Source organism: Corvus hawaiiensis, chromosome 11, assembly GCF_020740725.1.
Source record: "Corvus hawaiiensis isolate bCorHaw1 chromosome 11, bCorHaw1.pri.cur, whole genome shotgun sequence".
Lineage (NCBI taxonomy): Eukaryota > Metazoa > Chordata > Aves > Passeriformes > Corvidae > Corvus > Corvus hawaiiensis.
The window spans coordinates 13263284-13334542 of record NC_063223.1 but is presented as its reverse complement, the minus strand read 5'-3'; the positions used below and the strand labels follow the sequence as shown (position 1 = coordinate 13334542).

Sequence of the window (71259 nt, the reverse complement as noted above, 5' to 3'; positions counted from 1 at the left end):
AAGGAGTATTAAAATCAGTATTGCCAAACGTGAAATTATCCTTGAATCTTAGATCCGTGTCCCTAAAGTTTTAAAGAAATTTGGGTCAAATTCAACATGACAAATCTAAATGGCATTGGGAAGATCTAGTTAGATTTTATACTTTTGTAAAGCATCTTTTATTTCTAAAAAGTACATGGCTACTATTACTTCTCTCGGCAGTTGTGTTTATAGCAAAAAATATATTCAATTTGTGTGTGTGATATGGAAACAATTAAGAAACCAAAATATTTAAGATCTATTTAGACTGCAAAGCAGGCCAAATAGAAAGATATCATTGCTGTGACTGACCTACAGAGGACTTGTTGATAAAGAAAAACTGGTATGCTGATACTTATTCTGTCAAATGATAAAGCACAAATGGAAAACAAGGCTGAAACCCCTTTTGGTAAATACACAGCTAAACACCCCCCAGACCCGCCTCAAGCATCCACTTTTGCTGCCTTGTGATTTGGTAGGGCTGTCTATAGATCCAGCTTGCTCAGAGATTTTTCATTTAAGTGCCAGTTGCTGTGGTAACAGCATGAAGAGCAGATCAGATAGATGCCAGGACCAGATGGGTTTCTCTAAGAACTCCACATACACGGACAGTTGGTGGTGACCCAATTCCAAAAGGTTACCCACACAGATTTGTACTGCAGCTGACTTGGCGTTGCCTTCTCCAGGGGTCTGGACCTTGTCTCTGAACCCCAGGGGTTCTCCCGAATTTGCAGCCCTGGGCTTTCATCAGAAGCTCATGGACTTCCCACAGAGGAAATGCTGATGGATTAATAGAAGTGATAGAGTTTCATACCCTGATGTTTATGCTGCCTTGTCATTGTCAAGGGCTGGGCTGAGCCCAGTCTTGGGCTCTGTCAAAATGTTGAGTAATTATTACATGATAATCACACACTGCAGTTTCTCCCAGGCTTAATCTGATTTCTGCACTGTAGTTGCTTACATCCCGCCTAAATTCCACCCACGTGTAGTTTAACCAATATAACTGATTAGAGTCAATTTTCCATGGTCAGAGCTGTGTTACATACAGGGTGTACCAGCAAATATTTGACCTTTGCTGAGGTCTTCTTGGTTGGTTCTTTTGCATTTAAAACTGACTTACCTGGTTCTTATGAATAGTTCAGTTGAAATCATAGTAATGGTCTGGTGTTTACTACTCAGTAAAACCCCAAGTTTCCCTTCCTGTTTTGGAAGGTTGGGGTTTCTGTTTGTTTTTTGTTTTCCTGAGAAATGTGTGAAGGGAGTGTGCATGTCGTGGTTTAGACACAATTACGTGGGCTGGGCTAGTCAGCGTTCCAGCTTTATCTGGAAAGGGGACGGAAGGCAACTCCTTAAACAATGCTCATTTCCCTTCCTCTCCTACCTCCAAAATATGTTCTGACATGTTGGTTTGTTTAATCTTGATCCAATCTCAAGTATATTGAGGATTTTTAGAGAAGTAATGCTACGTCACAGATTTGGAGGAATTAGGGAATACTCCCAAAACAAGGTCCTGCCTGTTCTGTATGGATGATGCGTGTCCCTCGCCTCCCTGGCCTGCCTGTGTTGGCAGATTCACAGCAGTGCAGCTGGGTAGATAAGAAGGTGTGGATCCTGACTTCAAAGGTGTTAAAATCTACTTTTTAAAAATACATCTGATATTTGATAAAAATGCATTAGAAGGCATTCACGGAATTGAGAAAAGTTCTGTTTTCTCCTTAAAATTGCTGCAGATTTAGTACTTTGGGGTACTGTGTTAGACTGTGCCATGTAGATGCCCGTTTGTCCTCTGATCTTCAAGCCTCTTGCTTCATGACCTCCCCAGAAAGTGTTCAGCCCATGCAAATGGCAGGTGACTTCGGTCTCCTGACATTTTTTTGCCCCTAGTCAGCAAGCACAGTTCTAAAAATGTCTGTCGGGAGGCTGGGAGCGAGGCTCCACATCAATTAGATTCCGTCAGCTTTGCCAGCCACTTAAAGCAGTGCGACCTGAGAACGTGCTGGCTGAATTTACATAGAACACATTCTTTCTTCCTGCCCCTTGGTCGCATGTTTGAGATTGTGCTGCAGCTGGAGCCGCACCACCGGCACCAGGGAACACTCTGTGCCTCTGGCAGGTGCTCCAGGCAGTTTGTGGAAGGCAACCTCCCAGTTTCTCTGGTCACAGCTCAGCAGATTAGTCTGCCCGTGGTGCTGAAATGAACCACAGACTGCTGGTCCTCAAAGGCTGTGCTCATCCACACAGAGAAGCCTCAAAGTGATTAATTTCTGCATTTTCAGCTCTGTGCTTTGAACATAGAGATGAAGAGAAAATACTTGGCAATAGAAACCCAGAGAGGAGCTGCCCCACTGCAACAAGGAGCAGATCAAAAGAAACAGAAGAGCTCAGAAAAATCTGTGGTAGCAAATGGGGAGACTGGAGCATTGCTGGGACAAGGCCACTGAGTAAGGAGGGAGAATAATCCATTTATATACTTCTGGCTTGGGACCAGAATGCAGCAGTCAGGGAGGTGCAGGACTCTAAGTGTTAAAATGTCCATACCTTCTGCTGGAAATGGCAAGAGTTCAGCTCAAGTTTAGCATTTCCAGAGAGCCAGAGCCCAGCCTGTGGTGCCTTAGATAGGCTTTTGTTGGCTCAGGATGCCCTGCACTGGTGTTTGTCAGCAGGCTCAGCTGGCTGTGCATGTGTTTAAGTCCCCATGGTAAAATGCTGCCTCATCTCAACTGAGATGGGCTCTGCTTTTCTAAGGTTAATTTGGTTGTTGCCTGCTGAAGTTGCTCAGTGCCTCACAAATGGAACAAACTTACCAGGTGATGGATTCTTCCTGTGGCAACGTGGCAAAAAATTATTCCCCAGAAAGGAATCCACACGCAGTGTCTGCATCACTTAAAGCTCCATTCATGACCTATTTTGGGGAGCTGATGGGTCTCAGGTCTCCTGAGCCTCATCTAGCCTGGGTTGAGTTGTATTCACAGGCAATTACTAAATCAGCTTTAAGATTGTTTCATAGATGGTTTTGATTCCTTTATCTTCCAGTGCAAGCTGTTCAATAAATCTCTAGGATATTTAGGAGAATTTGCTGTCTGAGAGCCTTCTTGATAACACTCCAGTGCTGTTTCCTCACTGCTTTTGAAGGTATCTTGGAAGCTTTTAAAAATGATCTTTAGATCTTGCTGTGCAGTTAATGCTTTAAGTTTCTCACAGGTGTGTACAGGTGTTTCTGGGATATTGGTAACTGCTAGAAAATGGGAATGTGTAAAAAACCCTTAACCTCATGGATCTTGCCTTTTCTTCAGCTTTTTTTTTTTTTGTCTGTTTCCATCATCTGCAAAATACACTTCACTGTTCCATCAGAGAGCAGGACTGGATCAAATGTATCCCTTGAAGAAATTTGGGATAACCTGAATTTTCACAAGATCCAAGCCTAGCTTTTTGAATCCCTTAATTTTGGCCATTTCACAGTGTCCTGTGAATTGGAAAAAGTGCCTAAATAAATAAATAAATAAATGTGCAAAGTTAATTTTGCGTAAAAGGCAGAGAAGCAGGGCTCATAATTTAGATCCAAATCCAAGCTGGAAAAAAAATCCTTCTAATTTTTATACATATTCAAATGTTTTGTTGGGTTACTTCTATTTAGAAAAAAAGAATTGTTTTTACTTCGCTGAAGTGCTTGCTGTCCATACACAATAGCACTGGGCTATTTAGTGTGGAGAAACCAGAATAAATCACACTCCTTTGACTTCTGCATTGAAAGAGCTGCTGAAGAAAGAAAAAACCAGCATAATTTGGAGGAAAAATAAAGCAGGAATGGGGCATGGTTTCTAGCGGGGAACCTTGATTTAGAACTCTTCAAGCATATTCATATGTAGGTAAATGAGGTTCTAAACTTAATCATGTCCAGTTTTACTACGTTCATAAAATACTACTCTTTTTACATCCTTACCACATTCATCCATCTTTGAAAACCCATCTTTAAACACCAAAAGGGAGAAAAAGCTGCTGTTCCTGGGGTCACTGCCATCAATTCCCACCTGGAAGGTTTCTTGATGAGAGTGTAACGTATGAACAGCCATAATGAGCCAGACCAGAGATCCACAGAGCCCAATATCGAGCCCAATACAAAGGAAATTAAAAGAACAGGAAAACATCCCATGGCAGCCCTCCAGTACATCTTCACAGCATCCAGTGCACTGTAGTATTGCTGCTACTTGAGCTTTAACTGGGACATCTCATGGATTTTTCTGTCTTGGGTTTGTCTGATTGATTTTTGAACCTGTAAAAAATTTAGTTGAACTTGCACTGCTGTGAAAAACGAGGAATTGAATTCTGAATGAGCTGCTACATTCAGAAACATAAGAATCAGTTCAGAGTGAAGAAGAACTGATCCCAGCAGCTAAGCCTGCCACCATGTGCTAAATATACTTCAGAACAATCCTTTGTGGCAGATCTCTGGAGGTGCATTGTAGGGAGTGAAAGGAAGGAAGAAAGGAACCTTTTGTGAAATCCAGAGCCAGGGCACAAGTTCTGCAAGAACTGCTATTATTCTGGCCAAAACCTGGAAGATTTCCCATCCTGCTTTAGTGAAGAGTTGCTACCAAAGCAGAGATTGCTGCCATTGAAAAAAAAAGTAAACCTTTCATAACAAGAATGCACACAAAATGCTTCCATCAAATTAGACTGTGCAAACAAACTGGCTTTTGAATAGGGGGTTTCTTTATGTGATGCAGGTTGGGTTTCTGAAAAGAATTTCATTACAAAGAAAGACTAGACGCAGTAGCAGTTGCTTATTTCTCCCCTATTCTCCTTCCAGCTCTTTCCCTGGTACTCTGCTGCTTCTACATTCCACTCACTAAATACACAAAACCAAGTTAGTGGGATTTTTTGTGAAAGTTCTCTGCTTGTTTCTGTATTTTTCATAGGTCTTCCATTTTAAAAAAAGAATCCATATTTGAAGCTGTTAATTGAAGCTTTAATTTTGATGAAGATATTAAAGAGACATTTTCATGGAAACAAATACCTTTTGATCAATTATGTCTTTGAGGTTTCACTTACTTGTCACAGCCTCTGGTTTCTTTCCCAAGAATTACAGGAAGAAAACCTTACGTGTACTTTTATAGTATCAGATACAAATAACCAAGATCTAGGAAAATAAAAGATTCAGAATACTTTTTCAGAAGGATGCTGTGGGTGAAAGCAGTACTCAAGACGAAATATGCATCTCTCCTGGTAGGTAGGTGGCTTGAAAGCCTGGAGATTTACTTTTGCATTTTTAGTCTGAAACATTTTTTTTCCTTGTTCTGATGTAAAAAGGCATAACACAACATAATCATTAGACTATTTAGTACAGCTGGATGATCTTTCTTGTGTACCATCTATGTCTCACCTAAACTTCATATTCGAATTTTACTCACTGATGGAGAAAATATTTTTTCCAGTGAGATTTCTGCTGCCATGAACTGGTTTTTGGTACGTGCACCATAGAGGTGAAGGTGTGTGGGCTGGATTCCTGTGTTTCTGGGTGCAGGTGGGGGTGGGTTTCAAAGGCATTTAGGGGTTTTTTTATAACCATCTTTCTTGTAGGAATGTTGATTTTTAAGCATCCTGAAATTCCATATTGCCACTGCACAGCCTCATCAGTGCTTCGTCAGAAACCACCACCATCGTGTTCCTGGACTCAGCTCACAGCAGCAAAGGGTAAAGTCAGCACGGGGATTACCTTCTCCTTATCCAAAGGAATGATTGTGACAGACAATTTGAATAATCACCGGGGCCAAGGGCTGCAGGTGACAGGGATTTGGAAACTCCTAAGTTTGGAATCTCCCTGTGCTCTTCCTTCATCACGGTCTGTTTGGAGGTGCAGCCTGAGGAACAGGTTTGCATGAAACCATTGTGATGGCTGTACAGAGTGCAGGGGTGTCACCGTGTCTCCCCCAGCCCTGCACCCACTAGGGCAGAAGGCAGAAGTGCTCATGAATCATGTGTGCTTTGGCAACCTCCTCCTCGGGCTCCTTCCCAAACCTCTGGTGGGAGCTGGGCGCCTTTTGACACACAGGTGGGAATAATCGGGATTCTCCAGGGCTTCAACAGACATTTCCCTGCTCCGAGTGACATCTACTGGTAGAACGGTCTCTGTGTGTTTGCAGGAGGGAGGCTTGGAAATATACATCAAGTTTAATACATGCACCTAAATCCAACGCAGAATTTATTAGCGTAAACGTTTCTGTATTTGTTTGGGTTATTCTGTGAGCAAAGGGAGGCAGATTTGTGGCAGGAAGGCAGGGTTCTTGGCAATATTGAAATGAGAGCAGAATAAATCACTGCAGAGGGTTTTATAGGCAGCACTTCAGCTGAGCTATGAATAAGTGGGATTATGCTGTCGCTGCCTCCAAGGCTTTTCTGTGGTTTTGTTTAGTTTGCTTGTGCTGCTCTCCCTATACAAAGGAGCTGTTGGTAGGAAGTGTCACGCTATCAGAGGATGCAGAAAGCCAGGTTCACTACAGGAATCTGAGATGGGACCTTTTTGTTTATAATCAATGCTTTCTGGCCCTGGCATGTCGCAGGCTGTTGGTTTAGGAAACAAGTATAAAGCAGGCTTTTCTTTCTGCTAGTGGCTTGTCTTATATGCTTTTTTTAGGTTACTGACACTGAAAATTAATCCCCTGTTAGAGACACCTTCAGAATACATCAAGCAAAGAACAAGAAGTTAGAAGTGAAGAAAGAGCGAGAACAGATTTCTTTTTTTTTTTTTAAGCCCTTTTGGCAGACAGAAAATTCTATTTGGAAAACACACAGAGTTAATAAAAACCTAGAAATCAGGATTTAAAGGTGATATCCCTGTCCATATTATTAAAGTAAATATGTTTTCTTTGGTCCATGCATTCAGAAGCAAAATGTGCTGTAACTGCAGTGGTTTCGTTTTGGGAGGTTGAATTCACTTTCCTTCAGCTGATTTGGCTTTAGCCAGGGTTAGGTCCTCTGCTTGTCCACTTCTCATCTTTCCCGTGTAAACTTCCTCGAGGTAGTTTATGGCACAGTCAGTGTTTGTGAGATTTCTGAAGAAGGGAAAGCATTTTTCTGCTGATACCAAAGTACTTGATTGAAGACTTTGCAACGAGCAGACATAAAAAGCCAGCATAGATCTGGATTTTTGAGAATGCCCAAGATGCAAAGACCTCTTAGATTCTGCTTGGTCTCTTTTATAACGAGTAATTTAGGTATGATTCTATAAATGTGTACTCTAAAGCTATATTCCTGGCCATTAAGCCGGATGTTGCTGTGCTCACAATGTCACCTCATTATACAATAAATGCTTAAATTTAATCTTTTAATTAGGGTTAGAAGATTATTTCGGGGATGTTTACTAAACCAGGAAGCACTGGTCCCATAAAGACACAAGTGCCAAAACAAGTGAGAGGCAGACACCAGACACTCGCTGCTGTAACTGTAGGTGTTTTCCCCAGCAGTGTTCTCTGCTTGCTCTTGTGCAGCATCTGAGAAAGCCCCTGATGCCCTCTGACTACAACTGGACAAGGAAAGAGTGCTACTGCTGAAGAAAACTCATGAATTACGATGAAACAGAGAAAATCACCTTAAACTGCTCCTTTCCTTGGATGCGTCTCTTGGAATGAAGTCGCACTGGAAAGGACTTTGAAAGCTTTAATTTTACAGTTCTTGAAAAAAAAAAATAGTGTTTGTGCATGTTTTGGGTGGTTTTTGTGTGTTGTGGGTTTGGTTTTTTTAATGTTAAAAGCAAGTTCTACAGATTTCCTGAAATTGTCCATACTGAGAGAGTACAGAAAAGAGGAAACTCCTGAGAAATACTTGTGATAAGAAGAAGGTTCCTGTGATCCAGATGGACTATTCTATCCTAGAATAGAAACTTTCCACAGCTGTTACTCACTCAGTGTAACTCAAAGGGAATGACACGTTAGTCACTGTGCTGGGACTCTAATGACCCATAGCAGGATAAATTATGCTGTGTGCTCACACAATTGTTTCCTTGAAATATGTTTCTTTTTCTGTGAGTGCAGGCTGGGATCACAGGATGGTTAGAGGCATCAAGATTGTCTGTGAGCACATTTAGCTATTCCTGCAGGCAAGGTCAGCTGTCTTTGTCAAATTTACGCACAAATTAATAGAGTTAAGAATTCATTTTCTCATTGCAATTTGTAAGAAAATTAATGAATCATCTCTTGGTAGGTGTTTTAAATGTGAACAAGAAAACATTTGTAATTAATTTACTATAGAGCCTGCCTATACTGAAGGTCCTAAAATCTAGGAAAGTTGTAGACCTGGGAAGATGGGCACTGACTGGTGTTGTGTGATGGGCAAGTCTGAATATTTGCTTGTGTATTACATCACTTGTGTTCCTTGTCATCTTTCCCTGCCACAAATATTAACCATGCCCTTCCTTTCTTTAATTTCTATGGGTAATTCCTTGCCATCTCCTTCCACTATCTGTCACTTCCTCTACAGAGCTCTTTCCCAATGTCGCCTCATGCTGAGAGGATCAGGTACCCCACATCAGGAGAATTTGAGCTTCCTCTCCACTTGTGACACTGTCTGATGACAGCGTCACACTGAGGTGCCTTGAAAACCTGCTTATAAATAAAATGTAGAAATAAATAAATAGTGCTGCAGATTTGTTAAATTTTGGAACAACAAACATTTTCCTGCAATAGAGATCTTTGCAGAGGATGCTGTTGTGTGGAGATATAGATATATATATATGTGTGTGTGTGTATGTATATATATTTTTTTTTATATACAGATATATATTTTATATACATGATATTTAATATCTATTTGTATGCTAAAATTTTCTATAAATAAATATATTATAGATTTAAAAAATATTTATATGCATAAAATATATTCTCTTTACCCACTTTTTACTCCCCCACCCAAGAAAGGTCAGTATTTTGTAAAGTCCCAGCAGCGGAGACTCCGTAGCTGAGGTCCCGATTTTTCCAGAGGCTCTGGCAGCTGGATCCCCGCAGTGCTGTCCAGCAGCCGGGAGGTGGGGCACGGGCTTTGCTGGTTCCTGTTGGTGACGGTAACAGGACGGAGGCTGAACACCGATCTTAAGGTTTGTAAGGCTCAGAGGAGATATAGAAGCAACAGATTGCAGATTAAAACTGCTTAAGTGAAATAGTAGAAAATGAGAATTTTTAATATCTTTTTAATATCTTTTTAATACTCTCAAAACTGAAGCTGTTTGGCCATGAGGTCTCTTGGCACTGCTGAAAAGGTTGGCAAATCCAGGTGGCAGAGATAAGGAACCGGGAGAAATAGAAGAGTAGGGAATTGAACTAAGGGAAATATCATGTAGCTTTATTTGCCACTGTTTCTAAAACTGTTTGGGGCAGTAATTAACTGAGAACACTGACTGTACAGATTGCAGCTTAAAATAGATGTATTTTCTATGTTCACAGCAAGGATGAGACAAAATCCAATATAAAAGCTGGGCTTGAATATAAGGCAAAACTTGCTCATTTACATTTAGGTAAACTTAGATCAAACCCACAGAAGTCCTCTAGCAGAGCTGCTATGAGTTTATTCTGCTGTAATTGTGAGCACAGACACAATTCTCAATTCCAGTCTCTGGACAAGCTGTGAGAAACTCAGACTGAGCTTCATCACATACAGGAGTCACAGCAGTACTTGGCAGCTTGCAGGAGCCTTTGGTTCTAGGTTGATAAGCACATAACTGTGATTCAATTAAACTCAGAACAACACTGCATTGATACCCACAAAGAATTTTTTCTTTCCCTGAGCTGGTTCCAGCTTTGGTGCAGTCACTGCACATCCCTGTTTAGGAGCACATAGTAAAAGGTGCATTCAGATGTTTGGAAAATTCCACAACTGCCCAGAAACAGCTGCTCTGAGACAGCTTTGCTATTAATTTATTGAGCACATTTATCCACTCTGAATGGACTGAAAGTGCTTATTTTGTAGTTTATAGAGTTGCATCCTCTGGATGTACTCCTCAAAATACTCTGCAGGTAAAGGTGTGTGTTAACACACATGGTTAGTGCCATGTCCTAAATAACAATGGACTTGGGCTCTTCCCCAGAGAAAGAACTTGATCCCCACCTGTCTACAGCCTTCTCTCAGGGAGCTGTAAAGAGCCATAACGTCCCACTTGAATCTCCTTTTCTCCAAGCTAAACAACCCCAATTCCCTCAGCTGCTTTCATCAGATTTGTGCTCCAGCCCCTTCCCCAGCTCTGTTGCCCTTCTCTGGACACACTCCAGCACCTCAGTGTCTTTTGTGTAGTGAGGGGCCCAAAACTGAACCCAGGATCTGAGCTGTGGCATCATCAGTGCCCAGTACGGGGGGACAGTCAGGCCCTGGTCCTGCTGGCCAAACTATTACTGATACAGCCAGGGTGCCATGGGCCTTCTTGGCCACCTGGGCACTCCTGGCTCATGTTCAGCCACCCTCGACCAGCGTTCCCAGGTCCTTTGCCACCAGGCAGCTTTCCAGCCACTCTTTCCCAAGCCTGTAGTGCTGCATGGGGTTAATAGATAAATATATTGCACAACTCATAACCTGCTGGTAATTTACACAACACTTTTGCTTGCCATAATTAGGTCCTATTAAAAATTAGTCATGCCCTAGAAACCATCATCTTCCTTCACTCCTCCCATTTTTCTGGTGAAGAAGAGAATGAACATCCCATGTGCAGTTATCTGTGCCATGGCACTAGTCCTGACATTGCTGCTGGTGCTATCAAAGCAGGTCAGTCTCCCTCAGCTTTGAGAGCCTAATCTTTGGGAAGACTGACTAAAAGCACTCCTCTAAGTCAGGTAAGGCCCTTCCTTCTCAGTGCACTGATAATTATAATTGCTACCATCTTCCTTCTTTGTGAGGAGTGTGAATCCAGTTGGGGATCTGGCGAGCCATCTCTGACAATATCAGATGTTCTCAGAACTCTTAATCGAAGGCAGCCCATGAAAGCACCCTGGGGAGTGCTTTATTCTCTGTGTTTAAAAGGACATGAAAGTACAATAGTTCTCTTTATATGGGTACAAAGTAGCCAATTGATCTTGTCAGTTTAATAAATAATACAATTGCTTCCATCAGACACTGTTAATAGACTCCTGTCTGGACTAATGTTGTACAGAATTGTACAAGTACAGAAATGTTATCTTCCTCGGTCTGCCTTGGATTAACCATCTCCCCCTTTATCACCTAGAGGCAAAGCTTCCAGCAGTAGTTCCTGAAGGGCATCAGGTCTCCTGATCTTCATCTCTTTCTTCATTTTAATGTGAGTTCTTGGAAGAGATGAGCTAATTTCCTGATGCATCTGTTGTCTGACTGGTTCCTAACATTTGTATGGATTCAACGAAGCTTGAGAATGTAAAATATGCAGCAGGTTTAGGGCTTTTCTTTTTGTTTATTTTTAAACCATTCACTGTCTCTGGGGTCCCAAGATGCAAAATTTGGATCACGTTCTTCAAACACTGCAAAGGTGCAGGGAAGCTCGGATGCAGCCTCACACCTGGGGCATTATGAACACAAGGACCAGGCATCAGCAAAATTGATACAAGGCTTTGGTTCAAGAAGCTCACAGCTCAGGGGTTTGGGATGTTTCTCCTTCAGTGTCAGCATAACCAGCTCATGCCCTTCTGTAGATGCCCCACTCAGCATTTTAAGCAGGCCCTGAGTTTTGCATTATCAGCACTGCTTTTTAGGTGAGCTTTAGATGGGATACACTCAGCAGTGTTCACCAAGAAAGGGCTGGTAGCATTAGCAGAGGTGGCTTTAAAACTTCTCATTGTCTTTGACTTTAAATCTTTTACCCACTTATTTTTTTTTCTCTGCCATGACACAAAGTGGTTCTGGGTTTTGCAGCTGAGTGATGTGATAAAGAGGGAAAAAGAGAAAGTATTTGCCAGAGAGAATAGGTTTTCAGGGGTTTTGGGATGTTTTGCTTTGAAGATAGTTAATTTTACAGCAGTTATAGAAGTTACATTTTTACATCTTTCTGCCAAATACATACCTAAATATATGTTTAGATACGAATAGAAGGTTTGTAAATATAAAACTCTAAAAACATAGGTATGGTTTATATATATATATGTACGTGTATATTTATAAATCTAGCATTTGCTGTCAGAGTCCCCACAGGTGTTTTTCCCAGATGATGATGATGGTATTTTCCCCTCATGCCTCCCTTAGAGTATCAAAAGAGATATTGTGGTGAGTAAAACAATAGCTGATCCCCTTCTGTGTGTTTGCAAGAAAAATAGTTCTGGTTTTAATGCTGGAATCGGGTGTTCAGTTGTTAATAACATTTTATTTCTCTACAGTAATCTGAGTGAATAATGCAGTGACCAATGGGTAAAAAGAACTGCCGTTGACCAGGTATTTAGATTCTCTCTGCCTTGGTTTTCCCTGCTGTAGAAGGTAGGCAGCAGCAGTGCCAGAACTCAAAGGGGCATTAGGAGGATAAAGATATGATTTACATTGAGCTGTTCACATATTTCAGGTGCTGGGACAATATATGAAGGCAAGGGATTTGTAGCTAAAGCAGAAAGGTATTCTGGTTGAGCAATGAGGTCCTACAGCATGAGGAGAAGTCAACAGACTTGGGATTCTTATGGATCAGTGGGAAAAGTAATTTCTGGGAATTGAATGCTTCATCCCAAAAGTCTTTTTCCTGGATCCTTGTGGGATCAAGTCCCTGCTTGCACCAGTATTTCTTTCAAATTGTTGCACTGTTTGCAGAGAAAACACATTGCTGCCCTCCTACTTAGAGATGGATTTAAATGCTTTTTACTTTAAATTCAAAGCCTAATCAAAATTTAGATTCCTTGGCTAATTTTAGATGTAACTTCAGAAAAAAAGAAAAGCAGTTCTTCAAATAATAAAATGCTCATGTTGAAAATCAGTTTTTATATTCCCACATCCATTTTGAACTGAGGTTACTGTGTTTGAAGGGTGAGACCAAATAACGCTTCTAAAGTCACAATCAGTGTTTGAAAGGCAGCTCTGTGCCCTCCTTTGAGTGCTATTGATGCTTTCAGCTGGGGCATGAAAGACCTAGAACTCTGATCTCTGGTTTTGGCAAGTCAAGTCATTCAATTCAATTTCAGAACTGTGCAGCTGTGAAGCTTTACAGTTTTTGATGTTTAAAAAGGTAGGGATTATTTCTGTTCTCTGTGATTTCTGAGAACTGCTGCTTCTGTTAGCAAACCCAGGAAGAAACCTGTCTGTCTGATGTGCATGGACTGTAAACTGATACCTGGCAAACACCTGAGCAGATATTACACATCTGGCTGGCATCCCTGAGATCAAAGAGCTCCCTGAAGCTCTGCTGCCCTTTGAACAGCATTTAATTGGCCATGAGACCACATTTTAGGACCTGGGACCAAGCTTTGCCTCCTTGGGTCACTGGATGAATCCCGTTTATGTCTACAGGAAACTGGTCGGTGTTCTCAGCCTCCTTTCTAGTGGAGAGAGGGCTGTGTGCTCTGGTTCTCTCACCTGCTAAGTTTGCAGTCCCTGCTCTCCCTTGTGGGGTTTCTGCAGCTTGGCTGAAGCACACTAGCACGGACTGTTGGGTGGGCATACCTCTAGTATCCTCTGCAGAGATTTTCCAGGCAGGTTTGGTTGGCCTTCCCAAGCTTACAAGGCTTGTGCCACACCCCTCAAAACCCCATTCCCTGGGGAGCAGAGAAGAGCTCACCAGGGACAGCTGCAGCAGGTCCAAGGTCAAACGATGAATCTGCAGCAGGGAAGCAGCACATGGTGATGACTCCTGCTGCTCACCCTGCTCAGGCCCACCTTCCTCAAGCATGGTCCCATCCCCTGATGGGGACCCCCAAACCCAGTTGTCAGAGCCCCAGGACCCTGGTGTGGGCCTGTGGGAGGCCAGCGCTGCCCCCTCTACCCCCCATGACCCCTTGGCCCAGCCCCACAGCCCCCATTGAAGCCAGCAGCCCCCATGACCCAGACAGTGGTACGGTGGCAGTGATAATGGAGGGATGGCTGTTTCCCCAATCATGAGCAACTGGTTCTGCCCCTCAGGGACCCTCTGCTGGCCCCCACTTTGGGGCATGGCCTCTGGTCCCATCCCATGTCATTTAAGGGGTCCCACAGACTTCTGCGTGGCTGTGCCAATGGTTGTGGCTGTCTGTCTGGGATCTCTAAAGAGTTAAAACCTGCTTTTGTGCAGAAACTTTATTTTGTGCAATCCATGTCTTTCCTCTTTGGTAGCTGGGGAGGCAGGGAAGTGAAGGGGGAACGCCTTTCATCTGGGATAGGGCAGAGCATTGGCCCTGTTGTTCCCACTCTTTCCTAGAGAAAAAGGATCTGGCACTGTAGAGAGGGGCACACCAGGTGTTCTGAGTGGGAAAAATAGGGTGTCTGCACTCTACCCCCACATGATGGACTTACCAGCTGACAGGAGTGTGGTGTGTGCACTGTGAGAGAGCAGCTCTCTGTGACTGGTGACAAGGACACTGTGCTGAGGGTATCTGTTGACTATATGGTGCAAAAAGGGTCCTTCATAAATAGATCTGGGATCCAGGTCTCTTCCATGATGATTTCCCAGCCAGAACAGACGTTGGATGGGTGCAAGGCAGGGAGGTGGGGGCGGTCAGAGCACCCTGAGGTGGTGGTGGGTGCTGACAGCACTTCTTCACTCCGCTGGTGAGCAGGTGAGGGGGAGGAGTGTGGGACATGGGCAGATATGCACTGGGGAAGGGAGACATCAAAGTCATCCCGCAGGATGTTTCTTCTGAGCAGAGGACTCTCCCAGGGCTCAGTTCAGCTGTGTGCGGCACTCCTGCTGTCTGCAGCCAAGTCCAAAGGCACTGAGATACCGGTGCCTTGCTAGATTAAGCTCTTTGATTCCAATCTCTTCAGCTACAAAGCATGTTGTTTTATCTAATGCTTGTCCCTGTCTGTTTTAGGCTGTGGTGCCTGCTGAGAAAAGGTATGCATAATGAAATGATTAAATCATGCGTTTTCAAATAATCAAAGTCATGCTGTTTCAGCTATGCAGAAATCCTGTTCCTCTTATGAGACGCCTAGCCAGATTCAGAATTTGTTTTGGATTTTATATTTCTTAGAAGGACTCTGAATGAAAAAGAGAATCTGTTTAAGGCCAGTTCTGTATTCCTGTATGCCCAGGGCCAGAGATGATGACATTCATATTCTTCTTGTGTCGCTGCAGAGAGAAAATAACTTTGCAGTCTGATTTTATGCTCTAAAGAAAATCATTCACACTGTGACAGCACTTCAAAATATTTCAATCCTTATTCTGTATATGCTGCTGGCTATGACTGCAGTGCAGAATAAAAATGCTTCACTGAATCAGTACTTATGGGAAGGGGTAAAGTTTCCAAATCACTCCTTTCCATCTTAATTTTGTAACTAATCTCTCATCCCTGCTGTATCTCCAGTTTGAGATGTCTCCCCTGTAACTCTGCACAGCTCCCAGCTTTGGCATCCCTGACACAGTGGGTTGCTCAACACTGCTTGAATATCGTACATGGTAAGGTCAGATGGTGCTGTGTGGGCTGCTGCGTATGGAATCACCTCCTGGCTGTGGGCAATCTCCCCAGGGAAATGTGCCCTGGAGTGGGTAGTGAAGGAATTGAATCAAAAAGACATTTATGGTCCAAGTCTGGTGTGTCCTACCCATCCACCAAGGTAAGGCTTCTTTTAAAAAAGATGCTGCTCAGGGTTTTTTACCTAAAATGAAACTTTGCGTGCTTTTTTGAGTGATGGTTGTATGTGTTCCCATGTCATACTGTTTGGGGTCACTTAGAGGAGCACGTGAGAAAGCAGCTGAAAACAAACAGGACAGCTATTATCAAGGAGGACATTGACCTGCCAAGGTCACAGAAGTGACTGAACTGATGGATGTTAATAGACTTGTTTTAATGAAAAAATTGTATTTACAGGGGAGGTGGCACAGCACATATAAAGCAGCTGTAAGACTCACTTATAGGCTAATTTTTGCAGATCCTAAATAGAGCCTCAGGAAAAAGAGCAGTGAACAAGTCCCTCCCCTCCCTCAGTGTGCCACATTTATGAAATTGAGTAACAACAGCAGTTTCTCTAAGAAGGCAGAGATATTTAATCCAAAAGCAAAATATCAGATACACATTTCAAACAGAGATATGGTATTTTTTTGGGCCAAGAAGATTAATTTTGACAAAGGAAGTTATAAGAACTCATCTTCTTTACCATAATGAAAACTGCCACCACCAGTTTTATTTTATTACAGAAGTGTTGTTCCAAAAGACTCCAGATCCACATGTACAATTCTCCATCTGAAAATTGAAACATCTCAAACCAAATTATACCTGCAGTTTCAGAGAGCCCCAGTGAAACAGCAAGTGAGTTATGCCTGCACTACTGGGATGCCACTCTTGCTCTGCAGCTCAGATGTTGGGGACAACATGGTGATAAGACAGAAGGCATTACTCCAGCAGAAAGTGTTCATCAGGGACAATGGACATGCAGACAGCAGATGGAGATGGAAGAAAAGGAAGTAATCAAACGGTGCATTAAGACAGAGCTTGCTTAGATCTCTGTTTACATTTGCACTCATCTTGTGAGATGAATTTGCTGTTTTCCTCTAGATATAGATTTCCTCAGATAACAAAATTTAAAAAAAGGGCAGAACTCCCAGCTTAGAAGCAGGGCAGAACAAACTCAGCATTTAAAAAGCAAAGAGAAATTTCTTCTCCCTGAAAGAACAAAGCTGGATGGTCATGCTGGTTGCCTTCAGCTTTAAAATGCAGATGCAGAGCAGAGCCTGACACTTTTCTCTTTTGCTCTGCCTGTGGTGCTCTTTGGGACAGGACTTGATGGAGAAACCCACCTGGACAGAAGAGTTTGGCATCTGTTCACAGACCTTCACGAGGAGCTTAAAGTTTTTACCAACTAGGATTTCATGTCAACAGTGTCCATATTCAACCTTTCCTTTGCATAGTTCTGCCTCATCCTCTCGCCTGCTTTACATCCTGCTTGAACCTAAAACTTCAACCAGCAGACAAGAGAAGAGCTGTGTGTGGGTTTTAGAGTCTTCAGTGCAATCTATTTGAAAAATGTCTGTTACTAAATGGTGTAAAGCCTTTAGCAGCCAAGAGTAGAACAACTTTTTGTCAAAAACAAATTATACCAGACCATATTGATTTTTCTTGTCTGAGCAATTCCCAGATCAAATGTGCTCTTTCTACAAGTCAAAGGGTGATATTTCTAACTGCAGTCACTCCAAACTCTGAAGAGCTAAACCCCAAGTTTTTCTTTCTGTGCTCCATCATTGCTGTAAATAAAAACTTTATGGTGAAGACTCACCTTACATTTTGCTGTTGATCCATAAAGCTTTTTAAACAAGGAAAAAAGCTTCCCAGCTCCATAAACTGGACATGGCTATGAAGAACAATTACACATAAAAGACACAGTTGTGTGCAGCTTTTATGCTCCCAAGCATCCCAAGTTCTCTGATGCAGCCTGCCCCTGCTCCCACTGTCTGACCTACAGGCTCAGCTTCCAGAGGACAGGAGTGCTTGGAGTCTGTACTCCTCTCACCAAGTTTCCTCTGCTTGAATCCAACAGTGGCAACTTGTGCACACAACTGGAACAGGAAAGAGTAGAGTGAAGCAAGAGATGAAAACGCCCAAGCTCTTGGCACCAGATGAGATTGGTACCTCCGTTCCTTGTGGCATCTAGATTTAACTCCCCTCCTCCTCCTCCTCCTCCTCCTTGAGGTTTGCCAAGGAGATTCTGCTTCTGCCAAGTGATCAGTGATGCTGATGTCTGAGATCTGCTGGCAGAGCTGACAGCAGCAATATATTCAGCTCTGCACAGAGGTGCTGGTTGAGAGCAGACCTGGAGTGAGTCCCACACAAACCTGCAGTAGTGTCGCCCCAAGTAACAGCCAAGATGATGGATTTTAGGAAATTAATAAATCAACATTTATTCATGAGTGGACACTGGGAGAATTCTTAAAATCTATTTCACTAACAACAACAATAAAATTGGCATTTCAGAAAACAGAAAATATGTCAAATACCAAAGGGACATCCTATTGAGGGAGAGGAAATCAAGTTGATTTGACTCCAGAAACAAAACCTGAATACTTTGAATATTTCTCTCTGTACGACTGATACAATGCCTTTTATTTTTCCAAACAAAACTACACTTCCACCATTTAAAATTTTTTTAAATAAGTATCAGTCCAATATATTTGTCATGAAGGTGGAGTGAAAGGTGCTGGCTTTCATTCTTGGACTCTCCTGAGGAAATAAATTTATCAACAAAGAGGTGATGGTGACCAGACCCAGACAAACACAGCTCTCATAACTTCTAACACACTGTTTGAACCTGTGTCAGAGCCCAGCCCACTTTTCTGTCTGACCTTAGCCTCAAGCCCTTGTCCCAAAGTGGTGGCACAGAGCTCCGTGGTCCCCAGGCTGCCATCAACAGCCGAGTTGTAGATCAACCTCAAGTGTCCAGGCCCCAGCGTAGAATCATCCTGAAGCCCTTCACTTGGAATGAAACCCCTTTTGAGCAATCCCCCTGTAAAAACTGCATTTAACTGCTCTGTGGGCTTTTTTGCTGTATGGCACAGGCTTTTTTTGTCCCGCCAAGGTTTCTTCCTTCAGTCTTCTCCTGTTCCAGATCCCACAGCCTTTCTGCACATACACCTCTCCTTTGATCTCCTTCCTTCCCAGAAGGAACTGGCAGGGCTTGCATCCTTTTTTTCCTGATTATTGTCAGTATGAGAGATGTCCTAAATACCAGGTTAAAGCTGAATACCAGACATTTTACATCTGCAGGAGAAAGGGCACTGCGAGGTTATTTCCCATCTCCATTAAGTGTGTGGTGCCCTTTGCATTCAAACAGAGCACTCGATCTTTCTTAGACAATTTATCTCTCTCATTCCTTTCTCTTATAGTCTCCCACAGCAAGGTCCCCAAAGTTATCTAATAAACATGGACGTTATGACATCCTCGCACAGTAATTCTAATATCATACAGGAAACATCGCCTAATAAATGATATAATTACTGTGAAGAAGGAAACCAGCACGCCTGAAAATACACCGTGAGTTGCTCTTTATCTTGTAGAAATTGTTTCCATTTCTTTTCTTGAGTGTGTTTTTTTGTCCTGCTTTGCTTTTCAAACTCTTCTTTTGCCTCAATGCTTGTGATCACGTGCAAGAAATGTATATCTCCAGGCACAGAAATATAAAGTGCAGTCATTCTGAACTGGCACGGGAATGCAGGTCCACCCAGTTAATTTTTTCCCATTGTACTGGGTGGAGTGGCTCTGCAGAACCACTCATATACACACCCTTTCTTTTTTGGTATTGTTAATTATTTTAAACTGCTCTTCAGGTTGGTAGCATAGCTTATTACTGTGGAAAATGGGCAGTTTCTCTCCTTCTGTGGTGACTTGTAGGTTATGAAAAGCTTTTTAGCTTGATTTATTCTGAATTCTGCCATGTCTTGCTGATTTATCTATTATGCTTTAAAATAAGGCCAATTAGGCCCAGCAGTTAAGCCAGACAAAGAGAAAGATACGCATTTCCCTACCCAAAAGGTACTTTTGAAACAAAAAGACAGTGCTTTAAGCCAGTAAATGGTATCTTTTGCTTTGAACTAAGGACAGCACCATAGGATTATCACTGACTGTTGTCATGGGCACCTCACATTATTACTCCACTTCGCTTTGTTACCACATTCAGTCAAAGCAGAGACTCACAAAGGAGAAGGCAGCGCTGTCAAGTGCTCCAAGGATGGGATTGCTGAACGCTGTATTTTAATAATCTGACTTGTTCACATGAGCCGAGCCAGCCTCAGCCAACGCGCAAGCGGGAGCTGTTATTGGCCAACCAAAACACAGCTGTTGTAGCTCATTTTGAAGTCTACCAGCCTTTCTGCTGTCCCCTTTCAGAGATTAAGCTTAATCTTCTGTATGTGAGGCTTATGTCACCTTATTCAAGAAGGGTTTCACTGACAGCCTTGGTGTTTTTTTCCTCTTCGCCTCATCTCCTTTGTGGTTCTGGCAGGGCAAAAGATTTAATAGAAACATACCCAGGCAAAAAGCAAAACAGTGTGAATGCTGCGTGGTTCTGCCTCACAGCCAGCCCATGGCTATGCAAAGGCCCAGGGAAACGCAAGGCTTTTGGGAAAAGTGTGCGCTGTATTTTGGAATGTTCTCCATACTGGGGGGAGTTGACCCTCCAGTGTCCTTAAGCCAGTGGCCACATGCCCAGAACAGAAGCTGTGTTTTAAGCTGAGTTTTATTTCCGTTTTTTTTTTTTTTTTAAGCTTTCCCTGAAACCCAAGTGAAATTAAAGTGTGGGAAGGGAGGCAGTTGTCTAATCTGTATGGACCAAAATTTCATAAAATCCTAAGTGAGTAGCAGCAAAACAAAGCAGCTGAGCCTCCCCAGCCGGCTGGCCTCTCCCCGTGGCCTCATCTGCGCTGTGCAAAAGCCAAATCAGAGCTATAAGTAACTCTGCTCCACTGCCAAGGACTCATCACATTGGTTTATCCAGAAGGGCTTCTGCACCAAAGATAGCCTCAGGCGTGTGGGTTACATTTCAGGTCTGCTTTTAGAAGAGGGCTGTTCCCAGGGAAGCTGAATGTCTATGATTGTTGTAAAAGCCTAGATTTGAGCTCTTTTTAGTGCCTGGTGTCACAGCGCTCCTCTAATGACCACTGGTTGTTGCCACAGTTGAATAAGTTTCCCAGATTAACCAGCAAAAAGAGAAACCCTCCACCCTTGGTTCTTTTTCATTTTATAATTATCTGCTGTTTCTCTACACTTGCTCTTTTATCCTTACGTTTTGCTCCTGCCTGGATGTGCCCAGTGCCTTGCAATTAAAACGAAGCTGCTCTATATAGTTCACAATCTAAGATCACATGCTGCCAACCCTTGCTCATTAGAGCAATCCCACCAGAGAGAATAAGGCTGTTTCACACCAGGCCTGCTTGCTTGGTGAAGTTTAGTAGGCTCTGACCTTAAGTTACGTATTTTAAAACATCAGCAAAACATTCTCTGACTCACTGCTAATAATATAGGTGCTAATGGGATGAATCTTTAAAAAATACATCCAAATATTTTTATATAATAATCAGAAAACTTTCATTCCCAAAGGGAAGGAACAGTTGCACTTTCTACATCACTTGTGTTTTGGCCTCGAGGTGTCCTACATGCTGTGCCAAAAAGTAATAATTAAAGGGACACAGTCAACATAAAACTAAGTTTATTGAAATTTCTAACCTGTGCTCCTTGGCAATGCAGTAGGGAGTTCAGAGTGAAGAGTTTTTTAATCTAAGTTTGTTTTGCACCACTCAGGCTCTTTGTTCTTTCTGCAGTGCTCAGTTTTAAGTATAAAATCTGTTTTTTCTGGTTTCGCTTCTAGTTTGTGTTCGATCACTCAGTGTTTCTGTGCTGTATGTGTTCTGAATTTAAAAGACATCTGCTTCACTTCAGCTGGATCCCCTACTGTCAGTCTTTGCTTCCTCCTGTTATGTGCATGTTAAAATATCCCTGGCATGAATATGCAAGGAAACTAAATGCAAAGCCAGCACCACAAATAATTGCTGATCCTTTTAAAGTGTCCAAGCCTCTCATGAGGTCTTTGATGCAGAGGCTGTTAGGCAAGGCAAAGATTTTGACTGCTCTCTTTGCAAGCAACAAGAATGAGCATCTGCAATTACTTTATGAAAGCAACCACTGGTGAGAATTACAAATCAATACAATGCAATGTGCTTGGTCTATTTTATTTTAATGAAACCCTGCTTCACGCAGAGTTCGGAGTTTCTCAGCTGCCTTGTTCATCCCTGTCATCCAGGCAGGGTGATAAAGGAGTGAGCCACCTCCTCCCCAGCTGGGGTCATGTGGCAGATGCTACAAGTGACCCCCACAAATTCCGCTGATTTCTTTTTTGGGGGGGTTTCCCCTGATTGGATGGCATTGCAAGTAATTCACTGTAAATCACAATCCACTTGGTTGCCAAGTGTTTGCAAGTAAAATTGCAAGAGATTCAAATGAAAAGAAAAACAGAAGTATAAAAATGCATAAGGCTGAGTCCACAGTGGGCGTGACCCTCTTGCCTGTGTCAGAAGCAGCCGTGTCAAGCAGACATATCCCAGCCAGATGTTGGCACCCTTGCCTGCTGAGAGAGCCCTGGATGGAGAGTGGGGAGTCAACTCCCACCCCTGGTTTTGAGTGCAGGGGGCTCTGCCCCCCGTGCCAGGCTCAGGGCCTCACTCATGCAGCCCCATGGCTTCTGGCTGGGAGCCACCTGCATCTGGCCAGCAAAAAACCGAGCAAGAGGAATTTATATCCAGCTGCACCCATGGCCCGTTCCTGCTCAGGGTGCAGCTGGAGATAAAGCTAAACCAATCTTGCTTCTAGGAATAGTGCCCTGAGCAAGGCCTGTCTGATCCAGAAGATTTGATGAAAAAAAAAAAGAACAAACATCTTTACTTCAAGGCCTTGCCATTCCCCACTTACAGGGGTCAGAACAAAAGGGTCTGGTGGTCTTACAGGGACAGTCACAGCCCAAAGACTGTGCAACAGTCTGCTCTGCCAGTGACTCCATGTAAAATGTCCAGAAAGGGGAAAAAATCTGAAAACCAAAATGCTAGCAGAAGGTATAATGGATAGACTTGACAAATCCATAGGCTGCCCATCAGGATTGCTCAAGCTGCAATGGAGGATCCAGATATTGTGAAAAACGAGGTTCACTCTCCTGTGAGAATTTAAAAAGTTTAATATAAAGACAATAAGAGACACATAAAGCAAAGAGGTAACGGCCGGGTGCCTTGGCGCTCTGCCAAGAGCACACCTGATGCTGGAGGTGAGTCCTTTTCATACCATTTTTACTGTCTGTTCTTTATGCATATTCAAACTTTTCCAGGAGCTGTTCTGCATGGCCACTCCTTGGTTCTGCCTTTTTAGAGCATGCACATTTTTCTGCCTTGCGGTTTTATTTCTTTTAATTCTTGGGCCTGGGCTTGCTAGGTGAGAGTTGATAGTTGAGTGGGCCTCTTAATTCCCCAGACAGTCAGGGTTGATAGCAGTTTTGGGCCTCTTTGCCCCCTGGGCAGAGCAGTGATAGCTGCTTTGGGCCCCTTTGTTCTCCGGGCAGTGTTGATACCAGCTTTGGGCCTCATCCTCTGTTCGCTTGGAAGTTATCTTACTCGCTCACACTTGCTAAATTCTTGCTAAAACGAGAGAAAACTACATCCACACAGCAAAAGCATTTCTAACATTATATAATATTCACCTTAATACTTGCAAGAAGCCAATATTACAATATATGTTTATAACAGTACTATATTGATCTTTGCCAGGGAGAGCAGCAGCAGCAGTGAGGAGATGACCCAAACAAGAGCAGTGCACCTTTCCAAAGATCCAAGAGAGCAATGGAAAATAAATACTATAAATATTTGGGTTGTGTGAATGCTTAAACAGGTCAAAAGTCCAGGGGAAGATGTGAGAGGTCCCCAGCAGAGCAGCACTGCTGGGGAGAAACCCTCTTCCTCCCAAGCACTGGGGGCTTTGCTGTAGCTGTGCTGCTCCTCTTTGGAACTTCATTTAATTCAAATCTCTTCCAGCCTCGATTTGTAATTCTTCAGGAAAACCAGTTGTTATTGTTTTTCACTTCAAGGGCTCGCTAGCCACTTGGCTCCTTTCCAGCAGATGCTCCCCATGCACAGCCAGGGCTGTGTGCTCCTCTGTACTGCAGCTTTTATTTATATATTCCCTCCCTTGAATGCAATGAAGAGGGGTTTGTCTGCACAGCACCGTGCAGGGGTGAGAGGGGGAGCCTGCAAAGCCCGCAGAGTTCAAGGGTGAATTTAGACAGAATTACAGCCACGTGCAGCGGCTGCTCCCGGGAGCACATGGGGCCTTTGTGGATGTGAGCAGACTTGGCAGCTCCGTGTGGCACAGGCACAGCTGCTGGGGGCTCGGCCCCTCCGGATGCACCAGGCACTCCCCTGGGACAGGCTCCTGCTGCTCCTGGCGGCCGGGCCACTGCAGAGCACACTCTGCTCTTGGCTGCTCTTGAAAGAGCAGTGTGACTTCTCTGCAGACAGAGGTTGTCTTTGGACTGGGAATGACATTATTCCTTCTGTGCTTTTACAGCATCCTGAGCAGGTTTGGATAGAAATACCCAGACTGAACAGCCTGGCCTTGATCTGCACTCAGCTTGGCCCCCTGCTGCAGTTTGCATCCTGGACAAAGTGTGGTTTTTGGGCTTCCAGTGTTCCCGCTATGCGGAGAAAGCTCAATGCACCCCTTCAGAATGCTCCAGCTCTCCTGGTGAAGGGTGGCCCCCAGGGAGAAATGCCTCATTTGCTGAAATCCAGCCGGTTTCTCAGCCACACTGCACTTGGGATGTCCAAATCCTATCCAGAGAGGTTGGCCCGTGTGCTGCAGCAGGGACCTAAATCCCCATGAGAGCGTGTTTGGACTCAATTGTGCATGTGCACAAGGGAGAACCCGCTGAAATCATGAAAACCCAGGCTATGTCCCCATGCTGGTGTTTGGCTGCACTGATAATATAACAATTCCTGGGGCAAGTTGGAGCAAAGCGACAGGTTTACCCTTTACTCTGAAAGTGAACTGAGTGAACTTACACTCTCAATTTGTTAAGTGTTGGGGGTTAGGATCTTTTCATTTGTTTCTTTCCCTCACGGAATTTTGTCCCATAGGTTGCTAGGAAACAATAACTATGGATATTTAAGAGAGACAAAAGAAGTTGCCCTGGGAAGGATGTGGCTGGCTACTCTCTTATCTGAGGTTTTCTTTCAGAAGGGCAGAGATACCACGTGAATTGGGCTGGAGGAAAAGGGGCTAGGCACAGCTCCTAGGTCTCTTTTTCTGCTCTCTTGGCATTCGGAGGGGAAGGAAACTGCAGTCGCTGTGGGAAGAATTTGGAAGTTTGGAAGAGTGTAGTATGGATTAGAAGTCTTTGTTAAAGAGCCAAATATGCAACAGATGGTTTAAAATCGTAGTGAAGGCGTAACAGGTTAAAGAGTGAGTTAAATGGAAAGGAACCCGTGGCATAGAGCATAGGGCATAGAGCTCCATGTTCTCACCCCATCAGCACACAAAAACGATTATGGGGCTCCTACACAGCTTTCAAGATTCATTGTACACTTGGCTGTCCGCTTTTTGCCATAAAGAGCTATAAATGTATCATTTTCCCCATGGCATTAACGAGTCTGGCAACACAGCCTCTTCTGAACGAAGTATTTTTATAGTGGCACCACAAAAACAGTGTTGCAGCTTGCCATGAATCATTGAGTATCCCCTTTTCAGAGCAAAAGTGTGGGGGGAAGCCGCTGACACCCTTGGGCCTGTGGACTTTCCTTCTGCCTGTGCCAGCTTTGGGAAGATCTGCAGAGTGTGGGAGCAGAGCTCTGCATTCCCCAGCTGCTTCCCATTGGTTTTACACAGAACACCTGCAGGGTGGTAAACAGGGAACAGAGCTTGTCTTTGGGTGTGGCTTTGGAGGACTACTTGATGAGACACTTGTGCTCTTTTGCACATATTTTTGATGTGCTTTAGCACAAATCTAATCCCAAAGGGCATTGCCCAGTAAACATTCATCCCAGTGAGAGTTTGGGGTTCTTTGTGCTTGAAGTTACTTTGACAATTCACCTGTCTTGCTTAGGTAACAGCAAAAATATTCCCCTAGAATCTGGTCGAAGAATTTAAATTCATAGACCCAGGATGCTGTCATTATACTCTTCTTATGCAACTGTCAATGCAGCTCATAGACTGTGCACCCACTGTGTGCTCCTTCTGCACCTCTCACCATCACCTCCTTCTTCATCCTCAGTCCATATCTTTATACAAACTATGCCCACATTTTCACCCCCGAGCATCTAATGTGGGGAAGACACAGCACCAGCGTACCTGGGTCCAGCAGTGTCACCTTTTGTTCCCATTTCTGGCCTCTGTGTTGGAACGGATAATAAAATGCTGCTCATTTCATCTTTATTAGGATTTCCAAAAAGCCTCAGAAAATAGGATGTCTATCTAAGGGGGTCTCAAATTCACAGGCTCAGTTAACTGCATGGACTAGAAACCACCTGGAGGGCTGGAGGGCTTTTTTTTTTTTTTTTTCCTCCCCCGTGAAAATTTAAATTCAGCAACCAGTGTTTTCTCTGTAAGAGAGGGTGAAATTACCACCTCTTAACTCTAAGGAAAAAACTGCTTGCCCTGATTTCCTTACAATGCCTTAGGTGCTAGTGATTAACAGTGTCAGCCTTCATTTCTGTCTTTGCAGTACTGAATTTTGTGCATATGGCAAGTGGTGCAGGAACACCACCTATTGCTAAAATGGACCAGCAGACCAGCACTTCCAGCAACAAGAATTCATTTCAGCTGCTCATAGTTTTGCCAAATTGCAACTGTTTGCGCTGAAACATCCTAAGCAGAGAGTGTCTGCTTCATGCTGATTAATTTGCTTTAAATATCAGCAAAAATGTTTCAGCTGTTCTTTGGCCAAGGTTAAAGAGATGTAATACTGGACATTGTTCTTACTACTTATGGTGGAGGTTTTTATCCCTTCCATAAAAGAAATTCTACCACCCACATGTGTTGTCATTTCTTGGATGTGCTTTCTGGTGTCAGGCAGGGCTGTCCTGAGAGCTCTATGAAACAAATGGTAAAATCACAGCCCATTTCATTGCCTCCTGTTATAGTCTGTCTCCTGGAAGTCTTGCTTTCCCTGCTCCTGTCCTCAATCCCACCATCCAAGCCAAGTAGCTTTCTGCTGTGCCCTCTTTCAATCAAATATGCTTGGGGTTTCACATCTCCTTCCCCTCTGTGTGGCAACGCTGGTCCTTACAAATCTGTCCCAGGTGCTCAGGTGTACTTTTTTCCCTCCCTGAAGTCAGCAAATGGGCTGATCTTAGTTGCTTGTACGAGTCTGGACATTTTGAACATTTCCCACTTGATAAAACCTCTCTGCACTTTCTGCATCTGGAGAGGGTATGGACACTGAACTCCTGGGAAATGCTTGTGCTATGTGAGTTTCTTCTGGCTTCTTCAGATTGTTGATTGATTTTACGCCAATATTCCCAATATTCTTATGGGCAAGTGGGTGGAAGAGGCTTTTTGGATGAGAAGAGAACCAGATACCTGAAGCTAGTTAAGGAAAGATTCCTCCCCCTCCCACCCCCACTTAGTTAGTATGATAATTACTTAATATCACTTAATATGATTTAAAGCTGGCAAGAAAGATTTGCTGCAGGAAAACAGAAATATTCACATCTGTCACTGTAACTAATGGGGACTTTCTCTGAGCACAGCCCAGAAAGTCAGGTGCATTTGTTTTCATTGCTGTTGGATCTTTCACCAAAAGCATTTGGTTCCCCAGCAGGATTTCCTGCTCTGGCTTTCATGAGATTAATTGTTTCAAAAGCTGGAGTGGATGGAAAGTTGTGATGGCAAAGTCCATATAGAGCTAGCGTTAATTCTCCTTGTAGGAAAAGCTGATATTTTCAGCAGTGCCATGTGTTTCTGTGCAGTCTAATATTTCGTTCAGCTGTTATATATTTTTACTTTATTAAGACATTATTTAACACATTAAGGAAGGAGATGAAGAGGTTTCATGCTGCTGTTGATTGATACCTTTTCCTTTATAGTCTTCTCACAGCAATTTTTAAAGTTTCATTGTCACACCACAAATATAAACATGCAGTCACAGATCAGACTTCTTCAAACCCAGGGCAGGTGTTCGAGGCACTGCAATCAAAATGAGGAGATTCTGCTTTGTGTCATTCACTGCTACTCTCAACCATGGTCACAAAGAGTGGCATTTAGGGTTAAGTTTCTCTCTGCAGTCCTGACTGATTGCAGAATACATTTGAGAGACTTCAGCTGAGAATGGTTTTCTTTTCTTGGCTTCTGCATTGTCCAGTGAAGATTTCATTGGAAAACCAGTTAAGTATATCTCTTCTTCAGCTGAAGCTGTAGCAACCACATATCTATAAATTCCTGTGTAGTCAGACAGTGGCTCACAAGATCCATGGAGTCATGCCGACTTTGTCAAGCTCTGGACATCCTGAGAGGAGACTCTGGAAAGTTAGCATTTGCCTTGACTGCATGCTTGGCTGGTTTAACATCATGAGTCTCTGCTGGGCTCTGCAGGAATAGTTTGGCTGGCTACAAACCAATGACCAGAGAAAGTACAGCTAAGGGAGCAGAATAGGAGAGGACAGTAGTCGTGGTTTAACCCAGCAGGCAGTAAAACACCACACAGCTGCTTGACAGACTCTCAGACACACACACGACTGGGGAGAGAACTGGGAACAAAAAGTACAGGACAACAGTAAGGTCATATACACTGCACTGCGGTGTGGATGACAATTGACAGAATAGCAGACCTTTATTACATTTTTTCCCCTAATTCCTAACCTTTTCCTAGCATGGAGCCAGAGTTTATATTCTGGGCCAGCCCTATTTCTAGGTAATGTCTAACCATGATTCCCTCTCACTGATTGTCTTACAGCTCCGTTTCAGCTGCTTTGCTGGGCAGCACGAAGCTTTTCCACGTGGTCTGTGGACATCATTAAAACGTGACATGAACTCAGTGCTTTCAGCCCGGAGGGATTTGATCCCCCTTCAGCAGAGGGCTGAGGCACAGCAGCAGCCCCTGGCTCTTCCCAGCCTCATGGTGCAAAGAGGAGCTCTGCACAGGGAGCTTGAGCCTGCACACTCCGTGCAAGCTTGGATGAGAGCCATGTTGCAGTACAGTACGGATTCATAGTTCCCTCAGAGCATGTCCCTCTCTGCCACCCCTGCAATTTGAGCAGCAGGTTTGTATTTCCTCACTAATTATTAGGTATTCCTTGTCTTGCTTTGTTCAAACCAGGAGGTTGGGAGTGGCTGTAGTCCCCCATCTTGCGTTTGGGAGAGCCCTCTGGAAGACTGCAGGACAGAATTGTTGGCCAGGGGCATCTCAGGGCATAAGCCACAGAGAGGCTGACTGAGGCACTTTGTTCAAGCTCTTTCACTCCATTAGCTCCAGGATGCCAAATGGAAATAAAACAGAGCAAGCTTCAGTGCAGTTCTCATTGATTTAGGTTTTAAACATCGCAACACACGCCTGAGCTACCTTGTACTGCATCCAGCTGGTGCTTTCTGGACGTGCCCTCATTGAAAGAGATAATCATGTTTTGTTTAAATTAATTTCTGAAGTTTAAAAGCCCATTTATATCTGTGCAGTTCACTGAATTGAACCTCTGCACAGTAGCATATTCAGTTTCTGCTGTAACCTGCTACTGCTGCTTTTAGCTGTAGCTGTAACCACAGAAGTAGCAGCCAAGAAAAAAAAACCACCAACACTCTACTTGCTTCATTTTTTTTCTATTTTTTTTTCCAATGACACTGGCTGCACTGTTCATTAGAAAGAGTGTTTGGGCAAGGCATTATGATCGTGCTGTCTTCCTCAACTGAGAGAGGAACTGGAATTCTCTCTGGCTTTGCTGAAATCACACTGTTGCTGAGAGCGTCTGTAGAAACGAAGTAGCTTTTTCTCTTCCCCTCTCACTGATGGCAAACTTCAGAGAAGGTCAGGCTCATGGGTGTTTCTGTGGATTATTTTCATGACACTGAAAAGGATAGAGCCTGTCTCACTGCAACCTGCTGGAAATACAGCAACCTCTTTAATAGCTGCCATCAATATATAGATTTGGTAGCGGTCAGACCGTTCTTCAACATTGTCAGCAGTACTAACACAACGAGCCAAGTGCTCTGAGAGGAGGTCTGGCCGTGCCCTGAGCAGTGCAGAGCACCAGTAACTCACCCACACTATCTGTGCTTCAATGCTGGTGCCTCCACCAGGGTGGCCCATAGTAGGGGACAGGCTGCAACTGAGTGCATTTGGAAACTGAGAGTGGAACTCACAGGCCTGAGTTTCTGGGAGCTCATGGAGCAGAAGCTCATGAATCATCCCTCCATGGCCAATCTCTGCAAGAAGAGGCCAAGGCACTACCTGGAAACCTTTGATCTGAGTGGTTTGGCCTGCAATCTGCAGGGCTACTTGGGCTGTTTCTCCTGAATTAACTGTGGTAGTAATAAAAGCTCCAGCTGCAAATCCAGTGCCCTGCTCCCTTTTGTCTTTGGACACTGGGCTGAAGTGCTTGTTTGAGAGATCTCTTTAGGAAAGACTGAAGCCAGCTGGCTCGGCTTTCTTTGCAGTGGCTCAGAGACTTGGAATGGGCTTTCTCCACTCCATACTAAGCTGATTTGCTACCTCTCCAGGACTAATCTTCTTGCAAAAGACACCTCTGGATATAGTTTCTGGTGGAGGCAGACACCATGCCTCCTTGATAGAGCTCCTAGACATCATGGGTCGGTGGCTGTCTGATTTTAGCAGTGCTGGAATTTTCTAATGCAGATGTAATTCAATTAAGGCACCCAGAGGATTGAGGAAAAGCCTTTATTATTTTTAGTCTAAATAAAAATAGTGCCTCAGGCTTCCTAGAATAGTGAAAACGTAGAGTATCGTGAACAAGAGCTGGACTAAGAATATTTAGATGCCTTTTCAGCCAGGGTTTCCATGAAACAGAAGCTGTTTGAATTGGATTTGACCAGCCCTGTCATGTTCAGACATATGCAATTACTTCTCTATGCTTAAAATTGCAGTAACAAACCTGAGTCTGACTTTGTACAGGGTACAGCCTCACTAAAGGTATTTAGTTGATGATGATGATTATTTTAACTGCACCTCCTTCAGTAAACAAGAAGCTCTGTTTTTAGCCATGAGGGAATGTTTCAGCAGTCCTAAAGGGATTTGGGAACCTACAACCTCATCTAGACATGGTCAGTGAGGACAGTACCTAAGATACACAGGCTTCTTTGAAAATGTCATTCCATACAGTTATCTCTGTTCATTTTCCTCTCTCCCCAGGGCCAGGCTGCTTTGTTGTAGAAAGATTCAGCAATGTCAGTATTTCAGGATGGTCTGGTTGTGCTGTCATGGGGTGCTTGTTATGGAAGGGGAGAAAGGACAGACCTGCTCCAGCTTCCCTGATATGAGAGGGACAAGAACAAATGGGACCTCTGTCCCTGCCTATAACACAGGGTTTTAAGGAAAAAGAGAAGCATCTCAACATGTTCATTCTGTGGTTGAGGAGACTTCTATAGTACTGCTCTGACCACTGATGGCAATTCACACTGTTGTTATTTACAGTGTGGGTATTTCTCCCTCCCTTTGGAGCCATTTCAGATGGACGTGTGCATTGTAGCAGCAATGTGAGTGCTCCAGGGAAGAGAGCTTGCTCCAGCAATGCCCTGCAGGGCTGGGAAGATGCTTCCCTTGGCCACAAGCATTTGTCCCCACAAAACACCCCCTCACTCCACTCTCAGGGACTAATTTGCCTTTGCTCAGACCAGGGGAGTTACAGAGTGCGACACCCCAGGTCACAATCTTGTGCTCAGTGCTGCTGTGCTAAGAAAGGGACTCTCCAGATGAGGTACTAAAGCTGAGGTCTCTCTCGTGCTGTTTCTTGGCTGTGGCTGGTTGGATGCAGAAGACCCCAAGACCAGATTATTTGGTCCTAGGATTCTGGTCATGAACAGTCAGTGTAAATAAACTGAAGTCCAGGAAACAGGACTTTCCAGAGAGATTTCTGAGCAGTCTTTGCTATCTGCTCTGCTCCTAAGACACACCAGGCTTGTCTGTGCTGCTGAGTTATGTGCTTTCAAACAAATAAAGCCCAGTTTAGAATAATCTACCTTTTGTGAAGGTATAAAAGCATGCCGTTAACAAATTTCTTTCTATCAAATGTATATATCCTGGACGTGGTCCCTCAGCTGGGATAAAAATGAATACAGTCTCTGAGCAAATGCTTAGAGTAGCCACAGATCTGGCCTTTTCATTACAGGCTTCGATCGAACAATCCTGGGTTGCAAATCCATCACAAAGGCACTGTGTCTGAGTGGGTAAGCACTGCCTTTTGCTTCCCTATCACCAGCTTCAGCCAAATGGTTGAAAGCACGGTGCTCAAATTGCCCTGAAATATGGAGAGGTTTCTCAATGGCATCTCTCAGGCCCTCTTTCCCCATTTTGGGAATATTTAGAATGCAAACTGTGCCTCCAAGGAGAGAATTTTTTGTTCTGACATGCTGGAACTGTGGTAGCAAGGTCAGCATGTGGTGCAGGTTTTGTACCCATCTCACCTGGCTCTGCTGGGGAGGTCCAAGAGTGCCTGAATGCAGACAGAGGCTTAACAGAGCTGCCAACACTGGATTCCCAAACACCTTAACCAGGTCATGGTGAATTTCTGTGAGGTTTAGGGCTACCCAGTAATGCAGACCCTGCAGTGTGTTCCCCCAGATGTAGAGAGTAGTCAAATGAAGCATTTTTTTGGGGAAGACTAGCCATGACCTGTTTTTAACCCCAAATTTGGGCAGTAGTGCAGCTCTCATAATCCCTCAAGGACTTAAATACTGCTGTGTCGCACTGTGAGGTGATGCAGCAAGGCGTAGGATGCAGTCAGGCTTTTCCATTGGTTCAAAAATTACAGGCTTGGGCCTTTGAGAGACCATTCTGCCCTGAGGGATTTGGGTATATAACTATAGGAATATTTGTATTTTTTTCCCCAAAACAGGATTTGGTGTTGCTGGGATTTGCAGTACAAGGTATGAATAAGAAAGAAGGTATTTTTATTAAATAGTGAACACTCAGTGGTGACAAATACTGAGAAACCTGCAAGAGAAGGTAATTTGGATCCTATAAAAAGTCTGACAATGTACCTGGTCTGAGTTAGGTGTTTTTGAGCCAGGCAAAATTCTATGGGTCTTGTTTCAGGGGTTTTTACCCTTCCCTTCAGAACCCTTGTGATACTGTGGACACGGTTCTTCCTTGGAGAGAGCAACAGCTTAAGGAATGAGAGGGAGAAATTCCCACCTCCAGAGGAAACTTGAAATGCATGGGGTTTTATTTGTGCATGAAATGCTCTAATTCCTCTTTCCCAGCCACCATAACCAGGCTGTAAGAATGAGCACTGAGCATGAGAGACCCTGCTCTGTGCAAAGCCTTGCGCACAGGAGATCTGTGTGACACAGCAGAAAAATTCCTTCCCTCCATCTCCTCCCTCTGAGTTGTGTTCCCTTGCAAGCCAGAGAAGCTGTGTATTGAGCTGCTCTGCTCTGCTACATGATGGGCACAAGCCTGGTGGGGTTTTGCTGCAGAGATTTACTGGGTTCCCTTGGGATATGACGTCCTTGGCTGGTTCCCATCTCAGCCATCATCTTCTCTTTGTACAGCCCTGACCACAGCTGGTACAGAGGTGCAGGGCAGAGCCAACCAGCTGCTCTGGGCAGCAGGGAGAAAAGCTGTGGCTTTCTGCTCTGAGTGTGCAAGAAACAGCAGAGCAAGAGGCAAACCCTGACCATGCTCCTCATGGGAGGCTTGGCAGGTTTGCTGCTCTTGCTGTTGAAGGAACTGCACAACTCCCATCATCATGCCAAGGTCAATTGGCTTTCCAGTGTCTATCTGTAAATCACATCCCTTTCTCAGGTGAGCCTCTCAATCAGACATCAGCAGAGAGCAAGCTCCCAGCTGGGAACAGTATATAAACTAATGAAATATAAATGCCTGGTACAAAAGACAATACAGTCCCTAGTTGCCACCACTGAATAAAAAGGTTGATGGGAGTTTCCATCCTACCAACAGCATTTCCTGTAGATGCAGGCAGAGAGTTGTCCTTAGAGCCTGTAATTTGGTTTGCTTCCATTACCACTGGTGCTTTTAAAAGAAAACAGCTGCTGGGTTTTGTTTTATTTTATTTCATTTTTAAATTGTGGTAGAAAGAAAGTTAAAGGTGTGTTTCCTTGAAATATATTTTGACAGAGACCAGCATGTCAAAATGAGAAAAGACAGCCCAGTTTTTAGTTCCTTGGTCTTCAGGAAGATTTCCGAGGAGATCAGGAGATAATCGTAAAAGGATCCCTGGGAAGTCATTAGCTTTTTCTTTTTTAGGTGGTGAGGGGGTAACAGAAAGGTTGAGAAGCTGTGGAATTAGCCAGGTTACAATACTGACTACTCAGAAGCAGATGCTATGTGCACTATTCTAACCCTTAGTACTTTTCTTCTGATGAGGCATAAGAACCTGATTAACTTTAGGCAAGGTACACTTATACTCGCCAAATCAGTGGGATTCCTCAGGGTGTGGAATGTCTTTGGGATTGGCTCCTGGTGTTTCCCTGTCCTGTCCTTCTGAGACCAAGGAGATTTCTCAAGGCATCGGTGCTATTTTGTATGAATAAGTGGCAAAATCTGACATTACATTTTAAAAAGATACACAAAACATCTTGTTATATTATATGTAAATAGCAATCCTCCAGCTACCTCTCCAGAGGTATTTAATGTCATTTTTACCTTCTATCCAACCTGTGTCTTTTATATACTGACCTTGCCAATATTTAGTTCAGCACTCAATGGTGAAAAGCCCATCCCAGCATGGTTCTCTGCTGCTGTGAAGTAAAGCTCTTGCATATCAGTGCAAAGTGAGCATAAACACAAGTGCATTGATGAAATAATATTTGAAAAGTCACATTCTGCAGGTGCTAAGGGCTACAGGAGATGATGGAAAATCAATGTACTGCTTGAGAAAGGAACTATTCCTGCTCAGCAGCAGTGACCTTTCCTTTTAATACAAAAAAGTGACAGAACCTGGCACTCTGCTTATCTTTCACGGAAAAATGTCACGGGTCCCAGTTTTGACAAGGATGGGTCATTTAAGGTGTTAGGAAAATTTTTTGAGGGTTTGTAAACTTGGAAAGGATTGCTTGGCAAGATCTTAGGTGTCCATCTTGGGGAAACTTGCAGAACAAGCCCAAGCAGAGGATGAGCTGGGGCTTTGCAAGGTCCCTCTCAGCCAGCACATTACAGTGATGCCATAAAATTTAAAACACAGCATTGAGTATCAGGATACACTGGGGCCCATGGAAATCCCAGAGGCAGGATGATGTCTAATGCAGTTCTCAAAACTCTGGAGCACCTCCCAGCTGCTGGTCTCTGAGGAAAGCCTGTGCTGCACCAGTGTTATTCCCTACATCTCTGCCCAAGCCTTGACTCGGTGACACCCGGGGCAGTGGGAATACAGTCAGTGCACCAGGGCCACCAGCAGATGGGAGTCTCACCGGCAGGAGGCCAGAGAAAACTGCTTCTGCGGCTCCAGAACTAAACAACTGAGTGCAAAGTCAAAATATCCCCTAGAAAGGCTCTTTTTCACAGTGGCTGGACAGCCAGGCCTCGGGGAGGAGTACAACAGATTCCTCAGTTTCCAGCAGAAACTAGACGCTGTTTAATTTCTATTCAACATGGTCATCAGACCAAAGCTCAGGGTTAATCTCACTCAGTGGCACCAAGGTCCTGGGAAAAAGCAAAGCATGTGGGAGAAACCTGCTGAGAAGATAGTAATGAGCACTACTAATGAGCAGGGGGGGAATCAAGCATGCATTGCATCAAAGGCACAGCATCGTTCTGTAGGCAAACAGCACTTCCTCTTCACCTACAAGTCAGCTGCAGTTCAGACCTTGGCATTAACAAATAATTTCCCTCCGCAGCATGTTTTTAGTACCTTTTGATCATTATTTTTGGTTATCAGTATTGTTTTAACAGTCATAAACAGCCCCAGCCATGGTCTGAACCCCACGGTGGGAGGCACTGCGCAGACAGGGAGCAGGGTGGCCATTCCAGGAAGAGTTCACAGGCTGTCAGGGAAGGAGCCATTGCCATACTCGTTTCTCAGTTCTTCCAATTAACCTGGCAAAGCAACAGATTAAGGCACCAGGGATCAGTGCTTACCACATTCATTTCACATGTGCTGCTGAGCAGTTGTATTTTCATGTGTGCTCTATGCATCTGCTGTTCTCCAGCTACCAGTGGTGCCTGGGGAGGGAGAGAAGGGCTTCTCCAAAGCAGACTGAATCTGATTATTCCATTAGTAATAGGCTTGGGATCATAATCTGAGACTCTGACAGTTTAATCTTGTGCCCTTCTACATATCTGGGGTGGCCTTTCTTCTCAAGCAAGCCCTGGTCACTGTTGTCTGCCTTAACGGGCTGGGGTTGCTCTTTTCTGAATGGTGGGGTTGCAGGGGAAGGGGGATGGTACAAGAGAGCAGCATGTGTGACCAGGAAGGTCTGTCACACCACAGGAATAGGCAACACCAAAGGCCTGACCTCCCAGCAGCTGGTGCCATCGCCAGCAGTCACCTCTTACCATAATGTACCTCTTCCCCCTGGAAAATGTGCTCGTCCATCTAAAAGGGGTTTGTCCTTTGAAAAAGGGTGCATTTGCAGCTGAGTCCACATAGGAGTCCTATGAAATCCTCATGATGTGCTTCTGCTTTTAGCCCTGTGGATCTACAGCACGTTCACCTCGCTGCTGGAAGACCAGCCTCGCATATGTGATGTGCTCACAGATGGCCCTGGCCCTGCCCCCAGGGGTGAAATACAGACAGCAGGCAGCAGGACTCGACAGGTCAGTGCCTGAGTTTCTACTGGGATGTTTTACTGTATCTTCTTCAAAGAATTTCCAGCTATGGGTGAAGTTTGGTCATTTCTACTGTTTTTATTCCTCCTGCTGAACCCAGGGAAGCTGGGCTAAAGGGATGATTATTTTCCTTAGCTCCTCTGGGGGCCTTAGGCTAGATCTTCTGGTGTTTCAGTACTGGGAGATGCAAATAATGAAAAATTCACCAACGGTCTCGAGTACACCTTCCAGCTCCTGGAAAGCTACTCCAAAGGGGTTCCCACTGCCCAGGCTGGATATGCCTTCGGTCTTTGAACTCTCTCTAGCGTCAAGGACAGCAGTACCAGCCATCCCTTTTGCTGCCCCTGAGGTCTCTCAGCCCATCTTTGCACGTGAGGCAGACCCCAAATCTTTCTACACTCATCAAGAGGCCAAAATTACTGCACCATTTGCAACAGAGAGCAAGGTGCATCTGCAGATGCATTGCCAGCCAGCAGCGCTCTCCTAGCACTTTATCCTGCTCCCCAGTGGTTGGGGCCACAGTCCTTCCCTGCATGTATCAAACAGGAACAGGGCTCTGATGCTGAGGTTATCTTTCTGGCTGGTTACTGCACACACTGGTGTGCCCTTGCAAGAAGCTCTCTGTTGTGGTCTCATTTCTATTGCCCCTCTCTAGACCATCCAACAAGGGCTTGAAAGAGCTGTGTAATTCCACGGCCATAGCCCAACGCAGCCTGCAAGGTGCTGCATGTGCTCTTATTTCATTCCAACTTCCTTCACTACAAGTGAGATTTTCCTCCTGGTTTCCTCTGCCCTAAATGAGGGCAGAACGAAGCTCAGCATGCACATATACCCAGACTTTGTCATTCCCAGTGGCTCCTCCTTGAGCTATCCTCTTTTTCTTAAAACTAAGTGTGTTGGGGCTGAAGAGAAGCAGTGAATGAGTGCTGTCAGTGGAATCCAGCTCTCGGCCTGGCTAATTTGGCAGGTGGCCTTTGAGTAGATCTCAAGTGTTTTACACAGCTGGGTGAAGAGCATTGCTGCTATTTCAAAACTGGGGCAAAAGAAGCTCCGGGCTGGTTCTGCCTGTGATGACAGAGCCTGGGGGACAGAGGATGCAGTAAGACAACTTTGCGCTCTCACTTTCAAAAAGCATCCCGAGAGTAGTAGAAAATTATGTCCTCCTTCTACAGAAATTTATTGCTTGAGGTGGAATTAGTCAGAAGCATTACTGCTTTCAGTAAAAGTCTGCAGGGCCGGGGGTAGCCAAAAGAATATTTTAAAAAAAAGAAGAGGTGTATTTTAAGGCCACGTGTATTTTAAGGCCACGAAACTTTGCGATGCTTCCGAAGCACTGACCGCGCAGAGGAAAGTCACCAGGAAACTCCCGACCCTGCCAGCACATCAGCGACTCCCTCTTCCCCTCGGGGACTCCTAAAGCCGTGACGGGAGCTGGGCAGGGAAGCGCGCACTCCCGAGCGCCGGCGGGGCGCGGACACGGCACCGGGCGAGGCAGCGCTCCCCGGCCCCGCGCCCCGGCCCCCGCCCCCGCGGTGGGGCTGGCCGGGCCGAGCCGCCGCCGGCGCCGCGGGGCTCTCGGGGGGCGAAGTTCCCGTTGCGGCGGCTGAGCCGCCCCGTGTCACTTCCTGCGGGCGGGCGCGGGGCCGCGGGCGCGGGGCGGGGCGGCGGCGGCGCCCGGCGGGGCTCGGCGGGCCGGGGCCGGGGCCGGGGCCGGGGCCGGGGCCGCGGGCGCTGCGCTGCGCCGCCAGCCGCGGCCGAGGATGCGGCGGAGCCGGGCGCCGCGGCTGACGCTGGCCGCCGGCCTCGGCTCGGTCTTACTCGTCCTCTTCTACTTCCAGAGCAGCCTCAGCCCAGGTGGGTCCGGGAGCGCCGCGCTCTCGGAGGGTCCCCCGGCGGGAGCGGGCGGGCGGAGCGGGGAGCGAGGCACGGCGGGCAGCCCCTTCCTTGCTCCTGGAGCCCCTTGGGTGTCGGCCGGTCCGCGGCGAGCTGAAGTTGTGTCCGCCGGTGAACTGGCCGGGGGTTGCCCATCCCTCGGCTGAGCCCATTGAACTTCGCCGCTGCGCTCGCCCGTGAGCGGCGTTACCGTCCCGGCGCCGCTGTTCCGCAGTGGGACCCGCGTCTCCTTTCTAAGCCTTCTCTGGGGTGGCTGTCCCGTTCGGTGTCCCTGCATGAAACAGTGTTCTGTGCGGTCATGGAACTGTGCACAGCTTCGTGCAGCCCTCCCGAGGCTGTGCCGGGATCGGGACGGGAAAGGGGAGCTGCTCTGTCCCGCAAGTGCCGATTTACACCCGCGGTCACTAAAATTCCTGGGGAATCTGTTTGAATGGCTCAAGGGACTTCACTAGTGTGTGCTTTTAGAAGTTTCTTTCAAGTTGGGAAACAATTTTGAACTAAAATCTAGACCGTTTTGTGTTGGGGGGGGGGTTAATTTATTTCCCTGCCTTTTTCTGCTCCTTTGGGGAAATTAGTTCCTCTTTCCTAAGAAACGTTATTGGGTAATTCCTGCCGTTTTAACAATGTACTAATGTTTTCTGAGTACAGCAGCAATCCATCAATGGGGCCTTTAGAGCTACATCTTAAAATTCAGAAGACTGACTTGACTGAAACGCTAATGGAATTTTATCAGTATGGACTAAATGAAATGTGATTTCCTTTTATAGGGGCTGCTCCATCACTTTAATGTGTTTTTTTCCTAAAAATAAAAAAGGCATAACTTGTTGGCTGAGTAAGATTGAAAAGAGTTGGGTTTCAGTGAGCATTTGTTATTTCTAGATGAGCATGCGAAGTTTGTCGGATGAATTCAGAAATCCCAGAAGACCATAATCAGTATTGTATTCCTTGGTAACTTTTTCTGTTTTTAAGGAAATGATTTATGCATCCTATTTTAGTATTGGGGCTGCTCAGTAAAAAGTGCGGTGTTGAATCAGCTTTAATCTCCAGGGGTGCTAATGAAGAGATGATTGTGTTTCACACTGGATATGCTTTCTAGCATCTGACTGGAAAACGTGTCTCTTTTCAGGGCTCTGATTTTCAAAAATGAGATTCTGCTGGTATGAGTCAGCAGAACTTTCTGTGCTTGGTTGACTTTAATTCCTTACCTGATCTCAACACGGTTTCACACAGAGTTCCCGTGAGGTTGGAGCAAACCAGGGTGATGGTAATGGTGGTGGTGTCTCACGAGAGGTGGGAGGGAATTTGGGTCTGGAATGCTACCTTGAGAAGCTGAGGCTTTGGGAAATGCAACGCCCTGCGAATCTGTTCTTTCACGTGGGCCAAGTGTGGCTTCTGAAAGTTCCCATAGGTGGTGACAGGTCTGAGGTAGGGATCTCCAACTACTGCAACCAAGTAATGTTTGTCACTCAGTGGGAACCCATTTGTGAGGGTGGTGGATGCCCTCTGCAGATTTGCCCCTTTGGGTTCAAAAAAGAGGTGAGTTCAAGCAATATTCATGTTCTCTAACATCGGCTTATTTTCTAGCCACACAGTTCTCTCCCTGGGTCCAGCCTTCATTTTTGTGCCATTTCTTTCCCTTATTATTTTTGCAGTTTACAGTTTTTCCTTTCCTCTTCACGTCAGTGAGAAAAAAGCAGAGGAAAGGTCATTACCATATACAGAAAAGAAGCAAACTAAAGATTGCTTCATTTTTTATCCCAAAGGAAAACAAACTAAGGCCAATTACTTGAATTTTAGAAGTTTGCAATTTGCAACTTTGCAAACGAAACAATGTCATCTTTATTTGCAAACGAAAATGTCATCTTTAAAGTGATGGCTGCCTGGGGGTTATTTGGAGTTCTAGTTGTCTGGTGTCATTTGGTTTTTATACAATAATGAAGAAAAATGCTAGGAAAAAAAAGCAGCAATGCTAGGAGTTTCCCTCAGGAGCAATCAGATCCTTTCTCTGTCGTTAGCAGGATTGAGCAGGTTGCCTTCCCTGGGCCACCCACAGTCCATGGAACACGCTGAATTAATCCTTGCTAATGGCACATAGAGACCAAACCTTCCTGTGACCAGGACAAGGAATAGAACATGGGAAGAAAGATAATATAACCAGAAACCTTTAAGCTTGAGAGTGCTAAGGGCTCACTGAGCTCGGGGAGCAGGATTTAACTGCTCTGTTTGCATTGCCCACTTGTAACTCCATCCGGACAGTTGTATGCCAGAGTGGTTTGCACTGAGCTCCATGGCTGTGCTGGAATAAGGCTTTCTTGTTCTGCCTCAGGAACACCCACACACCAGCCTGGGCTGAAATAACTCTGCTCCTAAATGCCACTGAGTTGGTTATTTTGGTGGTGGGCTGAATTTGTTTGTACTGAAGTCAGTGGCAGAATTCCCTGTTGTACCTCCTGGAGGCAGGAATGGGCTTGGTGTGTTTGCCAGAGGGGTGGGACAGGTCTCGGTGCTCCACACGGAGATGGGCTTGAGTGCCCTGACTTCGTGGCCCTGGTTGTTTTCTGTTGCCTTTCCTTCCTGCTGGCTGTACCAGTGAGCAGACACGGGGGCTGTAGTCCCAGCTCTGCCCTGGCCCTGGGGTGCAGCTGTGCCATGGACTGTCCTCTGCTCGCTTCAAGTGGGTGGTGTCCTGTCTGTCCTGTTGGCCATCAGCTGTCCCACTCCAGGCTTGCAGATACGTGGCCAAGGGCAGGATGTCTGCGTAGCAGGAAGGTGTTGAAGTGGTGCTGAGCACACTGGCCACTGGACCTTCCACACCCTGCCACAGTGAATAGTTCAGGGGTTTACCTGGAGCAGTCACCTTTCAACACCTCCTGCGCCATGGGCAGGTGCGCTCACCTCCCAGGAAACCTCATGCCATCTCAGCTGGGCTCAGGGAGTGATGAGGGCCATCAGGAGGCCGTGGCTTTACTGGTGCCACCCTACAGCCATCCAGGAGATCCTGTGTGGCCTCGGCATGATCGTCATCCGTCTTCTGAGTTGATGTTCCTCTGCTGTTCCCTGCAGGAATAGCACACCGTTAGCTGTGCTGACTTGTGCACGCTGTACATTTTCTGCATAGAGGTGAGAATACGCAGCGGGGCTCTCGGGCTGGTGTTTCATCTCACTCTGCTGGCAGCACATCTAGGCTGGCACAGCAGGAGATACTGGAGGCTGCCATTCCTTGTCTACATCAGAGCTTTGGTCACTGCTGTTCTCAGGGGGACCACACTGATTTTAGCAAGAGTGGGGGAGGCAGGATGACTCTGCTAGTACAGATGTGGGATAGAGGGAAGGGGGAACATGTGAAGGAGGTCGAGGGAGGTGAGTGGCAGGTCCTAAGGCCCTGTGTTCATCTGGTCTGAGGTTTCTGCAGGCCACTGCTCTGGGGCCACCCCAATGGTATGTCTTTGGGGCAACCGTGAGTAGGCAAATTGCACTGACATCCAGAAAGCTGGCAGATTTTCTCCAATAAGAAAGAAGGAAAAGCTCTCAATCTCAAAGTGCTCCTGTATTTCTGCTCTGGCTCTGTCCGTCTGCAGCATCCAGCTGTTGTTTCTTAGGTCTTTTTAGCAGCACTTGCTCAACGCTGGGTTCTGCACTCCCCGTGTTGTTTTACAACCTGCTGTCAGCACAAGCTGTTGGACCTCACGGGGCTTTGCAGGTGAGACATACTCAGCCTTTGGTCTGACTCTCACAAGGAGAGATACCGGAAGTGCCAAGGTTGTGATACTGTTTCAGAAAGCTTTCCAAGTTAGAAAGCAGCAAGAGCCCTCTCTCCATCCTGATCTTCTCCTGTATCAACTAGCTGGATCTCCTCGGGGCACTGAGGAAAGCCTTCTCCAACCACTCCTGGAGTGGAGGTACCCCTTCACCAGCCTGAGAGAGAAGGGTTGGGGTGTTGCAGGAGGATGAGCAGCAATGCCACAAGCCACAGCAACACATGTAGCAGATACCACAGGTAGGAAACTGCCTCACCATTTTTGTGTGTTTCTTAGCCCTCTGATGTGCCAAGGTGGATATGGAAGACACCACTGCCACCACTCTCTGCCAATTCTCAGGTGGTTTCAGTTGCCCAGCCCAACACCCCTCAGCACCAGCAGGTCTTGGAGAAACTCTTGCTTCTCATTGTTCCAGATTTATTGATCTCAGTCAGCTCCATCTCTGTGCCTGAAGATTGGTCCCTTCAGGGGAGTACAAATTATTATAGAGATTATAGAGTTGATCAGTGATTTGACCCGCAGAGCCCTAGTCCCTGAACCTACAAGTGCACCTAGACCTGGAGTGAATGGAGATAAATACACACTTAAATATTAGCAGACCTTTCTAAACCAGGGATTTTTTTTTTTCCCCAGAACAGGAAAGAGCTTATTTTAGGCCTCAGTTCCTCCCCATTGTTTAAAGGTATTTGGAGGCTGAAATTCAGCCGCTGCCTTGGGACGTGCACAGCCAGCGAATGCTCTGAGCCTGGGTCGTGCCTGCAGCTGGCTGACACATGTCCTCAGCCTTCCAGATAAGGAGGGCGATGCTGCTCTTACCCTGGCTAAGGCTGCAAGTACAGGCTGGGATGAAAAGTCTAAGACACCCTCAGATGGTGTTGGTTTTCTTTTCTTTGTTTTGGTCATGGGGCAGTTTTGCCCAGCTCATTTTCCCAGTCACAGTCATGATGCCCAGGATGCAGCCCCTTCCTTTTGAGGAGCCAGTACTCGAAGTACAGAAACAATTTGTCAGCCAAGATGTTGGCAAACACAGGCTGGAAGGCCTCAGATTTGCTGTGTTTGGAAAAGACATGAAATGCTCCATCCATGACCTGTCAGGGTAGAAAAATCCACCCAGTCTGGTGCTGAGAGCAGGACAGTAATGAAGCCCATCTGCTCCTGAGGGCCGGGCTTTTCATGAGGAATGCTTTCTCTTGTCCTTCTTGGCTTTATACAGTTTCCTGAGAATCTCTGATACGTGCAAGAGATTTTGGAGGGGAAAGGAGTGGGCTTAGCACACCCGGAGTTAACTCTGTCCCCACAGGAGAAATTCGTATCCCAGTGGCTCTGCCGACTGGATCCAGCATCTCCTGGCCTCGCATTCCTCTGGCATCTCAGCCTGGCTGTTTCTGTCTGGCAGCACGATGCACCTGCACCCACTCACAAAACTACAGTATCCTGCAAAAAGTACTCCACAAAAACATCACCAGTAGGACTTTTGCCTGTGTTGGTTCAGGTCAGTGAGGTCCGAGGCTGGGAGATGAGTGCTCATGCAGTGGCCAGGGCTCTCCTAGGGGTGTTGGGATTTGTTATGGGCTTGGTTTTCCTTCTTGGTCCTTGCTTCCTGCAAGCATCTGAATGGAGAGCATGACAAACCCTCCATCTTAATTCCAGTGCAAACACAGCTGTCTGTCCCAGGATTCATTATCAGAAGCCAAGAAAGTACAAAGGCATTAGGTACTTAACTCCCAGTACTCCCCCTTGGAGCTGAGTACCCAAAGAAGAGTTTAACTCCCCAAATACTTCTGAGGGGCTTAGGCGGGATGTTTCACTTTGAGGCTTTGAGGCGTAGCTGGGCAAAAGCCCAAAACTTGCCTTGTTCAAAGGCAGTTAAGGACTACTACCAGTCTGAGCAGGGGGAAACATCTCACTGAGTAGCTCTGGTGGCCTGAAAGGCCCGGGTTTAACACTGTTGTGCCTTGGTCCTGCCTGCACAGTACAGCTTGCACTGAGAGTGAAAACAGGGACAAATGGACCTGCCCTAGGAGCTGGAGGTATTTTTTTCTCCCAGTAAAATTCTTCATGGATGGAGGAGAACGACTGGTCTCAATGGGGAGTTGAACGCCACATTCCCAGGCTCTGCTGCCCAGTTCAGACCAGTCTGCTCTCTGCCATACTTGCACCTGTGCCTGCAGAGCTTGCAGTGCTGTAAACTGGGACACCCTGTCTCTGTCTCCTGTCTGGATCTGCAGCTATGGGACAGGTCTGTATTCAACCACAAGCTCTCTGCAATTTCCCCACTGATTCACACAGATCTTTTAATTTTTCCCTTCTTCAAATACAACCCCCCGCCTTGGCAGTAAAATCCTCCCAGCAGGGCTGGATGGTGGGAGGTATTGCTAAATGACCCCTATATATGCTGCTGCCCTATGAGGTTGTCCCCCATCCCTGATGCTCGTTTCCAGATATGGGATCCTTGCTTCATGGCTGGCTGTTGTGGTTTATTCCAGCTATGCCAGTTTTTGCTGTTGCAGGTTTGTACCCCATGTCATTCTAATAAATTACCCATTCAAGTCAGTTCTAGAGCTCTGATAAATAGGGTTCAACCCCCAAATGTCTCTTCTTTGTCTGTTCTGCATTTCCCAATTGCCTGTGGCTTCAGCTGGGAAGCCAAATTTCAGTCTAAGTTAAAGCCCTACACGGGCAAAGGTGGGAAGAAAGAGTTTCTCTGTATCCCCGGGAGCTGGGTGGCCACTGCTTGGATAAACTCTTCCTGCATGTCCTTCACAGGAGATCACTCAGTGTAGGAAATAGCACTGGGCCATAGGGCTTGTTTGGTTTCTCTTACAGTTCAATGAGCTGGGGAGCAGAGATGATGCTTCATTCGTTGTGTTGGAAGGAGAGCGTGATGCTCTGAGAGACACCCAGTGTGCATGGGGACAGGGAAGGGAAGGGGAGCCAGAGGACACAGTGTGAGAAACGGCTCTGTGTGACTTGTATCCTGGACACAAATGATATCAGCGTTGCCACTGCAAGGCTCATGCTGTCAGGAGCCCTGGTGTGCTGGCTGCTCAGCAGATGGGCCTGCAGCAGCACCAGCCCGACTGTGCAGGAGGCAGCACGGGTGGTTCCAGCAGCCACCAGCGCCAGTTCCCCTCTGCATGGAGCTGAGCAAGCCCAGGACACCCAGTAGCCAGAGGAACCTGCAGTGGCCGACATCCTGAACTGTCACCCCAGCACTTCACGACCCACAGATCTCTGCTCCCCTCTTGCTGGGCTGGACCTGTCAGAGCTCAGTAGTGCCCCAGGTGTGCTTTCAGTCTGAGCCCCTCAGACAGGACAGTGATTGCAAAAAGCAAACACGCACACACTGCCCTGTGCACACACACTCCCCTGCTGCTGGCACATTGGTCTCTGCATCAGCCCCACACATTGCTGTGACTCGCCCTGGGCAGCTCCCTAAAATACGGATTTTCAGTCTGAAAAGCTGATGAAAGGCTGTGAGAGGGCACCACATGGGCCCAGGGCCACAGCCATGGCATCGGAGCTCCATCTTAGACCTGGTGCTGTTCTTCTGACCTGCCAGCCTGGCGGGACCTGTGGATGTGGGGACATCTTTATGCTGGCTTCTGGTGGACAGGGGGAGGGCAAGTGGGAGGGAAGCTGAGCTCTCTTCCAGCATTTCTTCTGGATGCTACTGAGCAAGTTTCACTTTTCCCCAGACCCTTTGCAGCAGCCCTTATTGGGATGTCTGGGGTCTATAGACTTTTTGAAGGTCCCTGCCTTATAACCCTTGCCACTTCCCACCATTTAAAGCCTCAGAGGCAAAGATCTGCCTGAATTTTGTTTCTAGATGTGGTGATTCTTGCCTCAGAGATCCTTGCACAAGTCCGCTCCCTTTAGCTTGCTGGGGTGGCACTGAACATAATTAGCTTCAGGGTGTGGAGGTGTCCAGCCTTGAACAGCCAGTGGGGAATTCCTGCAGCCTGTTGGAGGAAGAGGCTGGCTGCTCTACCTGCTCCTGTTTTCCCCATAGTGCCCCTGAGCTCTTAATATCTGGATGAGCTTTGACTAAATAAATAGTTGTAAATTTATGGGCAGGCAGACTGATGGGAATTTGGCTAGGAAGGGCTTGGAGTTGGTCTTTCCTGGAAGAAAAAAGCAGAGTTTCTCTGCTGGTTAGGACTGCAGCGGCTCCGCCACCCTAGGGTTCGGCAGCTACATCCTCAGCTGAGGTGGCTCTTCACTGTCTAGCAGTGCAGGAAAGCCTGGCCACATAACCCACATCCTCTGGCAGCTCTGTGCTGAGAGGACAATCACCATTTGGTGTTGAACATGGTTGAGAGCCTGGTTTTGAGGGTGTGAGTGTGTGTGGATTCAGTGCTGATTTTTCTGTCCCAGTTGAACATGTTGTCCTGTGCCACCTCAGGTCCTTCCCTGTGAGAGCTTCCTGACCTACAGTGGGTCTCTTCAAGCACCAGCCTCCCCCAGCCCTGTAGACGGCCCCAGCCTGGCTCTTTTGAGTCCTGGTTGCCTCCATGTCTGTTGGCATGTCCTGCCTTCTCTCCACCTTTCCGGTGATCCCTGATACATTGGAGCAGTGAGTGGCAAAGGTGCACCCAGCAGTGCTGCATCTCTGGTCGCTGTCACCAAGCCCTCATCACTGACCTGTTGGGGTGGTGTCACACTGTGGGGCTGTTTCGGCAGCTGTGCGATGCTGCAAACCACAGTGCCCCAGGTCTGTGTTTGGTGTTGTGCTCGGGGGAATCTGTTACGTGGCCATGTACACAAACCCCTGAGCATGGATGCTGAGACCTGCTGTGCTGAAGAAGCACCTGATTCTGGTGAGACCCAGCTTTTTCACAATTGGACTTAATTTTCACAGACTCCCTCAGAGCAGTATCCAACTGGACTTGAGCTGTTTTCTCCCCAAAATGTGTCTCTGAAGGTGTTGCTGCCTCTACAGTGGCTCAAGTCACAGATGAGGAAGACTCTAGCCTGGGCATGGCAGATGGGCAGGTGCTGGTGTCTCTACCCATGGTGCTTGTGCAAGGAGATGTGCCATTGAATGTTTTGGATCTTCACAGCAGTGCACAGGGCCCGTAGGTCCCTTCCCATCAGCTTTTCACCTGTGATATGGAGGAATGCTGAGGCCGTGAGTCCTGGCCTCCAGTCACAACGTGCTCACAGCTTTTCCTTCTCCATGTAAATGCCACTTGATTTATAGCCCTCCATCTCCTGGCTGCTTTCCCAGCTCTTTCAGGGAGGGAGCAGCAGCAGGTTTGAGCCATTCCTTGCAGTGCTCTCTCTCCCTACAAGTTTGCAGCCTCACTGCTGATGTGGAACCCAATCCAAGCCTGCTCTCTGGCCAGATGTTGCCTCATTGACCTCGCAGGAAGATGGGTAATATCGACATGAGGTTCAAAGGTGATGTTTGTTTGGAGCTGCTGAGTGTGGTGTCTCTGGGGCTGCCTTGCCTGTTCCAGAGGGCTTTCTTCAAAGCAGGGACCTGAGAAATCAGCACAAACTAACTGGAGGTCAGAAGCTCCTCAGTAGTTCCCCACCCCCATTTGTACTGTGTTGCCCTGCAAGCGTGTGGCTCTGCCTGCCATGGGAGTCTCTGCACTGGCAGATTTCCCCATGACAGGATAAGGCAGCGAGTTCAGTCCTGCACATATCTACAGAGCCAGGCCCTTCCTTTTGGCAAGGGTGCAGGGGTAGCATATTCACAGCTGGGTCTCTTCCAAGTTTACTCCTGGCAGTATCAGGGATATTGATTTCCCTTTAGCTTAATAGCATCAGCAGACACAGGCACTGTGAGACCCAAACAAGGCTGACCTGATGCTGGTGGAGTTTTGCATCAGTAGCCCATAGCTGCTGCTGGGTGGGGTAGATACAAGCCTTCCAGTTCCCTTCTTCCTGAGGTCCCCATCAGAACTTGCTCACTCCCTGTGAAAAGGAGAGAGATGTCCCCAGAGCCAACAGCCACTCTCAGGAAGGGTTAAATCCAACAGCCACTCAGACAAGCAGCTACCAGTGATGCTGCATCCGTTGTGCCTCAGAGCTGCTATGGCACTGGAGGTGTTTGTGTCCTCTGCTGAACATGCTGGCTGGGGAGACAGGGCTCTTTGGTGGCCTCAGGCAGTGGTCATTACTAAATGCAGCAGAAGTAGGCACAAGGGACCATGTGGTGGGACCGTGTGTGCTGGAAATGGTTCTCAGAGATGGTTCTCCCTAGTCTCCAGCAGGCTGTAATTCGCTACTCTCCTCCTCTGTGAGCTCGTGCATCCCTTCAACTCTTTGTAAAGCCTCTTATGGTGCATCTTGTGACAGAGTCTCACCAGCTAATGACCTGTGCCATATAGAAAGGCAGGGCACAGCCCCTCGGCTGCCTCTGCTGGGAGCAGAGGGATGAGAGCCATGAAGCAAAGCCTGGGGAGGGATGGCTGCCTGCTGCCCTGGGAAGAGTTTGTTGAGTGTGCATTTTTTCTCAGATCAGCTGATTGAGGCTATCATCAATCCCAGATGCGCAGAGCTGAGAAGATGGCTTGAAACATATTCAGCAGGCAAGCTGAGCCATCTGACATGAGGGAGACTCCTGTTTGTTGTACCTGTGCAGGTGGCCTGTGTGCAGAGGGCACAAACAGCATCTGCCCAAACCAGACCTGAGTGCGGGCAGGTTTTGAGCAAGCCCAGCCTGGTCCCCTGCACGCTGGCCTGCCGTGGCCTCAGCAGCTGAGCAGGAGGCAGCAGGCTGGTGCAGATGGTCTCTTGGCTTGGCAGCTCTGTGGTGCTGTGTGAGCAGCTGTGGGCTGCCTGAGCCTGCCCGGAGATGGGGGCCTACGGACACCACATGAGCGGGATTTTAGGGAGAGGTGGATCTCTGGTGCAGCCTTGCCCAGGGAATATCAGCCGCTGTCCATCCAGGCAAGGATCCCTGCCTTGGCACTGCTGCTGCAAGCCCTTCTTCTGCAGTTCCTTCGGGCAGCAGGCTGCAAAGGAGGAGTTTATTGACAAGGAATGGAAATGCTGGCAGTTCAGGCTTGTACTATAAATGCAGGCAGCCAACTGGGGCCAGGAGAATGACAGGCATAATGGGGAAGAGAAATTGCTCTTGGAAAGCTTCTAGCTTGGCTTATAGGAGGAATTAACCATTTGAAAACAGAAGATTGCATGGTACTTAAACACAAATACTTTATTTGCTCACAGAGACCGTGTTCCTGCTGGATATTGTTAATTTTCTGTTTCCTATAAAGATCTTAACTGCAGTCATTGTGACAGCAGAGACCTAGGGACATTGCCCCAGCAAAATGCATCCCTCCACCTCAAATGCCTGTGGTCTTTCTATTAAACCTTCCTGGCATCTGCCTCAGGCTGGTACCAGGTGACCAGAGGCTCCTGCTGCTGAGGAGACATGAAGGTTTAGGAAGAACCACTGAATGGGGCAGAGTGTCCAGACCAGCTGCCATTGGCTCTGTTCCTAATATGATCCCCACAGACCATGCTGGGGCATTTGGCAGGCTCCTTGAAGCAGCTGGATTCCTTCTCTCTCTTTCTGCATGATTTATTGTGAGCTAATCCTATCACTGTCACCGTTTTCCATCACTTGATTAGTTTCTCTGGCTGATCCTTGACTCAACTTGAATAAATGGGAGTAAGAAGGCCTTCCTTGAAAAACAGAACCTGAGCCATCTCTACCTCTAGGCAGGAGAGAGCCACACAGCCAAGGCCCAGCTGTGCCAGCCCCTGTGCCTGGTTATGGCTGGTAGCATTGTGATGGTCCAAGAGGTGTCATCAGTGAGAAATGAAGAAAAATTATCTTTAGAAACATAAAGGCAAAGGAAGCTGTGCAAGAAAGCGGGAGCCAAAAGAGGAAAGAGCTTTCATGAAGCTTTATAGAAAACAAGGAGGTTCTTTATGTAATTTTAATATCTTCTAATGGCAATGGCAATAACTTCTTCCTAAGTAAACCTTCCAGGATCTCGAACATCAAGAGTAATGCACAAGTGGTTTTAAAGCATGTCCAGAAGCCAGATCTCTGAATCAGTCACTTCTGGAACCGGTGGCAGCCAGTCCCTGCACTGGCTTGGGTACAGCCAGCACTCCCTAAGTAGGCATCTGGCTGAAGCCTGGACAGACCAGGGATTTCGGATTTCAGAAGTCTCTTCCAGGTGGTTAAAAGCTGAGCAGCCTCCTGTTAGGGGGAAGAAAAAAAAAAAAAAAAAAAAAAAAAGGAAAGGCAAAACAATAAAGTTAGAAAGATAAATTATTTTCCTGCCCAATGTGTATGACACGAAGTAGAAATCTAAACTAGTGCAGGATGTTCTGACCCCATGTCACATCAGGAGTTTAATGTTCTTTTTGTAGCAGCTCAAAAAAACATCCATCTGATGACACCCCCTCAAACCTCGCAGTCACCTCTGCGGCTGCTGCCTGAGCTTTGTGTACAGCAGATGGAAGGCAGAGAGGCAGCGCTGGCTGCAAACCCCTCAGTGCTGGATCGTCCCTCAGCCTGTGCTAGCTGCAGAGTGCTGAGTGTGCACTGCAAGTATGAAGCTCTGTGGGCTGGGTTTGTCAGCCAGGCACGAGGAGCAAAACACACTCAAGTCCATTGTCTCTTTTGCCAGGCAAGTGCTCCAGCAGCCTGCTGGGAAGTGCCTCTCCAAAGGGCGATGGTAGGGGCTGCATGCAGGGTCACACTGGCTTGGCTCATCTGGGAGTTCTTGCACGCCTTGGACGGTGAAAAGTCAGCTCCAAGCTTTCCAGTTCCTGCTAAACCTGTAAGAGCATTAATAGAAATGGACAGTGGAGATTATACTGTCAGCAGTGCTGGCTGTGTTTCTTTGGAGCACTTTCAGCAGAGATCCCTCTTTTTTTAGTGGTTTGGAGAAAACCCCAAATAGCTCTGAACATTGGCCTGTTGCCTCCCTCCCTCCTATCCCACATCCCACGTGGTACTGAATGGGACACGCAGGCTGTGATGCGGCAGGGGCTGGTCTCACCCAGTCCTGTTCCCCGCCATGAACCGTGCCAAAGGCACAGCAGATCCTGGGGAGTGGGAATGGAGAAGTTGCCTCTTGGAGTGGCAGTTTCTGGATCCTTTCAGTGGAGGAGGCAGTGGTGGTGTGGAATAAGGTCCAGTTGTCACGTTTGTGTAGTGACGGCAGTGGCAGCCCCATGTGTGACCTGTCAGAAGGCTCTCTTCAGGTGTGACTGCTCGCAAGGAACATGGCTGGGACATGTTCAAGCTAAAAGAGAAGGTGCTGAAAAGTTGGTGGCAAGGGCAACAGCCACGAGGAGCCTGTGGCTGGGAAGGGGGTCAGGTCAGCTGTGGGGCTGCTGCCTGTCACACCACCCGCTCAGGAGGCGTCTGTGCTGTTCTTGGCACAGCGGCATTGCCTGCCCCACAAAGGTTACCTCAACACTTGAGAGGCTGGGCTGAGGCATTTTCCGATGAAAGTCAATGTGTCTGCCTGGAGCTGGATCCAGATGGAGAAACCTGAAGTCTGGTGGCACTTGGTGCCAGTGGCACCTTATGCTGCTGGCCACTGCCCCGTGTCTGCTGTCTGCGGTTTTATTGCATCTGGCATGAGTCACTGAGCGTGGAAATGGTTGTGGGTAGGTGACAGTCGTGCGCAAGGGTCACTGCAACCCCAGACTGAGGAAGCAGGGAGCATCCATCTGCTTCTCACAGGCTGGAAACCACGTGAGTGCATCTAATGTGCCTGGGGCTTCTGGGCTGTCCCTATGCCTGTCAGCCCTCAGATTTCTGCGTGAGAGTCCTGCTCTGTGAGTAATTTGCACTGTGTGGTTGGCATAAGTGCCCCAGTATGAGACAGAGAGGTGATGCAGCTCTGCTGCCTCTCCATCCCCCAGTGCAGCATGCCAGGGGCACTCCAGTCCCACGAGCCCCATTTACAGGAGTGCTGCCTGCAGATGACTGTGCACAGATATCAGGGATCTTGGGCACAAGTGGAGGAAGGTGTGCTTGGATTTTTGGTCCCACTTCAGTTTCCTGAGGCTGTGTGTTTCCACCTCCAGACATTCACCACAACCACTTCTCCTTCTGGCAGGCCTGGCTGTTCCCTGTCTGGCTGGAATGAGAGCAGGACATGTACTCACCCCTCTGCATTGCTCTTCCCATCCATCACTTTCCAGAGAGAATAGCTCAGAACCTTCTTCCACGCCCTGCATTGACATTTCCTGAAGGCAGCACACCCCTTGTCCCTCTCTTGCCCATGGGCTGCTGCCTTCCAGCCAGCAGGTCACATCCCTGGAGGAGTGAATGACTTTTCCTGTTAAAGGTGGTGCAGTCCCTCGAGCTATCCCATGTAAAACAATGACTCATCGTGCCCTCTTTGGAGTGTGTTTCTTGGCTGGAGGAAGGCTGTTGTCAGTGCCAGGGAGCCTGGCTGCCATTACCACCCAGTTGTGCCGCACAGCCCTGCCACTCTGGAGAAGCTGCAAGGGGGTGATTGATGAAAACGAGGGTATTATTTTTAGGGGGTGACACCTCCTTTCATCTCCTTCCCAAATGAAGCAATCTTGGACATCTTGCCCATGCATGCCTCGTAATTGATCCCCAACACCTCTACATCTGAGTGTGTGTAGGAACTGTGTGGTTTGGGGCAGAAAATGCTGCAGAAGGGTTTGTCCCAGGGGATGGTAGCTGTGGAGCATAGGCATTTGGTGGAAGGAGTGTGGAAAATATTCCTTGCCCTCTTGGCTAGGAGGTTTGTACCGCTGTGCCTCCTCAGAAATGAGCTGTGTCACCTCAGTTCAGTGCCTGTGGAGCCTCTTCTGAGAAAGGTGGCTGGGAGGGAGGTACTGGGGTGCTTCAGCAGTACAGACATGGGATGAAAATGGGTCCTGGGCATGGGTGCCCCGTCACCCTTTGGGAGCCATCTGTGACTGCTTGGAGTTGGCCTTAAGGAGTGTTTTTCTTCCCAGAAAAACAAGAGTCATTTGTGCAAAAAGGGGAGGTGTCTGGAGAGGAAGGTCTGTGTGATAGAGACTGGTAGGAGTCCTCCTCTGGCTCCACAGGAATGGGAAGTGTTATAGCCAGGTACTGGAGAAGAGGAAGATGATAGGCCATTGTGTAGCCTTCCTCCCTCTTCCACACCCTACCCATCATACTGCCCTGAAATGGTACTTCGTCACTGTGGCTAAAACATCACTTCTTAGTGTTCCTGGTGCCTGTGGAGATGCAAAACCACCCTCTCCTGTATGGAAACATGTGCAGGTTCACCTGTCTGAGCTGATGGGAGAGAAGACCTGTCATCCCCTGCTGCAGCTTGTTGTCCGTGGGCTGTTCTCTGTGTAAACCTACTCATGTGCACGCCCTGTCTTGCCCCGCTCAGGTTTGCCCTGAGCTGCTTTCCTTGTGGTTTTTCCCCTAGCTTTGTGGGTAACCTCCTCCCAGTGCATCTTTATTTCCAAGTGCTGGGAGGTGAGGGGAGGCGGAGGGGGTTTAATTACTTGGTTTGGCTGTTTCAAGAGAGCTAGGGGGGATGGGAGAAAATGTGCAGCTCTGGGAAAAAAAGCCTGAGCTAAGCTTTCAAGCATCTCTGTGTTGCTGGCACTCAGTTCTGCCTGACCCAGCCAAGTTCTAGTCACTTGGTTTAATTTCTGCTAAATGAAATATCATTAAGTCAAGAGCCACCAAATGGAGTCCCTTTGCCATGGGGATAACCAGGCTGACAACATCCAGGTGCTGGCTGTGCTTCAAAATAGAGTTGTATGGCCCACAACCAAGCTACTTGAGGCGATTTCTGAGCCTGAGAGTTAGGGTGCAGGGCTGGTGACAGACACTTGCCCAGTGGTTTCAGAGGGACAGTTGAGCTTCCTGGTGCCATGCCAGTGCCTGAGGGTTGTGGCTGAACTGGTGACATGGAGGAATGCCACTGAATCATGTGATGGCTTTGCAGGGCACAGGGCTGTGCCTGCCTGCTGATCTGTTCAGGGAAGCAGAATCACAGAGGTCCTGCCCTTCTGATGAGCTGCGTTAGCCTGGCTGGGTTATCTGGGAAGGACCTGCTCCAGGACCCTTGCAGGGGTACAACCATCCTGGCCCTTGGCTCTGCTCTAATGTCTAAAAATGCTCTGGAGCAAGTATGGGGAAGGTCCTGCTGCTCCCCAGGATGCTCCAGGTTGTCAGTCTGCTGTAGGGAACAGGAGGGGAGCTGGCAGGGGAAGGTCTGATGGAGAATTATTCCTGTTCCCTAACAAGTGAGCCGAGACAGACATCTCCAGCAGACTCTCCGCCGCCTGTACCTCAGCAGAGAGACAGGCAGAGCAGGCAGCGCTTTCCAAGGCTTGGCCCACAGAGCTGAGGGCAGGCTGTCAGGAATAGCTTGGGTTATACATTGCTGGCTTGTTCATGAGCAAGGAAAACACTGGAGGAGGCCAGTGGTGGGTCTGCCTGTGACCACGCTGCATGGGGCTGTGTTAGGTGGCAGTCTGCTACCTGTGTCAGTGCAGAGCCTCTGCTAGAGGACATTGTCATGAGGCAGAACAGGCTGAACAAGGCATAACTGGGGAGAAAAGCACCCTAAGAAGAGAAGCAATGGTGGGAAGGGCCACGGGGGCATTTCCTGAGCTACAGAGGATGTTGGTTTGGAACAAGAAATGCATGTTTGTATTGTAAATATTAGAGTTACAGAGTTTGAGAGTTGATGCCAGCTCCCCTCCATCACTCTTCCTGCTCACCACTCACTGGCACAGCCCCAGGATGAACAAAAGAGGTCAAGTACAGCATTTGCTCTGCAGGGATCTGTTTGCTGCCACGTGGAAGCTGTGCAAGGTGGGGGCTGTTGTGGGTTGATATCTGAGCTCTCTTCTTGCGGAGTAGTACTGACCCTGGGAGAGGCCCAGGGAAGAGACCAGAAATCATCTCTTCTGGTTGTTCTCCTTAGAGCTGGTTGCTTTTTGCCATTGCCTGTGCTTGTCTGAATATTGCTGTGACATGTTTTCTCTCCCCAAAATTCTTTCTTGTGTATGTGCTCTGCTGCCAGTTACCTGCCAAAATGGGGCATGGATGCTGCCCACTCCCTCTGAGTGTTCTGGGTGCAGACACCTGGGTGAGCCCAGCCACTTACACCTCCTTACGCTTGCAGCTCCCCAGCAGATGTGGTTGTGTCTGAATTCACAAAGCTGAAGGATGTATTTAAGCAAATCAATCATGTGGCTCTATTAGATTTCTTTTCATTTCTTAAGCTTTTTAATTAAGCCTCTGTTGTCTATATCCTTGACTTTCTAGATGCAGTAAAAATGAGCAGTCACAAGAATCTAAGGAGATTTGATTGCCTCTATGAAGCCAAACATTTAATTTGCTTTTGGAGCTAAAAATTCCCATTCCCAAATCAAAACCTTTCAGTGAGGATTAAAATAGGAATAATTCCCAGAGGTCCTCCCCTAGCTCTGTGAACACCAGAATTGCCACAGTTCTTCACAGCCAAGTGTATGATGTGAGAAAGCAAATGGTCACTTATTTGGTCATCTTGTCTGTCAAAGAGAGGTCACTGCCTTCCACAACTTTAAGGCAGTAAGTGAGTCTGGAGTTCTCTATGGGATTCTGATGTTGGTTTCTCACATCACCATTGTTTTGAGAAGTATCTGTCTTTTAAAAGAAAACCAAAACAACAAGCAATAATCAGCCTTTGTGAGTAGGCAGAAATTAAGGAAATGTGTTCTCCACCAGTAGGAGCCCAAGCATAAAAGCCAGAGCTTCCTAGCAGTAAAGTGCTTTCTGAGGACAGCCCTGTTTGGCCCTATAGCTCTGATCCTTCCAGGCAGGGCTCTTCATGTGGACCACTGAACACTGCCCAGGAGTTCAACTGGTGCTCCCATGTGGGATTTCTTGGCCTCCATGTCCTGGACCATCCTCGTATAGTCTGGGTTTCTAGCTGCATGTCCCAGTCTTTGCTATCAAACCAGAAGGGAAAACTGAGCTCAGACTGCAAGAACTTTCTGGATCCATCACTGCTGCTGCCAAACTCTATTTTATTTTTCTCCTTTTTTCCTTTTTTTTGTCCTGCTTGGATGTTAAAATCAAAACATGGACAGATTTAGCAGCCGATGGCTGCAGCTAGGGTTTGGCTTTGACTTGCACAGTCACAATATCTTCTCAGAAATTCTATGGCAGGATCCTTCTCTGTGTCTCTTGGGTGTGTTATTTCAGTAGTGAGGAGCCTGTCTTTGTGGAGCAGCATCTTTGTGGTCAGGGGTGAGTGAGCCGTCACTGCTGTGACTGAAGCACTCACTCATTGCCCCTGGCAGGTCCTGGAGAGGAGTCAGCAAGGTCTGGAGAAGCTCATTGCTGTGCCCACAAAGAGATCCAGGTCCTAATTTCTGCCTCTGTCAGTGACTGACTTAAAACAAGTGCTAATCCCTGTACACCGTAGAGCTCTGGGCGTTGTTTACCCTTCTGGTAATACAGTTATTTGTTTCCCACTGTACACTCTTCTTTCTCCCATGAATGCAGTTCAGCTGCACACATGGTATGTGTGCCAGGCAGACAGCTCCTGTCACCAGTCCTTTTTCCTTTGTTCAAGTCAGAATCCATCAAAAATATCGCCTTCATTTTCAGAACTTTTTCTTTGGTGTGAGAGAGAACATCCCCTTCTGAGAGGGTCTGCCCTGAGAACTGAGTCTTCCTACAGAACAAAGCACCTCTCCCACTGACCTGCTGGCATTTGCAGGCTGTAATTTACACTGATCATGTCAGGCACCACAATTATTTTTTTCTCTTTTTTTAGGTTTTGCGCAGACACAACAGGAAGCAAAGCTGGGGCTGCGAGACGGCAGCGGGGAGGCCGTGGTGGGGTCAGGATTAGCTCCTCAGGGCCTCTGGGGTGCCTGCTCATGTGCAAGTACATGTGCTGTCTCTTTACTTCCCTTGGCTGGAGACCACTGGCTCTCCTCCAGGTGTTAACCCTCTCCAGTGCTTCATATTGGAGACCACACGTAGAGTTTTTGGCTCCTTGTGGCCCCAGGGTCCAGCCTGGAAAATATCTGAAAGCTTCATCCTCCAGCCCAAAATGAGTTAGGATTCTTCCTGTTGCATCCCAGCCACTGACTCTGACCAATCTGGGGTTTCCAAACCTCTTCCTATCTGGTACCTGAGCGAATGGGCATGATGATGTCCTGCATGTGAAACACCTCCCATCCTTCTCTGCTGGCCTGTTGAAGGGGCAGTCGCATCCCGGCTCAGCTCATACACACATCCCACCCGTGCAGCCTCCCATGGTGCAGCAGGTCCTGGGGTCACCTGGTCACCTGGCAGCGCTTCTCAGCAGCTCTGGATCTGCCTCGGTCCCAGGAGAGCAGAGCTGTCAGTGCTGCAGGTGAGGGTCACCAATGCTATGGGTAATACCATATGGATAATGCTTTCTTTTGCTGCGATGGCAAATATCTCACCTGATTTGTTTCAGGGCTTCATTTGCCTTTTTTTATGACTGTCACACTAGCAGTTGATGGCCCAGAACTAATGCATCTGGGACCTCCTGCCACTTCCAGCACCAAAGTAGCAGAAACTGCTGAATTCCAACATTGTGAAATTAAAGGCTATTAAATTTCCACTCCCCTCATCCAGGAAGAACTTCAAGTCCCCTGTTGGTCTTTCAGTCTCTTCCTGCCATGGCAGCCTTTCTCAATTCTTTCTCCATCATCAGTATCTTTCTGGTTTTATGTCAACTCCTTCTCAAAGTATTAATCCCAAAGCCAGTCTGGGAGGTATATTTCTAGAAATCTGCCCTCTGCCCAGTATTTCTCATTTCAGTGCCACTTGCTTTCTCATTGCTCATGATCTTTACAGTTCACCTTCTAAACTTCATCCTCTCTGACTGAAGTCCTTGTTTCCTGTGCTGTGTTGCTTCTCATGTACTGTGTGTATCTGGGTGAGGATCTACCACATGGCTTGATCTACAGAAACAGCTAATTTTATTTACAGACAAGTTTGCTTGGGTATGAGCAGTGCCTGGTAAATGCCATGTTGATTTTCATTCTAAATTATTTATTATCCAGTTGCACCCACATCTTTTAATTGCTTTCTTTCCTTCAGACTGTTTTCTAAAGCCTGGGTAATGCTGATGTCAGCCTAGCAGGCTTGTTGCTGCCTGAATCCTGTCTCCAAGCCAAACTCTTCAATTCACGCACTGGATTTGCTGTTGTGGTTGCAGAGAACCTCCCTCCCTTATTAAGGGTCTCTGCAGCCAAAACAGCATGTTCTTTCAGTGCTGCTTCCAGAAGTCTGGAATTGGCATGATCCAGTCTTTCCCTCACTTCACACATGTCTGGCTGTCTTTGCAATCAGCTAGTACACCTAAATATTCACAGCTTTAAAATCTATTCCCTTTTCCAAGGACAGCTGGCAAGACATTGAAGCCCCAGATCCTGCTTCGGTCTTGATGTCACACACTGCAGGAGAGTAGCTTCAGCTGTAATGGGACAGCACTGAAATCTGGGCTACAGGAGGGAAGAAGGGAGGAAGTGTGGCATCTTTTTAAGCTCCAAAAGAAAGTCTGAAAGCCCTTGTAGCACAGGAGACTCAAAAATGTGCCTGAGCTTCCTTTCAGGTGCATCTTATTCAGTGATTTCTGGTCAGTGTCCCTGCCTCAGCACAGTGGTTTTGGTCTCCCGCTCCACGTCACTCCTATTCCCTTGCCTCATCATTTGAAGATTCAGAGGACAGATACTTCCTTCTGCTTGTCTCAGTGAAAAACACTTCAGATTTGGATCATGGACATGCACTGTGTTGATACTTCTCACCCAAATAGTGATCCTGCACTTGCCAAGGGTAGGTGGTTTTTCTGCTTTAGAAAGTTGATATGCCTTGGCTAAGTGATGTCCCTGCTTTCAGATGCAATTGTGGCAATGCTAAATTGCCAAGGATTACCACTGCGTGTGGTGGAATCTGGAAACCTCGGCAACAAGCTATAAAGTCAGGAGAAGAGCCAGGATGTGAAGATCTTGGCAGCTCCTGCATGATGGAATATCCTTCTGTACTCAGGGCCATGGCACCAAAACGCAGCACAAACCATTAATTCATCACATGATACTCCCTCCTCAACACCATTTATTTCAGTACTCCTTGGCCTTCCCAAACTTCTTGGGAGTTCCAGGGGCATTCTAGATATGGGTAAACCATAAATGGGATGCTTGACTCACTCTCAGCATGAATGAGTGGAGTAGGAGACATGTGTAAATTCCAGCCAGTGTCTGGCAACAGGGAGGGCTGGGACAGGACTGTGTGAGCAGTGGTGCTGCAGCTGGTGGGGCTGAGGGGTGGTGAACAGGGGGTGGCCACAGCTTGGGGTCATGGGGCAGGGCTGTGTTGGGTGTCAAAGGCTGATCTTAGTGGGGTGGACTCCATTAAATCACTGTCTACAGCCTGCTGCTGGCTCAAGCGGGTTGCAGCAGCCCTGGCCTGCCTACCGCTGTGACAGCCAGGTGATCCCAGATGTTTTGGGGATGCTTTGGGCACAGACAGCCTGGACTTGTCTCTGTTCACACACCTGCAGCCGCTCTGACCCAGCCTTATGGAGAATGGACATTCCATCCCATGGGACACAGTGGATGCTGTCATCCTCATGCACCGATGCTTCATGGAGCCGTGCAGGGCCGCAGCTGCATCTGCCCCTCTGCCATGGGGCTTAACCCTGGCTCCAAAAGTCACTGTCATGGCCCAGCCAGGATCCCGGCTGCCTTTCTCCTCGGGATGCCGTGTGTAGTGCGAGCAGACAGTTTCTGAGCAGGGAGACTTCCTGCAGTGGAGCCTTGTAATAACCAAAACCCTGCTGCTGGGCCAGGCCTTGCTCTGAAGGCTTTGGCAGCACGCGGGGCAGGGATGGTGTCATCGCTTTGGAGCGCGCAGGCCGTCAGGATGCGGCCAGCACCGGTGTCTTCCCCTGCCAGCTCAGCACTCCCGGCCTCCTCCAGCTGCACGGGAGCAGCCTGGCAGGGATTTTTTTCCATTTTTTTTTTTTCCCTCTCTTCCCCTTTTCTTTCTGGAACCCTGTACAGCCAGAGCATAGCAGGGATCCTAGGGCGTTTGCTGCTATCCAGAGAAGATGCCTTGTTCTCTGCCAGATCTTGCGCTGGGGAAGGGCTGGAGGAAATCCATTCTGCAACGTTTCTGCTGGGGCTGTTGGCAAGAGCCCCGTGAGGTGCAGCAGCCACTGGCCAGACTGGTCCCTCTGAAAAGAAGAGGACTAAAGAGGTCAGAGCATGGCTGTGATCTGCCTGACCTCTGCTCCCTCCCCACTTTGCTGCAGATTTGCCTTTTGTTGAGCCCAAAGAGCCTCCTGCCGAGCCAGCGCTCCTCCAGGGGCCATGACCTGACGCTGCTACAGGCACTGAAGCCTTTCCCTGGGACATTTCCATGCCGCTCTGAGCAGCACCAGCACGAGCTATTTGCATTTCTAGCAGCCTTCAGTCAGCCTGAACCACCCGGGGTTTGCTTCTGTCCCGGTGAGGAAGGTTCTGGCTGATGTGCCTGTTAATCTCGAAAACAAACGCCTCCACATTGTTTTTACTAAATACAGGAGCAGTGTCTGCTGCAAGGTGCTGCTGGCAGACCTCAGCGGGCTCACAGTCCTGCATCCAACAAGAGTTTATCAGCCCCAGCCAAAGGGGAAAGGGGCTCAAGTTTAGTGTTCTCTGTTTGCAGATGTGAGCTGCAGTGAGTTGAGTTTTCAAGGTCGATCTCATTCCCTGCCATTTGCAGAGAGCTGAAAATGTGGAACACCTGGAAATGTGAAACGGGGCTCCTCTGGGATGAGCATCTCAGCCCAGCACTGTACACTGGATTTTCTGCTTATCTCCCACTGGCACAGATGCCATTTCACCCTCCTGTGGGGTAACTGATATAGAGGATTGAGGAAGAAACTGTACCTTCTCGTCGAGTCACATCTTGATCAATCCAGTGCTGCAGGAAGTGTCATTTCCCACAGACGCGCAAGCGTACAGGCACTGCTGATGAAATCTTGTGAGGTCAGGCAGTCATTTCCTCCTAATTACAGCTCCAGGAATGAATAATGTTTAGTTGAGACCCTGGTGACTTTGTGCTTTGGAGCAGTTTTCATTTAAGCAAAATACAAGCCTGTGAAAATGAACACAGGATCTGGATATTTCCTTCTGGTTATTTTGGTTATACAGATGCCATCTGGGACTTGTATAACAAATTTGGGGTTGTTTGGTGACGGTCAGTGAATGAAAAGATCCAGAGCTCCAAACTGTCATGCGAAAAGCTTCTGTTATAAACCTTCACATTGCTAGAAATGGCTTGTGGCAGATGCTTTTTCCAGGAACTTGGAGGACTGGAAGAGCCTCCCAGGCCGCAGTTTCCTGAACAATGTGTCCTATCTTCCCCTTCAGAAAAAACATAATTCTCAATTTTAAAATTCATGGTGTGATTCCTTCTGTGGAAGCCAACTCCAGGGCTGCACAACCCCCATGGTTACAAACCTTCTCATGTGGAAACTGTCGTGGCATCCTCTGCCAATGGAGAGAGTCAGAGCCAAGAAGCAGAGGGTGGGTGGGTGGTGGGAGAGCTGCTTGGAGGTGTTGCTGCAAGCAAGAGCCTGTGCCCCTGCCATGGCTGGCTCTATGGGTTGGGTTTGGGATATCCAGGCCACATGGTTCTGCCCCCCCTGTGCTGGAAACAGGTCCCTGGGGCTGAGGAATGGCAGCTGAAGCAGATGCTTCCTAGCCTGGAAGGTGGTTGCATCCCTAAATAATTTATGAACATGAGAACTTGAGCAGCTGTCACTGATTGGGTTTCTGGTGCAGCGCTCATGGCTGGCCAGATCCAGCCTTGGGTTTGGTGCTGCTGCAAATGGAGCTCCAAAGTGAAACAGCTGATCTGCAGGGCAGGGAGGGGGCAAGGACTGTCTGGGTGGCTGTCTTGAGCTTCAAACACCAGAGAAGATAATGCTGGTTTAGAAGGAAAGAAAAAAAATATAAATAGCTAGTAAGAGCTTCAGTTAATTTACCAGTCAGAACAAAGCACCTGACCAGTTTGTGTGCTCCTGTCCGTGTCTCTGAGCCTGGAAGTGCAAACTCTGAGCCTGTGGGGGCTCAGCACAGAGCTGCCAGTGTTGGATCTGCCCCTTACCTCTGCCAAGCACAGAGGACATCTCACCCCTCACAGGGCTGTGGCAATGCTGGTCAGGTCCTGTCTCCTCTGGGCCATTCCCTCAAACATACAGCCTGGGGGAAGTGGCATTTCCCGAAAGCATATGGATCAAACTTTTCCCAATTGCTCTTGAGATTGTAACAAGAGCAATTACCTTTATTTATGGTCTTTTATTTGTTAAAAAGTAGGTCTGGACCTTTTGACTCCTAACTGCAGGTTTTGTTAAAAAGTAAGGGGCAGGGAAGAGCATTGCTTGAGCATCACTTCCAGAGCAAAATGGGTTTGTCTCTTCTTGGTAGATGTTGTCTTATCCCAACTTGGGCATCTCAAGAGAAGGTGAGGGAAGCAGACCCTTCCAACCCCTCTGACTTTCCTCACTCCTTTTTCAGCCTCTGAAGATATGAGATCCACCTGGCAAGGCAAGGCTGGTCGCAGCCCACTCCAGGCCCTGTATGAGAGTGACCAGGTAAGGGGACAGGGACCAAGAAGTGGTGGGGTGAAGATCGAGTGGAGCACTGAGTGCTGACCCTGTCTGCCACCCCTCTGGTGTGTGGGGCACTGTGCCATGTCCAGCCACCCCCAAGGTCCTTGCAGCTGAGCCTTTGGCTGTGTCTAAAAGACAAGACCACACTGCCTGGGGGAGTAACTTGATAAAAACTGCTAATGGCACTTGCTGGTACTTGGGCAAACCTTTTAATTACCAGTGGGCTGAGCCATAGCTGGACAAACCTGGGAAATTTCACCATCTGAACATTTCAAAGCCTTCTCTGGGCCATCATAGCAGGGCAAGAGCATCATTGCTGCCCTTCCTGAGCTAGTAGTTGACAGATGTTTCTGTGTTAAGTGCTGTATATATATGCACACACATAGGTATGTGCATATATATATATAGCTGGAGTCAGCCGTGGGGGATTTATAATCCTGGGACATCTCAGGCCTCTCCATGACTCTGAGCTGTGCCAGCGATACCTGCTGAAAAATGAGCAGCCAGGCACAGCCTGGGAGGAGAATCACTCCCCTCCAGGTGGGGTTAGTGGGTCCCTCCCTGTGCAGGAATCAGGGAAGGTGTCCTGCTTCCCCTTCACATCGGGGTTTGTGGTTGGAGCTGCAAAAAGTGTTTGTTTGTTTCTTTCTGCTGCGTTTCCCCCAGGGCAGGCAGTTTTGCCCTCGTGCAGCCACACATGCCTTTGCAGAGGGATCTTCACCCACAGCTTCTCTGCAGGAAGTCCTGTGGGAAGCCACCCTCCAACGGGTGCCATGCCACGTGCCCCAGCCACCGAATGTGCCCTGCGTCTCCCCGTGTCCATGGGGCTGTCATCTGCTGCAGCCCCCGGGAGCAGAGGGCAATGCTGTGCCATCCCTGCTGCCTCCCCACTGCCCGTGGGCAGCTCCCGGTGCAGCCAGGGCCAGATCTTTCCATGTGTGTTGCTCTGTGTTACTGTCTAGGTTGATGCTCTTGTGTCTCTAAGCAGCCAAAGTACGTTTGCTCTCTGAAAAATGGCAAATATGGACTCCCTTGGCCATGATGCCAGCAAACCCTGACGCTGATGGAATGTCGTGGTGTTATTTCCTTAAAAGTGATACTTAATTTCCCTGGCTTTTTAAGAGAAGGAAATGAAGGGAGCAATTTTGCCCTGAAATAACTGCAAGACATGCATTTATTCCAGTGGGCGGCTGCTGCAAAGTAGTTACATTTATTTGTTGCCATGCCTGCAGACAGTGTCTGTCTGTCTGTCTGTCTGTCTGAGTTTTGAATTATGCAAGTGCAGGAAAAAATACCTGAAAAAAATCACATTATTAAAATGCCTCTTTTTTTAAGCCCTTGCAAAAAGGTTTTCCAATTCTAAAAGCTGATGGGGAGGCTCCAAACAAAAGAAATTTCTACTGAAAGGTTTGGCTGTGTTGCAAGGCAGCATGAGATTGCTTCTTCAGCCATGGTTATCACCTCCCTTGGTGCTGTATTTTCTTTATAGCCCAGTAGCCAACAATGTCAGAGTCATATCTTGGTGGCAGTCACCACCACATCTGTTCACCTGCATTTCCTTCGTTTGGGCATCCTCTCTGTTGGAAGGAGCAAAGATGGGATGCTTTCTCCTGTCCCTGTCTCAGATTACTGCCCGTGCAGGTTCCTGGAGAAAGTGGTCACTAAGGTGACCTGGGAGAGGTTATTTTTTTTGTGGAAATGAGATCCAAAAGGGTCTGAGTGGGGTTCATCCCTTGCAGAAGGAGCTGTTTGCCCAGATGTTCGTGTCTCTCTGAAGATGGCAGGTCTGCTGGGTCATCCACAGGATGGACAGTTTGTCTCAGTGTCCCAGCTCCTGGCAGAAGCTTTACAAGCCCTTACAACACTGCCCCTTGAAACACCTCATTAGCCCCCAGGGAGCAGTGAGGGAGCACCTGAAGCCTGGCAAAGGGTGTCCTTAGGCATGTCTAGGCAGTGACACCTCTCAGCAGCCGTGTAGGCACCAAGGCCTGCCCTTGCCCTTCATCTGGAGGCTGTCACATCTGTGCACTTGCAGGGCTGTTTGCTGTGGCACCCTCTGACACTGGGAGGACTGTCTCTACAGCCCCGAAGTGGGAGCCACTGTGATGTTGTGACATGGTGGTCACTGCATGGCATTAAAGCCACAGCCCTGTGGGGTCAGGGCCTCCCTGGGTTAGTGGGTGCTTGGTGCAGCCATTCCCAGACGAGGCTGTTGGATCTTCCCAGCAATGGTGAACACGGAACTTCCCAACCCTTCTGAGCAAAACAGGGACAGAGTGGGCAGGAGGAGGAGGGGACCTTCCCCTTCTGACTTCCTGGAAATAGTTTCCTTCCCCGGATGTTCTAATGACATTTTGGGAGTTTTGATGAAAACCATGACAGGAAAGGTCATGTCCCCAGATCTGGAGGGGGTTTTCAGCTGGGTCAGGGGTTAAGGGACTCTGGGCTTCTGGCAAGCCAGTGCAACAGCTTCCAGTTATTGATGCAGGGGTCAGAAGGGTTCAAGATAAAGGACCATGTGTTGATTCCTCGTCCCTGCGGCCAGAGGAAACTGTGACCAGAGCTGAGGCGTTGGGCTGGCCTGTGTGGAAGAAGTCCCTCAGGAGAAGGAACCCAAAGCCCTCAGGAAGGGCCCCACCACCACCTACTCAGCCCCTTGCTCCTCTCCATCATACCTGCCACCCCACCTCATCTCCAGCTCCCCTCCTGCTCACCAGGGTTTGACTGTCAGTGTTAGAGACCATTTCCATTTGCCTTTCCTTGGCAGGACACCCAGGTTGTTTCCATCCAGCAGGTCCAAATGTGTGTGCCACATTTCTGCCCTTGGCTGGGTGTCACAGCAAGCACATGTGTGTGGGTGTCAGTGTGAGGCAGCAATGCCCCATCGCAGTAGGAGGTGTGCAGGGCCCTGTGCCAACAAACAGGCTGTGCTTTCTGTCCCTGGGGCCATGCATCCCCCTGGGCTGGTGTAAGGGAGAGCACGTTAGCCCTGTGTGTGTGTGTGTGTGCCTGCTTTTAAAAAAATGCTCCCTTACTGACCCTCTCTGCACCGCCTGTTCTTCCCTCACCCCCTTTGATTTTTCTTCTCACCCAGCTCCTCATCACATTTTGTCCTTTCTTTTGATGCCAGCCTGTCCAAGGATTAAATGCACTGAATCGATTGTGTTCAAAGTCAGTGCTGTCTCCAAAAATCCCACATGGGTGACAGACCAACCCAGTAAAGGGGAGGCAGTGGGGACAATTGCGGGCCAGGTGTTGTGTGTAGGCCACAGTCAGCTTGGGCGAGCTGGTGACCATCTCTGTTGGGTTTTTTCTCCCCAGTTTGAGCAGTCATCCCTGCAGGCAGTTCACCAGCAGAGACGGGAGATGTTGAGCAACGTCTGCAGCCGTTACACCCGCAAGCGGCGTCTCCTGCAGCCGGATGACTTGCGGCACTTGGTGGTAGATGACACACACGGGCTGCTCTACTGCTACGTGCCCAAAGTGGCCTGCACTAACTGGAAGCGGGTGATGATGGTCCTAACGGGGCAAGGCAAGTACCAGGACCCACTGGAAATCCCTGCCCACGAGGCCCATGTCCCCTCCAACCTGCGCACCCTCTCCGAGTACAGTGTTCCCGAGATCAACTACCGCCTGCGCAGCTACCTCAAGTTCGTCTTCGTGCGGGAGCCCTTCGAGCGCCTGGTCTCGGCCTATCGCAACAAGTTCACCCTCAGCTACAACACAGCCTTCCACAAGCGCTACGGGACCAAGATCATCCGGCGGCACCGGCACGAGCCCAGCGACAGGGCCCTGGAGCGCGGGGGACGACGTGCGCTTCGAGGAGTTCGTGTACTACCTGCTGGATCCGCGGACGCAGCAGGAGGAGCCCTTCAACGAGCACTGGGAGCGGGTGCACTCGCTCTGCCACCCCTGCATCATCCACTACGACGTGGTGGGCAAGTATGAGACCTTGGCCGAAGATGCCAACTACATCCTGCAGCTGGTGGGGGCCGACACGAGCGTCAAGTTCCCGGCTTCGTCCAAGACCACCAGGACGACAGACGACATGACAGCCCAGTTCTTCCAGGACATTAGCCCCTTCTACCAAAGGAGACTCTTTAATTTATACAAAATGGACTACTTGCTCTTCAATTACTCCATCCCCTCCTACCTCCGCATCCGATGAGGCAGGGGCTGGGGGGGAAGAGGTGAGGGAGAGCTGGATAACTCTCATCTTGCCACAATTCCTCCCTCTCACCTTGTGCTCTTCTCTTGGTTGACTTCTTCCCTGTGCCCTTTTGTTAGGGTCTGCTCCACCTCCTGGTGCCTTGTTCATGCATGGTCTGGAGGAAGAACACTTCTCAAAACACTGGGGCTGGAGCTTTTCCTTCCCTTTCCCTCCCAGCCTTCAGTATCTACAGGGAATGGTAGTGGGACTGGACACTGCTTGCCTTGGTTGGGGACTTCCTTTTAACTAAGAAACTCCTCTGTAGATCCAAGTCTTGGGAAGGCTCCTTTTTTGGGCAGGATCCCTTCAGGTCTTTCTCCTCCTTACTGGCCTGTTTGGGGGCAGACATGGAGTCTCAGGGGTCAGAGTGGAGTGTATCAGACACTTGCATAGAACCAGAAATAAAGCAATAATTTAATGTAACTTTTTCCTTTTATTTAAAATTGCTCCCACCTTTTCTTTTTGTCTTGTTCTCCTCTGTCCTCATCCCACTTCCCACGCTGTCCCCCACTAAGGGGGATGTAACACACAGAGGTGTGTTACTCTGACCACATATTTATCCCTGGAGGGACTTTTTGTTCCTCTCCTTCCACAAGCTCTCAGTTGGGGTGTAAAATACTCCAAAGACAGAGAAGAAAGGCTTGCAGCAGGTCCACAGTGCTTTCTCCTGAACTACCACAGCAGTGGTGTGCATATCTCTGGATTTCTGGTCAAATCTGTTAAATCCAGGCCCCACACATCCCATTTTTTGAAAGCAGGTGATAACAGTTGTAAAGGCATATGTACAGCAGGGGTGCAGGTGTCTGCTCTGATGAAATCCCATCATCCACAGTGTCCTGCCCCTGGCCCTGCTGGGCAGACAGGGCCCTGCTGGCAGCGCTGGTTTCTCTTCCCCTGACAGCACAGGCTCCTCCGTGTGCAGCCCCTTTATAAAAGTTATGAAGTGTTCTGGGGAGCACTGGACTGGGGTGTGGGAGGTTGCTGTGGGAATGGAGAGGTAATGTTGGACTGGGAGGCCAGGTCCATGTGTGTATGTGTGTGTGTATGTGTGTGTGAGAGAAAAAACTGAGAATAAAAATGGGAGAGAGACACCTAGAGGGAAACAGTCCTTTGGCTGGCTGCCTTTGGATAATCATTCCTTGAATTAAAAATGGGGAGGAGGAGGTGAAACACAAAAGAAAATGACAAACCGAGCCCTAGGATTTTAAATTAAAGCCAGTCCATATTTCAGTCTTTCCTTTTCTCTGTTTGGCTTTGTCTTGCTGGCCGCCTTTGTAAATAAGCACACTGGTAATAGATGCTGTGGAGTGTGTCTGCTGGCTCGGCTGCAAACACTTGACTTATTAGTGCAATACAATGGGAGGTTTTATAAAACCACAGTGCTCTCAGGCTCTGCAAAAAAATGATGTTTCCATCTAACAACTTTCAGCTGTTGTATCTTAACCTTTTTCCTCTCTGCCTCTCACTGGCACCTACATGTTGACACTCCCTCCTTGCTTGCTCCATGTGCAGATTGAGTTTAGCAAAGCAATGAAAAAGAAAAGTAGATGAAGCTGCTGGTGATCCTGGCAGTGTGACTGATTCTCCCAATCTGGACTGGAGGTCTCGCAGAAATGGCCTTTCTCGTGCTATCTTAGAATCTCCCTGTCTAGCTGAAACACAAAGCACAGAAACAGATTATGTGATGCAACAAATTTCATCTGCAGCGTTCAGGCTTGGAGTGCATTCCTCTGCTTTCTCAGGAGTCTCGTGTTCCCTGCTTAGAGCTGCCTCTGCTTGGAAAAATAATTGTTCAAATCATTGCAAGATCTTTTCATCGCTTGTTGTCGTGGATCATAATTTGGGGTCAGACGCGGAGTCATAAAGGGATGGATTTTTGGATGGTTGGTTGGTTGTTTTTTTCTAAATACTGTTCCCTTCAGGTACCTCTAAAGAGCTGATGGCAGAGTGAGTGGCAAGGACAGATATACTTGCTCCCAGCTGTGCTGTCTGTAGGTGTTTAGAAAATATCTGGCTGGCTGGGACCCACTTTGGGCTTTCTTTGGTGTGAAAGTGAGGGAATAGCAACCTTGGGGCTTTGTTCTTCAGCCACATGGTTTCTACTCTTTCCTGCAATGGTGACAATGGGGGGATGCTCCCAGTTGTGAGTGGCTGTTTGACTGGCAGCCTGTCTGTCCCTGGCATCCCCATCAGACCTGACCCATTTACCCAGTCAACAGCCCAGCCACACACGAATGGAGCAAATGCAGCCCTCCAGCCTTGGCCTGGACTGCTAAAGGCAGCACCCTGTAACGGTGTCTTTTGGGTCACGCAGAACCTTCAGAAATACCCACCTTTGGGCTGTTTCTATAAAATCTCAACAGCCAGCATCCACAATCCAACCCACTTAGGTCATACCCTTGGCTTCCTCTCTGCCTACATTCAACGCTTTCCAAAGCAAAACCTAACCTTGCAAACAGAAAAAAGGCACTTTGTATTTCTGAAGAGAACATCTTCAGCCGGGGCCGGAGCTTTCCGGGCCAGGAATTGCTCTGCCCGTGCCAAAGCTGAATTGCTGGGGCCAAGATGCTCCGGGGCCAGCTCTGGAGTCGGGATGCTGTGGAGCAGGGATGCTGCGGGACAGGGGTCGGGATGCTGCAGGGTCAGGATGCTGCGGGGCCGGGATGCTGTGGGACCATGATGCTGTGGGACGGGGGGCCGGGATGCTGCGGGACGAAGGTTGGGATGCTGCGGGATGGGGGTCGGGATGCTGCGGTACCGAGGCCGGCGCTGGGCAGCCGCGGCCCTCGCCGCAGGCACGGTCCGACCCTTCCCGGTCCGACCCTTCCCGGTCCGACGAAAAGCGCTGGAGGACGGGAGCAGGACGGAGCTAGGAGGACCCCGTGTGACCGGTGATCCCAACTACAGGCGGTGTAATTCCCTGTACGGGTGCTGGGAACAATTTCTCTGAGGGCTCCTGCTTGGTTGTGGCTTCACAAACTGTTTCACTGCGTCCCTTTTTCTTTTTAAGGAGAAAATATCAAGGAGGCCTGGGTCACCTCTAAAGTGTAACTGGATTTGGTTTGTCCTCTGCTTGGAAGTGGGAATGTGGCCGTGCCTGATGCACAGCAAGGACATGAACTGCAAGGGGATGCCCCGGGGTCTGCCCCCAGGAGCAGGGCAGGGCATCATCCCCTCGGCCCTGCCCGAGCACTCCTCTGTGAGCAGGGAATGTGACCAGGAGAAGGTGCCAGTCCTGGCCTCGCTGAAGAGAGGACCGTGATAGTAATGTCCCCCAGCCTCCTGCAAGGTTCCCATCCTGGCTTCAGGCTGCGGAGCTTGGGGACAAGCAACTCCAAATGAGTCAGGTTGGTCCTAGAGTTTGGCCCAAGGCTTGGGAGCTACTGGGGAGCTCTCAGAGCACCAGGGACACAAAAAACCAAGAACAGCCTCACTTTGATATGTTCACATGTGCACAAATATACAATGAAAATAATGATTATATTATAATGTATAATAGAATTACTGCTGGGTCAATCTACATATTCTATATTGAGCAATTACATTTGTATATGGTTATAATACTTAATAGACATTTGGCTTATGCATGTGTACATATGTGTGTCTGTACACCATCCCATTTATTATATAAATACTCACATACTCCCCAGCATAAAAGAGAGAGTACCTTCCCTTGCTGCACTGTTGAGCTTTGCCACAGTCCAGTGTGGCTCAGCAGTTAATGAAGAGCCAGCCCCTTCCTCCCAGTGCCTCCAACAGCTCCAGCCTTCAGAGTGGTGAGCACTCTGCCTGTGCTGTGGGTTTTCCGTGCTGTGGAGCTGCTGTCCCCATCCCTCATGGCCCATGTGAAACTGTTGAGTTTCTCCTTCCAGTGGAACAAAACAAAGCTTCAGTGATCAGGAGGTTTCCTTCCAGAGCTTGCTGTGCACCACAGATTGGGTTGTTTACCAGCTGGAGGATTAAATAAACTTTCATTGAAGGGGAAAAAAATAAAAAGGGTGTTCAAGTATGTCTTGGAAGCAGTGTCTCCCTTGAAGGAGGCTTTTCAGACTTCCTGTGTTTGCTGGCTGGCACTTCGCTTGTCCTTGGTAAGGAAGCTCCATCTCACAGAGAGTTTCTGGAAAATTACTGTGTTAGGATGGAGGCAGTAAGTGGAAGCAGTGGGGGGAGAAAAAAAAATGGTTTGACTGTCCCTGAAAACAAACCCCTGTTCCTATCTGCATCTACAGATGGTGACAGCCCCTTCTTTGCCTGCAAAGAGAGACCCTTATGC

The 71259-nt window shown here is 47.6% G+C and overlaps 1 protein-coding gene across 1 annotated transcript; it reads left to right on the top strand.

Moving 5' to 3' along the window:
• Positions 1 to 38275: 38275 nt before the first annotated feature.
• On the top strand, positions 38276 to 67443 carry CHST13 (carbohydrate sulfotransferase 13). Its single transcript, XM_048315954.1, is given in 4 exon segments — positions 38276 to 38385; positions 62682 to 62758; positions 66098 to 66577; positions 66579 to 67443. Coding segments are annotated over 4 exon segments (1017 nt in total). The 5' UTR covers positions 38276 to 38291; the 3' UTR covers positions 66945 to 67443.
• Positions 67444 to 71259: the final 3816 nt, after the last annotated feature.